At 44.4% G+C, this 58,488-nt stretch overlaps 1 protein-coding gene, 1 long non-coding RNA gene and 1 pseudogene across 2 annotated transcripts; 2 read left to right on the top strand and 1 right to left on the bottom strand.

The window, feature by feature from the left end:
• The first annotated feature begins 16,112 nt into the window (after positions 1 to 16,112).
• LOC133386145 (olfactory receptor 52K2-like) lies at positions 16,113 to 20,615 on the top strand (annotated as a pseudogene).
• Positions 20,616 to 38,256: 17,641 nt separating this feature from the next.
• LOC133385691 (uncharacterized) lies at positions 38,257 to 45,605 on the top strand. The gene is made up of 2 exons (XR_009762935.1): positions 38,257 to 44,335; positions 44,615 to 45,605. It is a non-coding gene; the product is annotated as an uncharacterized LOC133385691 (long non-coding RNA).
• A 6,792-nt stretch (positions 45,606 to 52,397) lies between these two features.
• LOC133386146 (olfactory receptor 51G2-like) lies at positions 52,398 to 53,366 on the bottom strand. The gene has a single exon (XM_061629750.1). It carries the CDS (start codon positions 53,364 to 53,366, stop codon positions 52,398 to 52,400), a length of 969 nt encoding a protein of 322 aa, XP_061485734.1.
• Positions 53,367 to 58,488: the final 5,122 nt, after the last annotated feature.

Genomic DNA, 58,488 nt, shown 5'->3' on the forward strand with positions numbered 1-58,488 from the left:
ATAAAAGCTAAGAAATGCCAGTTTGGACTAAAGGAAGTAATCTATTTAGGACATAAGGTGGGGAGTGGGAAAATCACCCCCTTATGGAGCAAGGTGGAGGCAATACAAGCGTGGCCGATCCCCTTAACCAAAAAAACAAGTAAGGGCATTTCTGGGTGTGGCTGGATTTTATAGGAAGTTTGTGAGAAATTTTGGGGAAATAGCAACCCCCTTGCATGAATTAACAAAGAAGAAGTGTTCTGAGCGTGTGGTATGGACGGATGAATGTCAGAAGGCTTTTGATCTACTGAAGCAAGCCTTGTGCCAAGGACCCATATTAATAGCACCAGACTATGAGAAACCATTCATCGTGGCTACAGATTCATCGGACCTGGCGCTGGGAGTCGTCTTGCTGCAGGAGAGAGAAGGCACCAGACATCCAGTGGCGTACCTGAGTCGCAAGCTGACGCCGAGGGAGAAAAACTATTCGTCGGTCCAGAAGGAGTGCCTAGCGGTCGTGTGGGGACTGAACAAGTTGCGCCCATACGTGTGGGGACGAAGATTCACAGTGACTACGGATCATCGGGCCTTGTTATGGTTGCAGACTATCAAAAACCATAACACTATGCTGCAGAGGTGGTCCTGGGCCCTACAGGACTATCAAGTGGACTTCCAGTTCATAAAAGGCAAGGACAATGTACTGGCCGATGGACTTTCCAGGCAAGTGGCTGGGACTGCAGTGACGTGACCAGACTGAGGAACAAAGAAAGACATTTTCCCCATAGAGACTTTTATTTGTTAACGCGACATATAAATCCTGGAACAGGAATAATACTCTGCTGTTGTTTAAGGGGGGGGGGAAATGTGATGTTCCTATATTAATGTATATATGGTAAGTGTTGGTTGTTTAGAAGATACATGGTAAGTGGAGTGAAAGAGGGGGAGTGAATGGGCAGTAGAATGCGAGATGATTGGCTGAGTGTTTAAAATGGCTAAAACAAACAAACAAAAAAACAAACAAAAAACAATATGGCTGCGGTGTAGAGAGAGTGTTTTTGTCTCTCCCAGAGTTTGTAATGCCTAGAGTCGAGAAGAGCCCGGTGAGGATCCTATTTCTTTATTTTTCCTCTGAGTAATTTCAATCACGGCTGAGTAACAATCACGGCTAGGAGAGCCTTCACTCGCTTTACCTCTTTCCCGTTCCCCCCCCCCACCAGGACTAACGAAACTGCTGTGTGTGCTGCGTGTGCTGTGTGTGCACTAAGCCACGAACTGACAGTGAAGCTTTAGTGCTTCTTACGGGTTTACGACGTTTTATTGCTCAGCTATTTTATTACTCAGCTACTCAAAGATGGTCCTTACGAGAAAAATGCGTAAAGACGAGGAAGACTTAAAGGAGAACGAACATAAGATTGAACTTACAGAGAAACCTTCACAGTTAACTGAGCAGACGTCTAAACAATACCCACATCCTAAGACTTTAAAACAACTTAATATTACCCAATTTTGCACTCGAAAACCTACTACATCAGAATCTCTACATGCCTCACCTTTACAATACACCACCCCAAAGTTAAAAGGCTTAAAGGATCCATCATCTCCAACCAACCCTGAGCGAATACGATCGAAATACCAACCAAAGTCTCTCACTCATGAGATCCTGGATTGGCCTCTGGGCTCTAAGGTGTTGCACCAGCTGAAGAGTTCCCCGTCACCAACCGCTTTGAACTTAGCGACCGAATTGGCTCAAGCTGAGGCGCTCTTGCCCAGAAAAACAGAATCAGTATCTACCAACTGTGTTACTTTAAAGGAGATGCTCCCAGCTGAAACGACAATGGAAGCATCTCTTGAAGACTCAAATTCTTTTACTGCTCCAACTTTTCCTGATATGCCTCCCACTGTCCCCGAAATCTCTTTTTTATTTCTACAATTATCTTTACTTTCAGATCAAATAGGGGCTATAAAGAACTTTATTTTGGAGACAAATAATCTATTACGAACTTTAACTAAGGAATTTCTGAAATACCCCCCTCTGGCTGACTCTGATACTACTGCTACAAAATCTTCCTTCGGAGCTACTTCGACTACCTTAAAGGAACAACTGCCCCGGAAGCAAAATGTAAAGAAAAAACATTCTAAGAATGTGCAAAAGGTAGTTAAACCAAAAAATATAAAAAACACGAAGCTCCCGAGATATAAAAAAATGAACTTTCATCGACTCTTCAAATTATTAGATGAATTACTTACTATAGAACGAGCCAGAGGAAATTCAACCAGAGGAAACTCAAATCGAACCTGTTCAACTCAAGAAAAAAACACAGATGTACTGACATCTCAGGTTTCTGACCAGCAGACCGTCTTTATGACTCCAACCTCCGATTCTGAGGTTTCTTTGCCATTAGATTGTCCACCAGCTTGTTCTTTTGTTAGTAAAAAGTCAGAGGTCCATACAAATTGGAAATTACAACTTAGTACCAATACTTTAATTCTATCGCAAGTACCTTACCACCATTCAACATATCATCATGACAATCACAAATTTTTCAACATCAAGAGACATATTCAACATCTTTTGCAGACTCTAAACTTAAACTGGTTTAGGTTCAGTGATTTAACAAAGGCTGAAATGCTGTCAAACACAGGATGTGGCATGTCTGTTCTTCTTACTTTCAAAACTAGTGATGTAGTAACCACACTTCTAAAGAATAAACACCGTTTTAGTGATTTAGGCATAGGGCTTCATAGACATTTCATCAACACAACCGGTCCTTACTCCTTAATCCCAGAGTACACAGCTCTTAATCGGAATCTTATTCAGTCAACCCTATCCTTGGCTAAACCTAACCTTTTGACCATGGTCCATGAACATAATTCCTCAAGCTCAGACACTCAGACTACTTATTTAACACCTCAATTACAACATGCTGCTGCTGGGAAGACTCTTGTACAGAACAAGCAACCCTCTGCTCACTTGGAGCCAGATGCTAATGATAAATGACATACTATTATGCCACAACCACCCCCCGTGATTGTGGAAAAGGCATGTTTGGAACATTCTCATCTTACACATCCAACTACTAGATTAGCATCATCCCAAGAACACCTTCCATGTTGAACTACCGAGCAGCAGTGTTCCATAACCGATAGTAATAGAATGATCAAACCCATACTAACAGTATTAGGAAAGGGGAGATATAGCAAGTTAACTTGTTGCAGTCATCGTAAGAGCTTTCATCCATCTTATGACATTATAACACCTATCCGTATTCCTCGAAGCATAGATCAACCCACCCCGGAAAAACAAATATCCACCGATCATTCAGTTTTATTCTTCAATGCAAGATCAGTGAATAACAAAACGGCAATCATTTATGATCTGATTAAAGATGAACAGGCTGATTTTGCATGTATAACTGAAACATGGCTGGAAGAACCAGGGGGAGTGAATCTTAACAGTCTCTGCCCCCCAGGTTACTCAGCTTTCCATCAACCCAGACTTGTTAATCGAGGAGGGGGTGTAGCAATTATTTATCGTGAATCACTTCCTTTTTCTAGACTATCGTGTCAACAGTACTCTAGCTTTGAATCCCTGTGCCTTAAGCTTAATTCACAAGACCCTATTGTTATTTTGTTAATTTACTGCCCCCGCAATATTTTAAATCAATCCTTATCAGAGCTATTTGACCTAATCTCAGGATTATGGCTAGAATCCCAAAAACTGTTAGTATTAGGAGATTTAGGGCCTTTTCTGTAGTGGCCCCCGAACTGTGGAACAGCCTCCCCGAAGAAGTACGCCTGGCGCCTACGCTTCTATCTTTTCAGCACCAGGTTAAGACCTGGCTATGCTCCCAGGCATTTTAAGTGTTTATGTTATAATTTAATTTTTTTATTTTTTATTTTTTTCTTTAGTTGCTGCTTGTGTTTATTGTTTGTTGTCTGATTTTATTGTTGATATTTTGTATTTTAACCTTTTTGTACACCGCCCAGAGAGTCACTCGCTATGGGCGGTCTATAAATGAAACAAATAAATAAATAAAAAATTTTAATATTCACATGGAATCCCCCTCTATTAAGTTGGTACAAGAGTTCTTGACCATGATGTCCACCTTAGGACTTCAACAATTAGTAGGAGTTCCAACTCATATGGCGGGCCACACTCTCGACCTTATTTTTCAATCAGATCCAGATGCTAAGAATTTTCAAATTGATAATGTGGCTACTTCGCTATTATTATGGTCGGATCATTATTTGATCCAATTTAAATTATTAATTCCGTCCTTCTGTACTGAGACTAATATTTCCTCTAGATTATATCGTCCAAAAAGATTACTAGACCCAGATATATTCGCATCTAGGCTACAAGAGTATGCTGACCCCCATATGGGAGAGTCAATCGAAATTTTGACCAACTCTTGGAATAATAGGATGACCGAAATAGTGGATGAAATGGCCCCTCTCTGCCCACTGAAAATGGTGAGATCGAAATTAGCTCCATGGTTCTCAAAAGACCTATTAAAAATGAAACGTTCCTACCGGCGTCTAGAACGGCGCTGGAAAAAGTCAACTAGCTCATTTGATAAGATTCAAGCCAACAATGAGAATGGCAGCCCGAAAATCTTTTTATTCGACCTCTATTGCCTCATCGAGTAATCATCCAAAAGAACTGTTCCGAATAGTGAATAATCTCCTTCAAACACCACAAACAAACTCTCATTTAATCTGCTCTCAAGCCCGCTGCCAAGAATTTGCCTCATTTTTTGAAACTAAGGTGGATCAGATTCGTTTTAATATAGATCATACTGAAATGGCAGAGGAAAAGAACATCAGATCAGAAAATGACTACCCTGCACTTTTTGCCACCTTTCAATTAATCTTTCCAGATGACATTCCTCGATTTCTAAATGGAATGAATCCAACAACCTGTTTACTTGATCCATGTCCTTCCTGGTTGATAAAAACATCAAATTTGAAATTAGCAAGCTGGATTAGTACAATCGTAAATTCTTCTCTTCAACAAGGCCACTTACCGGAATGCCTAAAAGAAGCAATGGTTACACCTTTACTAAAAAAACCCTCTCTCGACCCTAAAATATTAAATAATTATCGACCGGTATCTAATCTACCTTTTCTGAGTAAAATCATTGAGAGAGTGGTAGCCTCACAGCTTCAAAAGTTTATAGACACCTCCGACTGTTATGACCTCTTCCAATCTGGGTTCAGACCGAATCATGGGACTGAAACGGCTCTAGTCGCATTAGTCGACGATCTTCGACTAGAACATGACAAAGGCAATCTGTTCCTTCTAGTTTTATTGGATTTATCTGCCGCATTCGACACAACTGATCACAGCATTCTGTTAGACCGTCTCTTTAAAATGGGTCTCAGAGGTACAGTACTAAAATGGCTTCGCTCCTTTTTGGAAAAAAGGCTTCAGAGAGTTGCCCTCGGGGACCATTGCTCTAAACCCTGGCCATTGAAATATGGCGTTCCACAGGGCTCTGTTTTATCCCCGATGTTATTTAATATTTATGTAAGCCCTTTAGGAAAAATCATTCGAAAATTTGGGATTCATTATCACCAATATGCCGATGATACACAACTGTATTGTTCCTTTCCACCGAACACTGTAGAGACTGTCAACTGCCTTAATCAATGTCTCCTAGCAGTGCAAAGTTGGATGAATAAAAACAAATTGAAACTAAACCCAGAAAAAACAGAGGTCATTCTCATTGGCAAAAATCTCCCCCAAGGAACTGGACATCTGCCTTCACTTGACGGAGTTTTTCTCCCTTTAAAATCTCAAGTCCGTAGTTTAGGTATAATCTTGGACTCAGCCCTAACCTTTGAACCCCAGGTTGCAGCCGTGTCTAGAGCCACATTTGCAAAACTAAAACTGGTCCGTCAACTCCGCCCATTTTTAGGAACATCAGAATTAATGAAAGTAACTCAGGCCTTAATAACCTCTCGACTGGACTATTGTAATTCTTTATATGTTGGCCTTTCTGCTAGAGCACTTCGACCGCTCAAGCAGGTACAAAGAGCGGCCGCGAGGATGATCACTAAAACTGGTCCTCGGGTTCATACTTCACCTCTTCTTTACCTGTTGAGATCTGTGCTAGAGCAGGGAGAGAAACCATAAGAGAGAGCGGTCCGGACTGGTGGAGTCCCTGGTGGTGCCTAGAGACAGGCAGTAGCCACGAGCAGGTAGGAACCTGACAGGGAGAGCCAGGGAAGGGCGTCACAGTGTTCTCGTACAATAGTACAGAAATGCCCCCAAAATATTTGTAGACAACTCAATGCCCATACATAATGAAGAATGAAATATATAATATGGTCAAAACAATATCAATATAAACATAAAGGGCAACTTTTAACAATGGCCAATGTACATAAGTCAATGCCCATGAAATGCAAAATGTGTAACAAAGCCAAACACAGTGTACAGTAGGGCCCCACTCATACAGCGGGTTATGTTCTGGACCCCCGCTGTAAAGCGAAAACCGCCGTAAAGCAGAACGCATTGACTAACATCGACCAAAATGGCGCCCAACGGCCAAAAAATGCCATAAAAGCAGAACAAGCGCCAGAGGAGCGGGGCCTTTCTGCAATTGACAACCGCTGTATTAGCGGAACGCTGTAAAGAGAAGCGCTGTAAAACGGGGCCCTACTGTATATCCATCTCCAAGGCCACTGAAGAAGACTTTGTGTCGAAACGCGTTCTTCATTATGTATGGGCATTGAGTTGTTTACAAATATTTTTTGGCCATTTCTGTATTATTATACGAGAACACCTATAAGGATTTTATATTGTTTGTTTATACATATATAAAAATTTTGATATTATTTTATAATCTTGCAGTTCATGCTTGTACCTGAGCAGGAATGAGGCCTTGGGGTCGTCGCTCAGTGAAGATGTTGACCCAGCGTGCGGCAGATGCGAAAAAGGCGAACTGCATGCTTTGCATCATTGGGAAAGGCGTTGAAAATAAAACTGCCAATATCATAATGCCGTTGTATAAATCTATGGTGTGGCTGCATTTGGAAGCCTGCGTGCAGTTCTGGCTGCCTCACCTCAAAAAGAATATTGTAGAGCTGGAAAAGGTTCAGAAGAGGGAATCCAAAATGAGCAAGGGGATGGAGCGACTCCCTTACGATGAAAGGTTGCAGCATTTGTGGCTGTCTAGTTTAGAGAAAAGGCGGGTCAGAGGAGACATGACAGAGGTGTATAAAATTATGCCTGGGGTGGAGAAAGTGGATGCAGAAAGTTTTCTCCCTCTCTCGCAACACCAGAACTCGTGGACATCTAATGAAGCTGAATGTTGGACGATTCAGGGCAGACAAAAGGAAGGACTTATTCACGCAGCGCAGAGTTAAACTATGGAATTCTCTCCCAGAGGAGGCTGTGATGGCCACCAACATGGATGGCTTTAAAAGAGGATTATGCAAATTCATGGCAGTTAATTGTGTCAAAGGGTACTAGCCGTGATGGCTGTGCTCTGCCTCCATAGTTGTCAGCAGTTGCTTCCGAGTACCAGTTGCTGCTATTCATTCAGGGATGACGGGAGCTGGAGCTGAGCAGCACCTGGAGGGCCGTAAGTTCCCCATCCCTGCAGTAAACTCTGGTACATGATTTGAAGCAGCCACTTCATTTCATGTTTAAGAGTCTCATTTCTGTACCACTCTCTGTCTTCTTAACTCTTGGATAATATTCCACAATTGAAATTACTGGAAGTACCTGGTGTGTTGCAACACCGACACCGTCCCACACATCCACCTAACCGGCTTCTCAGCTACCTTGCATTACTTTAACGAGGGAAGAACAGGTTCGCACTGGACTAGCAGGCTTGGCAAGTGTTATGTCTCCACCCTCCGGACCACCCAGAGATCTGCAGGGCCCCCTCTCGGAGTAAGGCAATGATCAGGGCTTGTGAAAGTCACAAACTGGACCTCTCATAGCCCCTTTACTGATAGAATGGGTGCCTGATTGTCACAGACAGCATAGATCAATAAAACACAATGTCAGTGGGTATTATTTATCCGTTGTTACAACCAGTGTGGTGTAGTGGTTAAGGTGTTGGACTACGGCCTGGGAGACCAGGGTTCGAATCCCCACATAGCCATGAAGCTCACTGGGTGACCTTGGGCCAGTCACAGCCTCTCAGCCTCATGAAAACCCTCTTCATAGGGTCGCCAGAAGCAGAGCTTGGAAAAGTTACTTTTTTGAACTACATCTCCCATCAGCCCCAGCCAGCACCATGCTAGCTGGGGCTGATGGGAGTTGTAGTTCAAAAAAAGTAACTTTTCCAAGCTCTGGCCAGAAGTCAGAATTGATTTGAAGGCAGTACATTTACATTTTTTTAAAACAGAGAAGCCATAGTCAGATATGCTAAATTTTTTCAGTGCAAGTAGATATTAATAAATATCATAACCAGCAGCAAATTCCTTAAAAGTGTGGGCAATAGTAGCCACTCTCTCACAATTGCCCTTACAAAGTGCTGGGTGTAGAGAAGGGACCAGACCAACCCCAACTTCAGAGAGGCCATCCACACAGAGTGCAAGAGTTCCTCAAACCCCAACACACTTGAGTAGGAGCTCTGAAGCAACCAGGCCCCAGAGATGGACATTCTGCAAGAGGAACCAACTGGCATCGGAGGTGTATATCTGGAGTGTGTGTGTGTGTGTGTGTATGACCTCTTGGACAATTATCTTCCTCCCTTACTACTCTTTTACAATAAGCCTGGCTTCACCGTCTAGTGTGAATTCCTCCAGAAAGCTCAATTTTCTTGGGATTTGAAATTGCAAAATTAACTTCATCCCTCTTAGCCTTATTTTGATGTTTATGCTGTATGTACCTAAATTTAGGGAATTTACCTCTGCTATGTATGTATTTGTAACCAGCTTCCCAGGACAGCCCTTGAAGCAAGTTACAAATGATAGAATGAGAAACAAGCATAATCAAAAGGCAATAAAATTTATCAAAATTATCACATCAGGATCTTAATGGCGCTTTCTTAGGGTCATGCATAAACCAGGCCCCCTAATTTCTTCTGCTCTGCAAAATGATACAGCAACCCATTCCACTTAGTCAACATTCACTACCTCACACAAACACATCTTGTACTTAGACATTTACATGCCTCAAAATTCTTATCTATTGCTGGTAATGTAACTTTCGATCCCTCATTGAAACTAACTAGCTGTAGACTGAGGATCTGGACAGACTCAAGAAAGTCTAGAAACATCAGACAAACCACTCACTGCTGGAAAGGGATGTTGGGCTATTCTCTCTTATTTATGGACAACAACAAGCAACAAAAAATATCTGAGCAATGTACAGATATTTTTTTTAAAAAAATACCCAAGCCATAAAATATAAAATACAACATGGGCATCAAATCAGAAACAAATTTAAAACACCATCACAATGAAAACTCAAGTAAAACAGCAACAGAGGCAGCAGAACTGCCAAAGATCTACAGGGCACTAAAACATATTCTTAAAACAGGAAATTGTGGGCCTAGATGGGCCCTTGGTCTGTTTCTGTAGGGCTAAGAACATAAGCAGAACCTGGCTGCTGGATCAGACCCAAGGGAGGCATCTAGTCCAGCCACCTGATCTCACAGATAGCCCAATGGGAAGCAGGATCTGAGCACCACAGCAACTCTCCCCACTTGCAGTTATCAGCAACTGGGATTCAGAGGCTCCGACCGTGTGGGCAGAACATAGACCGCATAATAGCTTTTTCTCCAAGAGGCACTGATAGCTTTTTCTGTGAGAATATATCAAATCCTGCTTCGAAGCCGTCCAAGTTGGCAGCCTATTTTACATTTCGTGGAAGTGAATTCCATAGTTTAATTATGTGCTGCGTGAAGAAGGACTTTCTTTTGCCTGTCCTGAACATTCAGCTTTATTGGATGTCCACGAGTTCTAGCGCTATGAGAGAGGGAGAAAATATGCTCACCTTTTCTCTAATCTGAAAAGCCCCAGATGTTGTAACCTTTCCTTATAGGGGAGTTGCTCCAGCCCCTTGATCGTTCCAGTTGCCCTTTTCCAGCTCTAAATGTAAATGTTCTGCCTTCAAGTTGATTCCGACTTATGGCGACCCTATGAATAGGGTTTTCATGAGCCTGAGAGGCAGTGACTGGCCCAAGGTCACCCAGCAAGCTTCATGGCTGTGTGGGGATTCGAACCCTGGTCTCCCAGGCCGTAGTCCAACACCTTAACCACTAGGCCACACTGGCTCTACAATATCTTTTTTGAGGTGCAGTTGCCAGTCTAAGGAATAGGTTCTTACAATATCTATACTTGGAGATATTAGTCGTATCATTTCATAGCATCATGACCAATGAAGGCCTATCTGAATTTGATTCACAAAATGTTTGGCTCCTTCTTTCTGTCCCAAGTAGTCCTTTGCACTTATCTGACATCACAGCAATGCTATGACTCTGACGTGATTTCCTTGGCAGTGAAGGCAGATCTTCCCAATGTTATTGCATTAGAGCTGCAGTTCAAATGTGCTATGTTTTCCCGTATTGAGGGAGGGTGCCCAAATGCAGCCAAAATAAGCAAACAGACTGTTGAGCTTCGGTGGAAGGAGGTATCAGAAGTCTCAGCAGCAATAATTAGGGAATCTCTAAGGATCCTGTGCAAGGACCTGGAGTTCCGCTCTCTGAGAGATATTCTGGAGATCTCATGTGACCCTGTACATTCAAGTAGGGTGCATCAATCCCTAGAGATCCAGAAAAGCCAATATTGTCTGGACCTTATCACAAACTAAATGGCAACTGGTGCTATAAAGAACACAGAAATGAGGTGTGATCTTTCTAGCAGATTTACACCATAGATTACACGGGCAGGCCAGTATTAGAGGAATTAGTTAGGGATTATCTGTGAGTTCTGGGGAGAAGCTCTAGATTAATTTCTTCAATAAATCTGGGAGCAACTATGCATGTGGCATAAACAGATTTTGTTCACAAGATTTCTCATGAACTATCATGGTATTTGAAAGTTTACATTCCTTGTAGGATTTGGGTTGTCTTTCCACATTAAACAGACATGACCTATCAGATGTGTGTTTATTTCATGTTTTATTTAACAGAATTTCAAAACTGCTTAATTGTAGAAACGTCTAAGCAGTTTTTATAAAATATACATTAACTAGGGGCTGTGCCCCTGCTCCCCACTTTGCAGCCCTGTTTTCACCTTCACCCCCATGTCCATGCCTCCTCCTCCTCCTTTGGTGGAACTCCCCCTTGCACACACAGACCACCCCATGGCAACCGCCTGCACCTTCTTACTCCCACCCATTCCAACTGCTAAGCTCCCCTTTCACCTTTGAACCAATTATGAAACCACCATCCCCTCCTGTTCTGCAGCACCTTTTGTACCCCCACTTTCATGCTCACCCCCATTCTCATGCCTCCAACTCCTTCCTTTTTTGCAGCACCTTCACCTTTTCTTCCTCCCCTCCTCCCCCCTCTCTTCTATTCTGTAGCCCCTTTGTGCGCCCGTGTGTGCACATGCACAGACACATGAGTATATATGTTGCTGTATCTTTGAATAGAATCTTAAGAGCACAACAGTCCTTTCATTTGTTCATCCATAAGTTCAGCTGATGGATGTTGTACATATATGGGTATTTGCTTGTTAATAAAATACCTGTTCTAAATTACTACGTTGAATGTGGAACTTCATGTTGAAGATAACACGTGGTCCCAGGAGTGAAATACTGTACATTGCGTGAAGGTTCTTTCTTTCTTTCTTTCTTTCTTTCTTTCTTTCTGTCTTTCTTTCTTTCTTTCTTTCTTTCTTTCTTTCTTTCTTTCTTTCTTTAAGTGATATCCCCCCTTCCTCCCAGGAGGAGCACAGGGCAGCAAACAAAAACACTAAAAAGACACCAAAACATTATTTAAAATACATTGCAGTCTTCCAGCCTGGAGGCTACCAGTGCATGGACAACAGTATTCAGGCTATCCTGTCTGGAAATGGCCACAGCTGTCTTACCAGCTGAAGCTGGTAAAAGGCACTCCTAGCCACGGAGGCCACCTGGCCCTCTAGTGACAAAGATGGATCCAGGAGCAGTTTTAAACAATGGCAGAGGTTTGAGTGAAGCAGGGATTAGGGATGGGGATGGAATATTTTTTTTAAAAAAGGGACTTGGTATGATATATATATATTTAAATCCACATGTCCAGTCTCAGAGTGGACTGGTCCTGAAGCCTTTGAGTTTCCACAGAAAATCTGCTGATTTTTTGCTCCATTGTGCAGATGAGAAGGGCTTTGAGGGTGTGTGTGGAGATTAGGGACCCCCAGGCCTTCCCCTCCCACTTGTTCCTGGCTTACCACTGGCTCTGCTGGGTTTCCTGTGGCATCACATGGTCTCCCAAGCCCCGCCCACCTCCATGACACTGGAAAGGACTGAAGAGGCCACAGCCTGGACCACGGAGGTGGATCCCTCTCTGTGGGTGATCCTGCTTTTCTCACTCTTCTCCAAAGAGTCTGCAGAGATGGCCACCAAGCTCCTGCTGGGTCCTCTCTGAGTCTCCTTTCTTCTCTCCCCTTTGGATTTCTTTTTTGAGAGAGAGCAATCTGGCTGAGGCTTCTTGGCTGCTGGAACTAGCAGGACGTCAGCACCAGGATTGGAGGCAGTAGGCATGAGAAGAGTTATTACACCAGAGATTAAAGGGGAAATGTAGAGCATCTCAGGAAAAACACTGTCGGCTTCCCTGCTGATCTCTATGGTGCTAACCCTATGAAAACCTGAAGTTTTGAACCTGAAAGCAAAAGGGGGCAGAAGCAACCAAAGATGAGCTAGGAACTGCATTCCAGTTTGATGGAATACTATGGCTTGGACCCAGCAAGCCAATCCCAGCCCGAGCAGGGATCGAGGGAGTGAGCAGGGGGTTGAGTACAGTGAGAAGGAAGTTGGGGGAAGTGCTGTTGTGTTAGCTTCTGTGTTGTAGCCATCTCTGCTATTTCTCTTTGTTAAAACTTTTTTTAAAAAAAAACAGCCCCTTGATGTTCCTCGCTTGCCAATCTGTTCAGACCTCTCCTCTTGCCTTAAACCACCCCTTTTCCCCTGTCAGTGCCCCTCCCTTCTCGCTCCCATGCCACAGACACGGCAGTTGTGCAAACTACCTTCTCTTCTGAAAAAATCTTCCCTGGACCCAGATAATCTGAATAACTATAGGCCGGTAGCAAATGTGCCATTCCTGGGCAAGGTTCTGGAGAGGGTGGTTGCATCCCAGCTCCAGGCACTCTTGGATGAGACCGATTATCTGGATCCATTTCAATCGGGTTTCAGGCCCGGTTTTGGTACGGAGACAGCCTTGGTCGCCCTGTATGATGACCTGTGTCGAGAGAAAGACAGAGGGAGTGTAACTCTGTTGATTCTCCTTGATCTCTCAGCGGCTTTCGATACCATCGACCGTGGTATCCTTCTGGAGAGGCTGGCGGATTTGGGAGTTGGAGGTACTGCTTGGCAGTGGTTCTGCTCCTATCTGGCAGGTCGTCTCCAGAAAGTAGTGCTTGGGGAGCACTACTCTCTACCCTGGGCACTCCAATATGGAGTTCCGCAGGGATCAGTTCTGTCCCCCATGCTCTTTAATATCTATATGAAGCCGCTGGGGCCGGTCATCAGAAGTTTTGGAGTGCGTTCTCATCAGTATGCTGATGATACGCAGCTCTACTTCTCCTTTTCATCTTCTTCAGGTGAGGCTGTCAAGGTCCTAAACCGGTGTTTGGCCGCGATAATGGACTGGATGAGAGCGAACAAATTGAAGCTCAATCCAGACAAGACTGAGATGCTGTTAGTAAATGGATCCCTTGACCAGTTGGATGTTCGACCTGTTCTGGATGAGGTTACACTCCCCCTGAAGGAGCAGGTGCGTAGCTTGGGAGTCCTTTTGGACCCGTCCTTGTCACTTGAAGCGCAGGTGGCCTCGGTGGCACGGAGTGCTTTTTACCAACTTAGGCTGGTGGCCCAGCTACGCCTGTATCTGGACAGGGAACATCTTGCTTCAGTTGTCCATGCTCTGGTAACCTCAAGGTTGGACTACTGCAATGCACTATACGTGGGGCTGCCCTTGAAGACGGTTCGGAAACTGCAGCTTGTGCAGAATGCAGCGGCCAGATTAATAACTGGGACCAAGCGGTTGGAACATGTGACACCAATTCTGGCCCGCTTGCACTGGCTGCCTATATGTTTCTGGGCCCAATTCAAGGTGCCGGTTTTGACCTATAAAGCCTTACACAGCACGGGCCCACAATACCTGGTGGAACGTCTCTCCCGATATGAACCTACCCGGGCACTACGCTCAACATCGAAGGCCCTCCTCCGGGTGCCTACTCAGAAAGACGCCCAGAAGGCGACTACAAGAAAGAGGGCCTTCTCGGTAGCGGCCCCCGAACTATGGAACACCCTTCCTGACGAGGTACGCCTGGCGCCTACTTTACTATCTTTTCGGCGCCAGGTGAAAACCTTCCCCTTTGCCCAGGCATTTTAATATTTTTAATATCTTAGTATTTTAGTATTTTAGTATTTGTATTTAATGTTGTTTATGTTAGTTATATGTTTCGTCTGTTTGTCTAACTGTTGTTTCGAGGATTAGGTGTTTTTTAAAATTGAAATGTAATTATATATCTTCATTGGTTGTACACCTCCCAGAGAGCTTTGCTATGGGCGGTATAAAAATCGGAATAAATAAATAAATAAATAAATAAATAAATTTTACCCCCCTACCTTGTCCTGACTTCATGCACATCCAGGTTTTTGATGTGGCACTACAAATCCTCCAATGGGGGCCAAGTGATGGCGCTCTTACATTTTTATTATATGCAAGAAATGTTCAATAAAAGTCAGAAGTTAAAAACAGGTTGCCCCCCCAAAATCAAAATGTAAATAAAATCAGTAGTTAAAAATACACATTACAATTTTTTTTAAAAATAGATATTAAATGCACACCAACTTTACATATCTGGCTTTGCTTATCTAAGCAAACACGTTCTTAGCAGGCACTGAAAACTGTACAGTGAAGGCACCTGCTAAATATCAATAGGCAGGGAATTCCAGAGTGTAGGTGCTGCCATGCTAAAAGGTGGATCCCTTAAAAGTGCAAAACGGAACCTGTGTGGCACTTGCAAAGTGCTTCTTGTTTTTATGTGCCTTCAAGTCGATCATGACTTATGGCGACCGTATGAATCAGTGACTTCCAACGGCATCTGTCGTGAATCACCCTGTTCAGATCTTGTAAGGTCAGGTCTGCGGCTTCCTTTATAGTATCAATCCATCTCTTGTTTGGCCTTCCTCTTTTTCTACTCCCTTCTGTTTTTCCCAGCATTATTGTCTTTCCTAGTGAATCAGGTCTTTTAATGATGTGTCCAAAGTATGATAACCTTAGTTTCATCATTTTAGCTTCTAGTGACAGTTCTGGTTTAATTTGTTCTGACTCCCAATTATTTGTCTTTTTCGCAGTCCATGGTATCCGCAAAGCTCTCCTCCAGCACCACATTTCAAATGAGTTGGATTTTTCTCTTATCCGCTTTTTTCACTGTCCAACTTTCACATCCATACATAGAGATCGGAAATACCATGGTCTGAATGATCCTGACTTTGGTGTTCAGTGATACATCTTTGCATTAGTAAAGTGCTAGTTCCACAAATCAAAGTGGTCAAGTGGGTATATATAGGGCAAGTCGATCCCTCAAGTAAACTTGTTCCAAGCAGTTTTGTATTTACTAATAGTAATACCTTGGCCTGGTAACATGGTGGTTCTAGTAATCACTGCATTGTTTCCTGACCTAATTGAGGAGAGCAGAGGGGCTGTGTCAGCTGGTCCAGAGGAGATACAAGCAAGCCAGCTCTCAGAGAGCGAGCAAACAGGGAGACCTAACAGGCGTTTAGAGGGGGAGGTCAAGGGGAGGTCCCCCCCCCAAAAATCCCCCTTGTACGGCTCACCACATACCAGTGGGACTCTCCTATTTACCCTGAAGGGGGACAGGACCAAGCACAGGCCATTCCAATACAAGTAGAAAGAAAGGAACAAAAGGCAGTAGAGACTATGGATGGGAAGGACACTCCAGGGGTGGTGACCTGCAAGGTGTGTGCCATGTTTGTTTTCTTGCCTGAGAACAACATGGCATGCACGTGCAACAAGTGCCAGCTGGTGGCGCTGTTGGAAGGAAAAGTGAGGGGCTTGGAATGGCGGGTGGCCGCACTGAAGAGCTTAAGAGAAGATGAAGAGTTCTTGGATAGAACACTTGAACAACAGCAGCAAAGAGAAGTACAGGAGGTGGAAGAACAACAGCATGTTGAAGCAGAAGAGATGGTTGTGGAGAGCAACAACGAAGTGGAGGAAACTCAGTGGGAAAGGGTGACAGGAGCACAAGAGTGAGACAACACCCATCACTGGTGGAAGTACAGAACCACCTCCAGGCACTTGAGGATGAGACTAGAGGACAGTCTGCAGGGGAAGAATTACAGGAGACCCCATGTGACAGCAAGCAAGAGGCTGAAGCTCAGTCAAGCAGAAGCAATGAAACCATGCCCCACAAGAAGAAGAGGAAAATAGTAGAAGTGATGGGAGACTCCTTACTGCGTGGGATTGAAACCCAAGTATGTTGAGAACATCCATGGACTTGCCAGGTATTCTTCCTCTCTGGAGGACAGATTAGAAATGTGACAGAAGTGTTGCCATTGTTCATGAAGCTCACTGACATATCACTTTCTTCTCATCCATGTGGGAACGAATGGTACTGCCAAGCGGAGCTACAAAGAAATCACATCAGACTTTGAAGCTCTGGGAAGGAAACTCAAGGACTTTGGGGCCCAGATAGTGTCCTTGTCCATCTTTCCAGTACTTAGCAGAGGAGTACAAAGGGAAAGAAAAATACTCTGGGTGAATGACTGGCTATGAAGGTGGTGCCGATGTGTGAGATTTGGATTCTGGGACCACGGGCTATGCTTCCTGGAAGATGGACTGTTGACAAGTGATGGGTTGCACCTCACAAGGACTGGGAAGAATGTGTTTGGCCACAGCATGGAGAACTTTATCAAGAGAGCTTTAAACTGAATCCTAAGGGAGAGGGAGACATAAACTTGGTGGTAATGACTAACAAAGGCTTGTGCACAGTAAGAAGAACTGAGGGAATGGCTCTAATAGGGCCAGTAATAGTCTTCATAAAAATGTAGGAAGGAAGCCAGGCAGTGAATCACATGGTCTTCAATGTCTGTATTCTAATGCCCAGAGTATGGGAAGCAAACAGGACAAACTTCAACTCTGAATACAGGAGAGAACTTGATAGGTATAACTGAAACTTCCCATGACTTGAACACAGCGACTGAAGGATATAACTTGTTCAAAAAGAACAGAAGGAATAAAAAGGGAGGTGGAGTCGTGCTATATGTTAAAAATATATATCGCTACACAGAAATACATGAGGATGAGCTTGGTAGCTCCACTGAGAGTATCTGGATTAAAATAAATGGGGCAAGGAATAAAAGGAACATGGTGGTTGGAGTCTACTACTGACCACCCAATCAAGGAGAAGATGAGGATGTAACTTTTGAAAAGCAAATTGCCATGTTTCAATGAGGCATGATGTAGTAGTAATGGGGGACTTCAATTTCCCCAATATCTGTTGGGAGACAAATTCTGCCAAACACGGCCCCTCCAAGTTATTCATAACTTGTGTTGGAGGTAACTTTCTCCTACAGAAAGTGGAGGAAGCAACTAGAGGATTGGCTATCCTTGACTTGATTCTAACCAACAGAGATGACTTGGATGAAGTGGCAGTTATGGGAACTCTGGGGGAAAGTGAGCACGCTATACTTGATTTTAATGGAAGCAAAAGCTGAGAGTAGCCATACGTGTACCCTGGACTTCAGGAAAGGTGATTTTAATAAACTCAGAACAATGGTAAGGTTCTGTGGCAAGCCACCCTAATGAGAAAAGGAGTCCAAGGTGAGTGGGAGTTTCTAAATGAGGAAATTCTAAAGGCACAATGGCAAACAATTCCAACAAGGAAAAAGGGGGAAAACAGCAGAAGAAGCCAATGTGGCTTCACAGAAAGCTTAGAGATGACCTGAAAACAAAAAAGGACACATACAGGAAGTGGAAAGAAGGCCAGGCCACAAAGGAAGAGTACAGGCAGGTAGCACGGAATTGCAGGGATGGCGTCAGGAAGGCTAAAGCTGAGATTAGCGAGAGATGCTAAATGCAACAAAAAAGCTTTCTTCAGGTACGTCAATCGTAAAAGACAGAGAAAAGAAATGGTGGTACAGCTACTCAATGAGGATGGCAAAATGATAACAGATGACAAAGAAAAGGCAGAAGTGCTCAATTCCTACTTCGGCTCAGTCTTCTTCCAAAAGAGAGTGAGTCTATGACCCTCCTGGGAAATGTGCAGTTGAAGAGGCCAGATTGCAGCTGGAGGTTGATAGACAAATGGTCAAGGAATACCTAATCTGCAGGGCCCAATGAACTGCAGCCTAGAGTGTTGAAGGAACTGACTGAAGAACTCTCAGAACCACTGTCTATTATCTTTGCAAAATCGTGGAGAATGGGTGAAGTGCCAGATAACTGGAGGAGGGCTAATGTTGTCCTAATCTTCAAAGGGGGCAAAAAGAAGGAACTGGGGAACTACAGACTAGTCAGCTTCTTTCCCTGGGGAAATTCTGGAGCAGATTACAAAGCAGTCAGTCTGTAAGCACCTTGAAAACAATGCAGTGATTACTAGAAGCCAACGTGGATTTATCAAGAACAAATCCTGCCAGACTAATCTTATCTCATTTTTTGATTGGGTAACCTCCCTGGTAGACTGTTGGAATGCTGTGGACCACAGCTTGGAAAAGTTACTTTTTTGAACTACAACTCCCATCAGCTCCAGCCAGCATGGCCACTGGACTGGGCTGATGGGAATTGTAGTTCAAAAAAGTAACTTTTCCAAGCTCTGCTGTGGACATAATGTATCTCAACTTCAGCAAAGCCTCTATTTGGCACTGGTTAGGCCTCATCTTGAGTACTGCATCTGGTTCTGGACACCACATTTTAAGAAGGATGCAGATAAACTGGAACAGGTTCAGAGGAGGGTAACAAGGATGATCAGGGGACTGGAAAAAAAGCCCTGTGAGGAGAGACTGAAAGAACTGGGCATGTTTAGCCTTGAGATGAGAAGGCTGAGGGGAAATATGTTAGCACTCTTCAAGTACTTGAAATGTTGTCACACACAAGAGATTGCCACACACAGGACAACTTGAACGGTTGTCACACACAGGAGGGCCAGGATCTCTTCTCAGTCGTCCCAGAGTGCAGATTTCCTAACACAGACGCAGACTGGGATAGGTCTCAACCTAAAAGGCTTGTTGAAAGAGGAAAGTCTTCAAAAGGTGCCAAAAAGATAGCAGAGATGGCAGAGATGCTTTTATTCTTGTTTTTTGAAGTGATTGAATTTGTTTTTGGACAGTATTCCTGGCTGCTTTGGGCTTTCTTTTGGAAAGAAAATTAGGTATGGATGAATGGGATGGATGAAACTAGGGGACTATGAGGAAACTTACAGTAGGGTTATTGACTAGGAGACCCTGGAATAAAGAGTGCTAGTTGTCACTCATGTTCTTCTCAGCTGTATTATACTATCTGAGATCTGTCCTTCCAGGTTCTAGGATATGCTATGGCTGCAGATCACCACTGAAGGCTTCCCGGGAACTAAACATACAGTGTTAGCTTCCAGCTGGACCCTGATTCACCTGTCCACCTTCCAGGCCTACAAGATGCTCACATCTGGGTTTCCACCCCTTTGTGCACCATCTACATCCTGACCCTTCTCTGTAATTGCCTCCTCCTGGTGGTTGTCAGGAGACAGCCAAGACTCCAGAGCCCATGTACTTGTTCCTCTGCATGCTGGCAGTTGCTGACCTGGTGATCACTACCAAGACTGTACCCAAAACCTTGAGAATTTTCTGGTTTGGCCGTGGAAGCATCCACATAAATGGCTGTCTCATCCAGGTCTTCTTACTCCACTCCTTCTCAAAGATGGAATCAGGGTTCCTATTGGCCATGGCCTTTGATTGCTACATGGCATTTGCAAGCTCTTGAGACATGCAGCTGTACTGACCAATTATATGATTGCCCAAATGGGATTGGTCATTGTGTTATGGGGGCCATACCCTTGACCTCGCACCCCTTCCTGCTAAAATGGCTCCCATATTCTAGAGGCAGTGCCATCTCACACACTTACTGTGAGTTCATGGGTTTGGTGAAACTGGCCTGTGTGGACACTGTGGCTGAGAGGGCCTATAGTCTTCTGGTTGCCTTCCTAACAGGAGGGTTGGACTTGATACTGACCATCCTGTCTTACATTCTCATTTTCCAAGCAGTCTTTCAACTCTCTTCCAAGGAAGCTCAGGTCAAATCTCTTGGCACCTGTGGCTCTCACATCTGTGTCATCCTAGTGTTTTAAAGGCAGCATTTTTCTCATTCTTGTCTCACCAATTTGGTCACATGGCTCCCAGTATCCATATTCTAGTGGCAGATATGTACTTGCTCTTTCCATCCATGATGAACCCCATTATTTATGGAGTAAGCACCAAGAGAATCCAGCAGGGGCTTTTCCAAATGTTCTGCATCAAATCTTCTGAATAAATGTTCTGGAACTTGGGAAATCTGTTGGAGTTAAGCTGTTTTGCCAAAGGCTTTTTCCTTTCCCTGAAGCAAGAAAGTTCAAGATCCGAATGACCATGAAACACACTGGTGAGGAAAGAAAATTTCATGCTTTATCTTAGCAGGCGCTAAAACACTTAAAGCAGCTAATGATGAGCACAGAGCTTATCTTACATTCTCTTTTCCCTGCTGGAAGCCCCAAACAGCAGACAGCAGAGAGATCCCATTATGGCCCTGTTTGTATTTACACTGCACAGCCCTTCCCTGCAGGCCGGAAAGTGGGAAGTAGGAAAAAGAAAGTTCTCCTATTGCCAGCTGGAATTTGTTAGGACACAAAGAAAACCTGAGGGGTTCCTTGTGACTTCCCACCCTTTACTTTCCTCTAGTGACAGGGATCCTGTGAGGGAAAAGTCAGCAAAACAGACACAACTTTACAGCAGCAGTGACAAGTCACAAGAGAGAGGACTGGTTGCTGATCTCAGGAGGAATGACCAGAGCCAGCCCTGGAGATAGGAAAGCCCATGATTGGATCTTCTAGGTTTCCCCCCACTTAAAAGCAACCACAGAGAATGGAGTTCCCATTTAATTGGAGCAGCAGCACTAGGAGGGGAAGGGAGACTAAATGCATCTCCCATGGACCTTTGCACCCTGCATGCTAATTTATTTTATTTATTAATTAAATTTATTTATACCCCACCTTTTGGCCAAAGGCCCTCAAGGCGGCTTACAAATATATATAAGATGTCATATCCAATACGTAGGAAAGACCACAACTGACCTACGTACGCGCTTCAGGAACCACAAGTCGGCAATCTTGACAAAAAAAGTGGAGCAACCAGTTGCAAAGCATTTTAACATCGAGGGTCACAGCCTGTTGGACTTTTCCATAACAGCGATAGAGATGCCAGCAGATCCAGCAGCATTGACCAAAAGGGAGAACTTTTGGATATACTCTCTGGACACATTGGCACCACATGGCCTGAACCTGGAGGACAGTACCACCACTACTTACCTTCTGCAAATGAAGCCCCTCTGAGCATTCCATCCTCAAAGCTCTATAACTGCCACCTTCGCAACAGCATTTGTATGTTGGCAGCTGATGAAGGCGGAAGCTGAGACGTTTTGTTAATACAATAAACACCTCTGTTTGGTTAATCACAATTACGTTTATATATATATATATATATACACACACACACACACAAATATAAAAATACATCAATGAAAGCAATACACTTTACAAAAATTAAACTAAATAGCAAATAACATTATTAAGAAAATTATACAAATGTATACAAATTCACATAAACATTCGTTGGTATACTCATAGTCAAACCAGATCAGTTCATTAATGGTCTCCAGCTTGGGTGATGTGGGCCCCAGAGTGGAAAAGGAGGAGGCTGGTACGGAATCTGCTTCTCCTCCACACCCTTTCTGGTGCAACTTCTCCAGGCAGGCTGGTCCTGGGCCACCATAGTGCAGGCACATGTCTGGATCCAGACTGGCCAGAATGCCCAACAGGAGATCGGACTCAGGAGCTGAAGAGTCAAGGCTGTCTGAATGCAGGTGGAGGCGGAGGCTGCCACCACCGAGGCAGGCGGCTGCTGGGCCTGTCCCTGCTTCAGCACCCCCACCGCCGGTGTCGCTTCGCTGCCACCGGTTCCTTCCAGGGCGGGGAGTCCGAGGGCATCAGACTGGTAATTACCCAGGGCATCAGACTGGTGAAGAGGGCAGAGGAAAGGGAGGCAGGAAAATCCCTTAGGACTCTGTGAAAGTGACTTCCCATGTTATTGTAGTGAGCATTTCTTCTAATGTACACAATTTGCAAGATTTTGTTTTCCTGATGCAATACAATTACTTCTGCTATTGTCACTGGTCTGTGACTTTTTAGGCACACTTTCCCCTAGTGTGCATGTTTGTGCACATAATTTGCTTTGCAGAGAATTGCCGTGTAAAATGTGAAGAACCATGAATTTCAAGGGGTACCTACTTTTCAGCCCGCGTAGTGCTTTGCAAAGTGTGAATTAGATAGGTTTGCATTTGAACCAAACTGTATTTCTGTCTGATCCCCAATCACTGTGTGCTTCTGCTGCAACTTATACCACCTATTTGAAAAGTTTTGGGGGTTCCATGGTCCTCTGAATTGCCAGGCCCGGCCTCCAAGAGGTCTTCTGTATCTTTAAAAGTTGTGCAGAAGGAAGGGAGAATTCCACCTTGTGGTTTTTCCCATTACAGGGTTGCAAGAACACCTGCACTTGGCTGACTTTCTCTTCTCCTAAAGATACAGGATCCGTCTCAGGCCATGGACCTGGCAACCTAGCAGTGACATAAGGAATCAAGTGGTCCTTAAGATATATCACATATATGAGTCTCCCCCTCCCATCTTACCTTCACAACAACCCTGTGAGGTAGGTTAGAGCAAGAGATGGGGACAGCTACATTGCCGGGCAATTTGCCCCTGGGTCTAATTACTGCACCATACCAGATGTCTCCCCAACGTCCTCTGCTGGGTGCAAGGGTTCCTTTAATTGCTGTGCCCAACTTCCATATAGCTTTAGCTTGGTGTTTTCTGGCCCATTTATGTTTATTCCCTTGTTCTTTTTCTGGCTTGCCTCCTGTGTCTTGGAAAACAGGCCCTGGTTCTGATTTTCAGGAATCTCCCAAATGGGGGGTGGGGGAATAAATTAAAATAACCATTGTGACAGATCAATTCTATGTGCGCTATATAACTATCCTGCCCCCAGCTCTGTCTTTTATGTATCATGGTTTTATCACCCTGCAATATATTAGAAGATGTACTTATAACAAGATGTGTTGTGTATATAATAGATCTGTCAGATGGTTGATTGATTGCTTTTCTCTGCTGGGGTGATTATTCAACATCGGGACTATTTTTATTTCACTTCTTGCAGCACTGGGAATTGCCATTTCCTTCTCTGTGTCTTCTGTTTTGCGTGGCATGCAAAAATTCAAGCGGTGTCGCTTAACCCTACTGACAGTCTGGCCACATTTGCACCATGCATTCATCCCACTATTATTTCACTTCAAACCGACAGGGCATATCCCAAAGAATCCTCGGAAGTGTAATGGGTGAAGGGGGCTGAGAGTTGTTAGGAGACCCCATTCCCCTCATAGAGCGACAAGTCCCAGAGTTCTCGGGGAAGAGGGATTGACTGTTAAACTACTGGGGGAATTTTTTCCACCCAACACGGAAAGGTCGGGGACTGAGTGGCAGAGATGGGGATGTTGCGTGCGGGGCCCTCTCTTTGCTACTGATGTTAATATTTCTTGTTCAGGCATCATGAGTAATCAGAGTCCAGTCCCGGCATCCAAAGAAGGCAGATCACCCACTTCTCCCTCACTCCTATGGTCAGGTGCGTCTGTCTCCATCATTCTTGGCTTTTAGTAGGGATTGGGAAACATCCCTGTTTACCCAGGCACTTGATGGCTGAAGGAGACTGTTCCTGACAACCCGGAGATCGCTGCAACTGTTTTTAGAATGTTTTAACAGTAACTATTTTTAGAATGTTTTAAATGGTCTTTAGCATGTTTTTGCTGCCATTGTTAAAATATTTTGTTGTAAATGTGTTTGCTGCTCTGGGATCCTTTGGGAGGGAAAGTGGGATATAAATTTAATTCATAAATTAATAATACCTGACAGTTATTGTTGTTATGTGCCTCCAAGTCGACTATGGCTTATGGTGACGCTATGAATCAGTGAGCTCCAAGAGCATCTGTCATGAACCACCCTGTTCAGATCTTGGAAGTTCAGGTCTGTGGCTTCCTTTATGAATGAATCCATCTCTTGTTTGGCCTTCCTCTTTTTCTACTCCCTGCTGTTTTTCCCAGCATTATTGTCTTTTCTAGTGAATCATGTCTTGTCATGATGTGTCCAAAGTATGATAACCTCAGTTTCATCGTTTTAGCTTCTAATGATAGTTCTGGTTTAATTTGTTCTAGCACCCAATTATTTGTCTTTTTGGCAGTCCATGATATGTGCAAAGATCTTCTCCAACACCACATTTCAAATGCGTTGATTTTTCTCTTATCAGCTTTTTTCACTATACCTGACAGAGGTGGTGACGAAAAGTAGCAATTCAGGACTCTTTTGAATCTAATGAGTGTATCTGGAGGAAACACAATTGAAACCCTGGAATGAGCATCCATTGGAGTGCATGACTGGGGCCAACAGATAAAGGAGCTCTACCATTTGAATTTTGGCTGATAAAGGCAGCGGAACCTGTTCTAGAAAAATGGGGTGGCTATCCTAGTCCTTTCCCCCATGCCCAGTGGCTGCACATGGACTTTTAATGAAAGGGCCAAGCCAAAAATGGCAAAAGATTGATCTGTGATGCTCAGGAGCGAGAGAGCTGTCACCCGTGCAATGAAATCATGCATTTTGTTAGGGTGAGCCCATCTCTAAAAGGGCCTTGGATGTTTCCCAACAATTCATGAGCATTTAAGCAGTGCTGGAACAGAGGTAGCCAGAGGTGAGACGGGGAGTGGGGTGGGCGGAGGCAGTAATCCTGAGCTATTCATTAATCTGGACAGACCTGCAGTGGGTCACAGGTGGAATTGCTTCACAAGCCCTTTCCTTGCAAAGCTATTTTTAGTTGTCAGGATTTTGGACTCTTTAGAAACTTCAGTTTTCTATATCTTCCCTTTACCTATTCCACAGTGGTGGGGGGGGCAAGGCGAGGAGACAGCCAGGGGCCCGCTCCCCTGTTGAGATCTTAAGGAGTTACACTCCTGAAGATCTTTCTCCCACGGATGCCAAACAGCTGGAGAAGAAGGTTTTAATTACAATTACAAAGGTGAACAATGCATAGGGATTTCAAGTGCTTTTTGGTCCAGGGATATTCCATTTGTCTAGTTGTCATTTCATGGAAATCAGCACTGAACAAACCACAACCTCCACCAAAATATTTATATTTTGCTGATTTAAACCACCACCTTTTCAAATGGTTGAAGATGGCAAACAGGGGTGTAGTCATCTAGGGTCTCAGGAGGTCAAAGACCCTTTATTCTTTTGGGAGCAGGGTCCCTATATCTCCAGCATCCTATGAGCCAATTGCATGAAAGGGGAGTGTGTTAGCCACTGAAAAGTGCCTCCTGACATGCTTCCTTGTCCTTTCCTGCTAATTAGAGCCAATCAGAGTGGAAGGAGATGAGTCAGCTACTGAGAAGACTCTTTCCAGTAGCTAACACGCTCCCTTTCATGCTTATCGGCTCCTAGGGACATTTGTTGTTGTGGGAGAAGGCATGAGCAAGGTTCTCATTCTGAACTCAGCAGCAAAAATGGGTGTGTGTGGTGTGGCTGTGATTATCCTGAAGGGACCCTGCACTTCTGAATTTGCTGCTACACTACTGGTGGCAAACAATCAAGAGAGAGATGGAAAGGATCACACACACATAAGTAATAATCCTGAAAACAAATTATTTTGAAACAGAATAAACCTACAAAATATCATCAATTAAAATAAAAAGAAGCATCAGAAAATATTCACTGTAAACAAAAGGGGTTGTACCCAATGCTAGCTCTACTCAGAGTAGACCTGTTGAAGTTAATGAACATGATGAGCTTAGTGTCACTCATTTTGGTGGGTCTCGTCTGCGTAGGACTAGCATTGGAGACAACCCAAGAAGAGCACTGCCTAATGAGACCAAAGGCTTATCTAGTCCACCATCCTGTTTCCCGCAGTGACCAACCAGATTCCTATGGGAAACACATGAATCTTTTTCAGCCTGAAGGCCAAGTTTGCTTCTGAACAACCTTCCAATAAAATAATCCAGGGATTGGGAAACTGTGACCCTCTAGATCAGTGCTTCTCAAGATCCCAACCACTTGAAAATTGCGGAGGGTCTTGGCAGACCACATAATGATTTTCCTGACTGTTGTTTAGCAACTGTAATGCACTGTGCTAGATACTAAAGTATGTATTGATTCTCAAATGCCTTGTCAGCCTCTTTTCCCCGCGTGGGACCTTCCCTCGTTGTGCTGCCAACCACAGCTTTATTCCTTTGAGGAAGGCAATCCTTCCACCCCATCACTTCATCCTACTCACTTTCTGGATGGACCACCAGGTTCCAAGAATGATGGAACAACCACTGTGCCCACTGATCTTCATCCACACACAAATCCACACCGTTCTTTACACACATGTAGCTATGCTGCTCTGCAGAGTTGCCATTGCAGACCGCCTGCATGAGTCTCATGGACCACTAGTGGTCTGTGGCCACACTTTGGGAACCCCTGCTCTTGATGTTGTTAGACTAACCATTCCCCTCATCTCTGACCAAAATTAATAAGAAGTTTTTACACTCGATCAGTGAAACACATATTCAGATCCTTTCCAGTAAATAAGGCCACTGGTCCATTTAACCCTGCACTATCTCCTTTGACTGGCAGTTCTCCAGGGCCTCTGGCAGAGGTCTTTCCCACCACCTTATGCCTGATCCTCCTTTTTAGCAGGAAATGCCAAGGATTGAACCTTAAGCCTTCACTATGCAAAGCTGGTCTCTGCCACTGACTAGTGGTTCTTCCCTAACAAACCAGGTATGTTAAAAAAAAAATCTAGGATTCAGATGTGCTCTTATTCCACCCTACCTACATAACCAGCTGCCTTATACTAGATCATGCTATTTGTCCATTTACCTCGGTATTGTTTCCTTGGATTGGCAGCAGTTCTCTAGGGCTTCAGACAGAGGCCATTCGCAGATGCTTTTGGAAATGCTTGATAGGGATCAAACCTGAGCAGGACTCACCCAAGACATTCTGCTGCCTGATGCCAAGGATAAGTTAGTGCCTGTGATGCATCCTTTCCTGGCTCTCCCTGTCAGGTTCCTACCTGCGCGTGGCTACTGCCTGTCACTAGGCACCACCAGGGACTCCACCAGTCCGGACCGCACTCTCTTATGGTTTACCTATCCGCTGTAGCACAGATCTCAACAGATCCCCCTGCTAGGCAACCACCAGTAACGTCCCAATACTAGTATTCCCAGAGACTCTGAATACTGGTATTGTTATTCTCTTCACCGCTGCCACCATTTGTTACAGTTTCCCTTCAGCCTTGGTCATTACCTTACCCTCCCTTCTGGTCTGTGAAACCCCAGCCAAGGATCAGGCCTTTGGTAAACCAAATTAAGTATTTATTACAGATAACAAAGCTAACAAGATTAACAAGATTTCTTCTTAAGGCACATAAGCATATGGTTTTACTCAATACTAATCCGAACTCCACCTCCCTCCTTCTCCACTCTCTCCAGGCAAACAACTCTCTCAAACCCCACCAAGCAATCCACTCAGTTCTCTTCTCCCCCCCCCTCTGATTCCACTCTCACTCTTCCTTTTATACGTTCAGCCATTTTAAACACTCAGCTAATCATCTCGCATTCTACTGCCCATTCACTCCCCCTCCTCTTTCACTCCACTTACCATGTATCTTCTAAAACAACAACACTTACCATATATACATTAATATAGGAACATCACAGCCTCGCACAAAGAAGCAAGTCCAGTCTTTTTGGGAGCTTGCAGGATACTATAGGAGGTTTGCCCTCCACTTCAGTACCATTGCCACTCCCTTGACTGATTTATGTAAAAAATGCAAGCCTAAACAGGTGCGATGGTCTGATAGTTGTCAACAGGCCTTTATGATTTTAACTTGGTTTTAGGATCCTTGTGATGTGGATTTTGATGATTTTATGACCTATGCAGGAAAATGATCCTGGGTTTTTCGAAGTGTCCTTTTTCACCATTCTTTTCCTTTTTATTCATTTTTATGCCCATTTACCTCACTGGTTTAGGAACCTTTTTATTCAACTTGTCCTGTAAAGAGATTTTTCCTTTTTTTCTTGTAAGGATTTTCAATTTTTGTTGAAGTTACGTTTTTTAGTGGGCCAGAAATAGCATGTTACGCTTAGGGATTAAGTAAATGATTTTTCTTTGTTGTCAAGTTTGTTTGCCTGGTTCTTCTGCCATCTCTGCTGAGAGCTAATGATGAAATAAGAGGTGTTGAACCTCTAATGTCGTCTTTAAAAAAAGGGGAACGTCATGAAAACCTGCATCCAAGATGGTTGTGTAGCAGGGAATTGGGGGAGAGGGTTGGTTCTAACCCAGTACCTTGACCATTGACCAGGACTACTGTGTAAATGGGGATGTTTGTTTAGGGCCCCAGAGCAAGGAGTGTCTGCTTGTCTCTTGACTCTAGGGATCCCAGGCAAGTTACGGGGCTCTGAGCTTCCCCTTGGCTCAGGGTGATTAACCAGATAAGGGGTGGTGGCAGCTACATACACCGCAGGGCCGTTGTGAGTGTGCACAGCCTTGGCAGGGAAGGATATTTGCCAGGATCAATTGTCCAGGGTGGGGAGTTGGCTCCTGGGACGGTGTAGGGCGGGAGGAGGACCCACGTCAGTCATCACAGTGCCTGTCTAATATTTAAGGGGAGGGAATTCCACAGGGTCGGTGCCACCACACTAAAGGTCTGCTTCCTATGTTGTGCAGAACGGACATCCTGATAAAATGGTGTTATTATTGTTATTAATATTATTATTAATATTCATAATAAAAGGTTACACCACTTTAAAAATCAATTTGAAAATAACAAAACAAATTAGTTATGTCTGTTACCTTTAATATCTCTTGTAGTCTCTGTTTTTAAATCAATCTTTTGATTATCTTTCTTTCTTTCTTTCTTTCTTTCTTTCTTTCTTTCTTTCTTTCTTTCTTTCTTTCTTTCTTTCTTTATTAAATATATACCCCACCTCAGAAGAGCCAGGCTGTTGCTGGGTCAGGCCAAAGGGGACCCACCCTGTTTTCACAGTGGCCAAGCAGATGACCCAGCCAGAAGCTCCCAAGCGGGGCAGCCCTTCCTCCCACAGGAGCCAGGGCAGAAGCGATAAAGCAATTAAACCATTGGAAAACATGATCATTTGGAGATCTAAAGAGTGAGACAATCTTTGAGGTATCTTTTCAGATATATTAACAGTTTTAAGTAAACCACTGATTCTTTTATTAACTGGTATATAAGTCTTGTTAGATAAAATAAATCCTGCCGTGTAGTCTAGTGATCTTAGCCCCACATTGCACATCGGGGGGGGGGGCGTCTATGTTTAGCGTTTAGGTCTGAGTTTGGTCAGAGTGGGGCGTACACAATGACTCTCCTTAAGACCTTCAGCTCAACTTCAAGACTCCGGCTCAACCCTTCATTGGTTGAAACTCAATTAATAAACAAACCAACCCTTTCTGGTTTTACATGTTGTGTTCAGGGCTCCTTCCATCTTCAGTCAAGCACCAAAAAGCAGCCGGGAAATTGCAGCCACTAAGTCTGATTAAAAATAGCTAAACCCATGGCAGTGGAAGGTGGAACCTTGCTCATTTTCTGTGCTCTTTGGGGTTTCCAGCAAAAGATCCCTGAGACCTCCACACTCCTCCTGTCCTTGGTGGGCAGGTTTCTGCCCTCCTCTTCAACTGCTGAGAAAGAGGGGGGTTACAACAACCCTGCAATGTAGCCCAGTGTTCTTGTAGCCCTTCATTGCTGTTGGAAGTGGATGGTGTGAGGCTAAGGGGGTGGGCTATAAGGGAGAGAATGGCCAGTATCCTTACAGCCACATGTTGCTCAGAGGAGAAGTATGGATCTTGCTGAGAATGACCCAAACTTCTCAAAGGGGACACTTCTCCTGGCTTACTGATGGCCTCAAACCTCTCATTAGGTTCTCTTTTGTAGCCCACTGACCTCTTTGGACAAACCTCTGAAAACATTATCTTTTTCTGACACATTTGAGGAGGGGACTTCTCACATGGGAGGGAGGAGGAATTCAGATAAATGTGGAGATGCAAAATAGCTCCTGTCATGAATCCACACCGTCAAGGCGCAAGGATCATGCGTCAGACCCAATTCCCACCCTTGGGGTAATTGATCTGGAACCAAAAAATACCAATTCACCCTTGCCAAGGCTGTGTACGCTCACACCAACCCTGCAAGGTAGAAGGTAGGCTGCCACCACCCCTTTCACTGGTTCCACTCAGAGCTAGGGGATCTCTGAGCCCAGACACTAGGTCAACCAAGGTCTAAAAAGACAAGAGCCAAACTTATACTCCTTGTCAGAAAACCTCTGGTTAAACCCACAAAGTAGAATTAAGTTTTTAACTTCTTTTTCCCTCTTTGGTAGTTACGTGACTGAGATGGTCTAGGTGCTGAATTCAGAACCACCCTTTCTCTCAATGAACACACCAGGTTAAATAGTAGCTTTATTAAAAATAGATAAGTGCACATCAATATATATAGCAGCAAGTAATCCTTTAAGACCATACACCCAAACAGGGGTTTAGGTACACACAAGAGAGTTCATACACACAACAGGAAAATAACAACCTTTTCTAACCTAATACTTACACATGAGGTAGATGGTTGAAGTGGCATCCCTCCTAAGAGAGAATGATGTTAACCACAAAGCAATGGGACCCTGCATAGGTTACCTCCCATAGGCAACACCATGGAACCACAAAAGCAGAGAAGTATGGAACTCTGGAACCAAGGCAGCAGAGAACAAAGGCTATGGGTCCCTAGCCCTATACTTAAGGGGAAGAATCCTAACGGTCCAGGATTCAGGAACCAATCAGAAAATGTCTGATGTAACCCCCTTCTAGATGTTTCTCACTCTTTCGCGCCTTTCAGGCCCCCCTCCCAAACGGTGTTTCAACTGCACCGGCCAAGAATGACCTTGAGTGCCAGGCACTTGTTAATCAGCACAGATAGCCAGGTGCTTCTTGTTTAGGCTTCTTCTTAACCGTCCTCAGCTGGAAACCGAAACCTAAAGTGGTATTCTATCAGAGGCCTGTCTTTCTTAACATTTAAACTCCCAGAATTCTTTGCTTGAACCAAGATGTTTCCTTTATGGATTTTTAATAACTCATGAACATGTACAGGTTCATGACAGCTCCCACAAATTATACTCCAAATGAAGGCCTTCTGGAATTTGTATTAAGAACATAAGAACATCAGAAGAGCCTGCTGGATCAGGCCAGTGGCCCATCTAGTCCAGCATCCTGTTCTCACAGTGGCCAACCAGGTGCCTGGGGGAAGCCCGCAAGCAGGACCCGAGTGCAAGAACACTCTCCCCTCCTGAGGCTTCCGGCAACTGGTTTTCAGAAGCATGCTGCCTCTGACTAGGGTGGCAGAGCACAGCCATCATGGCTAGTAGCCATTGATAGCCCTGTCCTCCATGAATTTGTCTAATCTTCTTTTAAAGCCATCCAAGCTGGTGGCCATTACTGCATCTTGTGGGAGCAAATTCCATAGTTTAACTATGCGCTGAGTAAAGAAGTACTTCCTTTTGTCTGTCCTGAATCTTCCAACATTCAGCTTCTTTGAATGTCCACGAGTTCTAGTATTATGAGAGAGGGAGAAGAACTTTTCTCTATCCACTTTCTCAATGCCATGCATAATTTTATACACTTCTATCATGTCTCCTCTGACCCGCCTTTTCTCTAAACTAAAAAGCCCCAAATGCTGCAACCTTTCCTCGTAAGGGAGTTGCTCCATCCCCTTGATCATTCTGGTTGCCCACTTCTGAACCTTTTCCAACTCTATAATATCCTTTTTGAGATGAGGCGACCAGAACTGGACACAGTATTCCAAATGCGGCCGCACCATAGATTTATACAACGGCATGATGATATCGGCTGTTTTATTTTCAATACCTTTCCTAATTATCCCTAGCATGGAATTTGCCTTTTTCACAGCTGCCGCACACTGGGTCGACATTTGCATCGTGCTGTCCACTACAACCCCGAGGTCTCTCTCCTGGTCGGTCACCGTCAGTTCAGACCCCATGAGCGTATATGTGAAATTCAGATTTTTTGCTCCAATATGCATAATTTTACACTTGTTTATATTGAATTGCATTTGCCATTTTTCCGCCCATTCACTCAGTTTGGAGAGGTCTTTTTGGAGCTCTTCGCAATCCCTTTTTGTTTTAACAACCCTGAACAATTTAGTGTCGTCAGCAAACTTGGCCACTTCACTGCTCACTCCTAATTCTAGATCATTAATGAACAAGTTGAAAAGTACAGGTCCCAATACCGATCCTTGAGGGACTCCACTTTCTCCCATTGGGAGAACTGTCTGTTTATTCCTACTCTCTGCTTTCTGCTTCTTAACCAATTCCTTATCCACAAGAGGACCTCTCCTCTTCTTCTATGACTGCTAAGCTTCCTCAGAAGCCTTTGGTGAGGTACCTTGTCAAACGCTTTTTGAAAGTCTAAGTACACTAGGTCCACTGGATCACCTCTATCTATATGCTTGTTGACACTCTCAAAGAATTCTAATAGGTTACTGAGACAGGACTTTCCCTTGCAGAAGCCATGCTGGCTCTGCTTCAGCAAGGCTTGTTCTTCTATGTGCTTGGTTAATCTAGCTTTAATCATACTTTCTACCAGTTTTCCAGGGACAGAAGTTAAGCTAACTGGCCTGTAATTTCCAGGATCCCCTCTGGATCCCTTTTTGAAGATTGGTGTTACATTTGCCACTTTCCAGTCCTCAGGCACGGAGGAGGACCCGAGGGACAAGTTACATATTTTAGTTAGCAGATCAGCAATTTCACCTTTGAGTTCTTTGAGAACTCTCGGGTGGATGCCATCCAGGCCCGGTGATTTGTCAGTTTTTATATTGTCCATTAAGCTTAGAACTTCCTCTCTCGTTACCACTATTTGTCTTAGTTCCTCAGAATCCCTTCCTGCAAATGTTAGTTCAGGTTCAGGGATCTGCCCTATATCTTCCACTGTGAAGACAGATGCAAAGAATTCATTTAGCTTCTCTGCAATCTCCTTATCGTTCTTTAGTACACCTTTGACTCCCTTATCATCCAAGGGTCCAATTGTCTCCCTAGATGGTCTCCTGCTTTGAATGTATTTATAGAATTTTTTGTTGTTGGTTTTTATGTTCTTAGCAATGTGCTCCTCAAATTCTTTTTTAGCATCCCTTATTGTCTTCTTGCATTTCTTTTGCCAGAGTTTGTGTTCTTTTTTATTTTCTTCATTCGGACAAGACTTCCATTTTCTGAAGGAAGACTTTTTGCCTCTAAGAGCTTCCTTGACTTTGCTCGTTAACCATGCTGGCATCTTCTTGGCCCTGGCGGTACCTTTTCTGATCTGCGGTATGCACTCCAGTTGAGCTTCTAATATAGTGTTTTTAAACAACTTCCAAGCATTTTCGAGTGATGTGACCCTTTGGACTTTGTTTTTCAGCTTTCTTTTTACCAATCCCCTCATTTTTGTGAAGTTTCCTCTTTTGAAGTCAAATGTGACCGTGTTGGATTTTCTTGGCAATTGGCCAGTTACATGTATGTTTAATTTAATAGCACTGTGGTCACTGCTCCCAATCGGTTCAACAACACTTACATCTTGCACCAGGTCCCGGTCCCCACTGAGGATTAAGTTCAGGGTTGCCGTCCCTCTGGTCGGTTCCATGACCAACTGATCTAGGGAATAGTCATTTAGAATATCTAGAAACTTTGCTTCTTTGTCATGACTGGAACACATATGCAGCCAGTCTATGTCCGGGTAGTTGAAGTCACCCATTACTACCACATTTCCTAGTTTGGATGCTTCCTCAATTTCATATCTCATCTCCAGGTCTCCCTGAGCATTTTGATCAGGGGGACGATAGATCGTTCCCAGTATTAAGTCCCTCCTGGGGCACGGTATCACCACCCACAACGATTCTGTGGAGGAGTCTGCCTCTTTTGGGGTTTCGAGCTTGCTGGATTCAATGCCTTCTTTCACGTATAGAGCGACTCCGCCACCAATACGTCCTTCCCTGTCCTTCCGATATAGTTTATATCCAGGGATAACCGTATCCCACTGGTTTTCTCCATTCCACCAGGTCTCCGTTATGCTCACTATATCAATGCTCTCCTCTAAGACCAAGCACTCCAGTTCTCCCATCTTGGTTCGGAGGCTCCTAGCATTAGCGTACAGGCACTTGTAAGCAGTGTCTCTCTTCAAGTGTCTTTGGCACTTGTGGTTAGGCCTGTGGTAATTTTGCTCTTCTGAATTTATATCCTGTGCCCCTGCTCTCACAATGCCTACTTCTAGGCCTACCCCTTTTAAAATTTCATCATTTCTTTGGTTTTTATCCCAGGGGGGAGGTTTATTCCGAACCGGACCTTTCTCAGCTCCTGTCGGGTTTCCCCCCTCAGTCAGTTTAAAAGCTGCTCTGCTACCTTTTTAATTTTAAGTGCCAGCAGTCTGGTTCCATTCTGGTTCAAGTGGAGCCCGTCCCTTTTGTACAGGCCCGGCTTGTCCCAAAATGTTCCCCAGTGCCTAACAAATCCGAACCCTTCCACCCGACACCATCATCTCATCCACGCATTGAGACTGCGAAGCTGGGCCTGTCTGGCTGGTCCTGCGCGTGGAACCGGTAGCATTTCAGAGAAAGCCACCTTGGAGGTCCTGGCTTTCAGCATCCTACCTAGCAACCTAAATTTTGCTTCCAGGACCTCACGGCTGCATTTCCCCATGTCGTTGGTGCCAACGTGCACCACGACCACTGACTCCTTCCCAGCACTGTCTACCAAACTATCTAAACGACGGGCGATATCCGCAACCTTCGCACCAGGCAGGCAAAACACCTTGCGGTCTACACGCCCATCACACACCCCACTGTCTATGTTCCTAATGATCGAATCACCCACTACAAGGATCCCTCCACCCCCTGGAGATATATCCTCGGCACGAGAGGATAGCTGCTCATCCCCCAAGGAATGGGTCCCTTCTAAGGGATCGTTTCCCTCTTCCTCAGCTGGATGCTCTCCTTCCCCGAGACCATCGTTCTCCATGATAGCAGGAGAGCTATCATCGCTGGAGTGGGACACAGCTATAACGTCCCTGAAGGCCTCCTCCACACACCTCTCTGCCTCTCTCAGCTTTTCCAGGTCCGCCACCTTGGCCTCAAGGAAATGAAGTCGTTCCCGGAGAGCCAGGAGCTCATTGCACCGAGAGCACACCCACGAATTCTGTCCAACAGGCAGATAGTCGTACATGCTGCAGGCAGTGCAAAACACTGGAAAGCCCCCACACCCCTGCTGGCTTCTTACCTGCATAGTTTTGTTTAAGGTTTATTACGTCAATGGGTTGGAGACTGCGGTTTAGTCAAGGTCAGGGAACAGACGGGCAGAGTGGGGGGCCCTGGCCTCCTCGCCCTGCTGCCGAACTTACTCTGCTGCTTAACTCGCCTTGACGCTTCGTCAGCTGGGGCTCCCTCTAGCTCGTGCAGCAGGCTCCCTCGCTAGGGTGCTCTGACTTTATATGTGTGGCTTTATATGTATTGATCCAGTTTTCATTTTTGGAAGACTTTAAGAGGTGGGTGTGTTTCAACCTTATATCGCTATAGATCTGCAATTCCATCATCACCACTACCACCCCCATCATGATGATTTTCTGTAATTTATTCATCTTTATTGTCTTTGGAAATACGATATTCTGTGCAATCGGGACTGGGCTCCCACTGGGAGGAAGGGCAGGGTATGAATGAATGAATGAATGGTAAACATGAGAGGGGGCAATAGATGTAGCTACAGACTATCCATCTGACCAGATGAGGCAATGCCCAGTCACCTGGGGACCTAAACATCTGGTGCTATCTGGGCTGGCTTGCTAGGTAGCCCACTTCCAGGGGAGAAATGTGCAGTTACCACAATAACACACGGAACCTGCAAAGAGCAGAACTTTATGTTCTCCTGTGCGGTTGCCGCAGAAACTTTGGACAGCCACAGGAGTCTCAGCTGCACATAGAAGGGCTGGGCTTCGGAGGGGTCATTTCGTGTCAGAGTCCCTGCAGTGCCTTCTCTCTCAACTTTGCCTTTACACACAGGTCATGCATTGCGCATTAATTTCAACATTCCCAACTGGGGCAAACGACCTCATCGACTGCCAACTGCAATATGGCAATTATTACATCACCAGTGATGTCTCTTCTGTGAGGTGCTATCCTTCCCTGGCCCATTAGGACCATCGAGCATGGAGGAGGAAGGAGCAGGCAGGCTTGAAAGGATCACCTGCTCAGGAAGAAGAGATTGTTGCAGAAAGAGGATGGATCTCTCTTTTCAGGGAATGGATGGATTTTCTTCTCCTGACCCAGTAGCCTTCTGACCATCGACCAGGCAGAGCTTGGAAAAGTTACTTTTTTGAACTACAACTCCCATCAGCCCCAGCCAGCATGGCCACTAGATTGGGCTGATGGGAGTTGTAGTTCAACAAAGTAACTTTTCCAAGCTCTGGCCAGGGGGAGGTCATTTGCTTCCATGCCTGCTGGCTCCCTCAAACCGCACACTGGGATGGGGATCTCTTATTTGCGGGCCCACTGCCTTCCTTCACCTTCACTCTCTTGTGTGTGTGTGTGTGGTTTCTTTTTTAAGCCCTGGCCCGGTGCCTCCTTCCTTGCAACTCTGGGGGTGGTGTTATATTTGGTATCTCCTCTTCCTCCGGGGCCTGCTGGCCATGTTCAGCCCAACCCTAAGAGTCATCCCTTCTCTTACTTCCTGGCCAATGGGCTTCCTTTACCCTCACCCTCGAGGAGGTCTCTTCTCTTAATTCTTGGGCTCCTTCTATCTGATCCCCTGGCGGTTCTCTTCTCTTGCTTCCTGGCCCGCTGGCCTACTTTACCCCAACCTCGGGGCTGTCTCTTCTCTTACCTTCTGACCCACTGGCCTTCTTTACCCCAACCTCGGGGCTGTCTCTTCTCTTGCTTCCTGGCCCGTTGGCCTCCTTTACCCCAACCTCGGGGCTGTCTCTTCTCTTACCTGCTGACCCAGTGGCCTTCTTTACCCTAACCTTGGGGAGGTCTCTTCTCTTACTTCCTGGCCCTCTGGCCTCCTTTACCCCAATCCTCCTTAGAGGTCTATTCTTTTAATGCATGCTGGCTGCTCTCCTCTTCCCCTGGTCACTTAATTTCAACTCCATTGGCCTCCTTTCCTGACTCCCTGAGGTCTCTTCTCTTAGGGGATGGCATGACTCTTACGGTTGGGCCAGCAGGCCTCGAAGGAAGAGGAGAGATACCATGCCCAGAGTTGCAGTGAACGAGGCGCCGGGCCAGCGCACCAAACCACACACACACATACAACAGAGTTTAGGTGAAAGAAGGCAGTGGGCCAGGAAATAAAAGAAGAGATCCCCATCCCAGTGTGCGGTTAAAGGAATGGCACGGAAGCAAATGACCTCCGCGAGTGTGGGGTCAAAGCGGAGAAAGAAATGAGGTGCCAGGAGTCATCTCTTGAGAAATGTGCCATGGGAGCCAGCATAAAATGGTGTCCTTGGGCAGCAACAAAAGAGGTGACGGGACTCTGCACCGGTAAGTAGCATTTCAAAGAAAGCACTGTAGGAATGACAATATATTCATCCCACATATCTCCTTCCTGGCCTACTAGCCTACTTCATCCCCACCTTCGGGTAAGTCTCTTCTCTTGCTTCCAGGCCCACTTGCCTCCTTTCACCTGTTACACTGAAGTTTGAATTAAAAGCTTTTCTGTACCTATAGAAATGTTGACAATACATGTAGAATGATGACAATGACCTTTGGTAAATTGGCAACATTAGGTCGTTGTCCATTTGATAGCACTCAGCAAACTGAAAAGTATCAAACAAATGAACAAGCTAGCAGCTTCATTTCTTATCTGCAGTACAGAGTGTAATGACTAACCCCCACCTTTGGAATGCATGTGAAACTGCCTGGAAACGGGAACCTATATCTGTGTTACTGTAACTTTTAGACCTCACAAAGTGACATGAGTCTATTGTGAGCTTTCCGCTTTGCAAAACGTATAGATAATAAAATAGCTTTGGTTATGATTCAGAGTCTCGCGTTGTGTGAGTATTGGGGTTCTCACCCAGTGGAAAACGAACCTTAAATTCTAGTGTAACAGTTCTGGTGACTCTGCCGGGACCCCTTCTGGTTAACCTCACAAGTACTTGCACCGCGCCAGAGAGCTGGGGAAGAGTGCTCCAGGCTGTTTTTGGCCTGACCCCAGGGCTGGGCAGACGGAAAGCAAGTACTATGTGAGTATTGATTGAGGGCCCCTATAGAGACTTGAACGAACCAACGCTCATCCAGGGGGGCGGCCTGCTGAAAAGCTCAGGGGATCCTGGGGAATGTGGAAACTCCCAATTGACTCTGAGTGTTGAACACAAGATGAGTCAGATTTTTCTTGAGGAAACAGGTGAAAAACTCAAAAATTGAGACCAGGCGCCATGTTGAAATGGGTTTTAGTTAAATTGTGTAAACTAAGAAAACTATGAGAGCTTTGAAATGACCTGAGGGGGGAAACCCTGGGTATATGGGATAAAGTTGTTGTAAATGTTTGTATGAAATGGTCATGCGCTTGTGAGAAAAAGAGAAAAAGCATGGTTGGGCATAAGATGTGTATGAATTGAGTACTCATGTATGAATGTGTAAAGGTTTCTTGAAGTGTCTGTATAAAGGTTTTCTGTGGAAATGTTATAAGAGAATTGTTCCCCCTTGGCTATTGCTGTTTAAAACATCTCTGCTTGCTGCCTTTGTCTTTCACAAGACTTAAAGAACCTAATCTGTTTCTTTAGTAATCTTTGAAGTTAGTGTGAAGAAATTTGCTCTGTTTGTTTAAGCAAGTGATTAAGAGAGGTGGTCCTGGAAGTTTGGGGTTTAGACAGAAGGTTTGAGCTACGTAGACAGTGGAAAGGTTAAAGAGACGGTGATTAATTGTGATGAGTAAGGAATGTTTTGAGCAAATTAGTGAGTTGTTTTTAGGGAGAAGAAAAAGAGAATAATGTTAGAGTCTTTTTTCCTTTGATCCATTACGGGGTTTAGTTCTAACACTGCAGCTCGTTCTCTGGGTATGTGTGTGTCAGTAACCCCTCCTTCTCCCCCCCCTTGGCAGGCAAGCAGCCAAGAAGAGTCAAGCAGCTCCATGAAGCCTGATATAATTTTATTATATCTTCTAAAAGTTTAATCTTTTTTATCCCACTCGGCTTTCCTGGCAGAAGCTAGGAATCTCCTTTATTTCACTTGTCCGTCTTGATGGATAAATGTTAACAATGCTTGTTTTGTTTTTATAAAGGAGAACCTTCAAGGTCTCCCTTTTGCTCTCACCTTGTTCGGAGAAGTTCTTTCAGATTGTTTTCTCCATTGACTTTTTATTTTGCAGCGGTTGAAAAAAACAACAATTGCTTTGTGTTAAATGAATGTAGTGTTTTTAATCTGGTGTGTTTTTGTTTGTCTTTCTTGAAAAGAATTGCAAACAACGACATGTGTTTTTGTATGACTTTTGAGAACGTCTTTTTAAAGGCTGGCAACATTTCTTTTGTAATGCAGCATAATTTGGAAAAACTGGGGGTCATCATTTGGGAACTGGGAAAATTTGGCAAGAAAACCAGGCTTGGGTTTTTCAAATGAATCCAGCCTGCAAAAACCAGAGGTCTTTGGTACAAATTCTGTAGCTACGGGGAGAGGCAATTCTCTCCTAAAACAGGGTGTCATGGATCACAGTGCAAGACCTTCTTTGGCACAAAAGGAAAAAGAAACAGTTGAAACCAGGAGGGCTCCTGTCTTTGAGCAAAGTCCTATTAATGTTCTTAAAGGGGAACATACAAAAGCATCTTCTGAAAGTGCAGGCCCTTGCTTAAATGCTTCAGAGTTACTTGAAAACACACAAGATGTGCCCACTTCCATGGAAAAAAATACTGATTTGAATGCTTCCCTTGGGTATTCTTTTCCTGAGGAACAATCTCTTGTTGGCAAACAGCCTTTGGATCAAAACAAGACTCAAAGTATAGAGCTTCTAGCTTTGGGAAGAGTCTATCCAGACATTGAATTTACTTTGAAAATTAATACAATTTGGCTTCCAAAACAGCAGTTGGTTTCTGATGCCATTTGCATGCAAATAGACAAATTGCAAAGCCCTGATTCCAACAGGGAGTTGCCTTTTTTATTGTCACACTTTGTGCGTGTAAATTCAGGCACTGGTGCAAATGTGTTATTGCATGCAGTCCTTCATAAGCTGAGTAAGAGAAACTCAGAGCAATTGATCTGCAAACAGGGTGTTCACTGGTGAAATTCCCTGACGTGGTACAAATGAAAGCACAATTGTATTTGGAATGTTATCTACTAACTGTGCTTTGTTTTGCATTTGCAGTAAGAGAAATCCAAAAGAGAAAGATCCCATATGTATCAGAATTAAGCACAAAATTAGGGAATGGAATTTTAGATTCAAATGCATTACACAAAAAGATGCTTGTAGAACTAAGTATTTTCTTTGGGCTTCATTGAAGGTAAAAGTTTTATAGTCAAGCAGTGGAAGGACAAACTGCTTGATGTGTTTTCTCCCTCCAGTCTTAGTTGTGTGCATGCATCCTAAATTCAGGACTTTATTGCCCAGGATGTACAGTAATATGGTATTCTTTAATGGGCCAGCTTAAAGGGTGTGATATGTATGTTTTGTTTTAACTATGCCAGTTCTTTTCAGCCAAGTCATGACCAACAAGAAGAATTTGGGAAATTGTAAAAGGCCTTAAGTTTAGTAGCTACACAATGTTCTTTTTTATCACAAATGCCGGCTTCTCTTCCTTCCTCTTGCAAAGAGAAACTTAATTTTCCTCTCTGGGGCTCCTTTTCCTGTTTTTCCCAGTATTTCTGTATCTTTCCAGCAACCTCTGCACATGATCAGAGGCTAGGGAAATCGGTTATGTGTTTGTCTGTCTGACATCTTTTTACAATATGACCCGGTGCAAGGTATAAAGCAGTCCAATTGTCTCGTCCAGAAGCCTCAGCTGTGGCCATAAATGTGTGTTGTTTTTATATTTTCCTTCCTGCACTCAATCATTTGTAAAGGAAGCATTTTAAGAACATAAGAACATAAGAAGAGCCTGCTGGATCAGGCCAATGGCCCATCTAGTCCAGCATCCTGTTCTCACAGTGGCCAACCAGGTGCCTGGGGGAAGCCCGCAAGCAGGACCCGAGTGCAAGAACACTCTCCCCTCCTGAGGCTTCCGGCAACTGGTTTTCAGAAGCATGCTGCCTCTGACTAGGGTGGCAGAGCACAGCCATCATGGCTAGTAGCCATTGATAGCCCTGTCCTCCATGAATTTGTCTAATCTTCTTTTAAAGCCGTCCAAGCTGGTGGCCATCACTGCATCTTGTGGGAGCAAATTCCATAGTTTATTTTCTCCCAAGGAATGTTTTCTTTTTGCATGTGTGTCACAGGAGATTTTATTACAGGCGTTTTTGACTGGAGCCTCACAAATTATTGATATCCTTGCCAAAAATATTTAGCGGTAAGGGAAAAGTGGTGGTGTTTGGCCATCTGGCAGGTGGTACATGGCCATGGGTATTATTCTTTTTATGTATATATATATATACCCCCTATGAGTTTTGGGCTTGAGTATGCTGTTTTGCCATGGAAAAAGGGTAGGTAGGCATATATGGTATGTACAGATGTGTACAATAATAATGATGTGGAAAAATAACATTACAATTTAGTGTTTGGCTATATACACATGTTTTCATATCTCATTCAAATAATGAGTGATTCTATATTGGGTCTTATAATGTGTGAGAAGTAGTAATTTCCTGGGTTCAACTTTTTCCAATTCTTGTAGCAGTTAAAGCAAAGAAAAAGGAGGCCTGGATACACGCAGCATGTGTAAAAAGGACATTACATCCAATAGATGCCTTCTCAACCATGGGACCCTGATGCTTTGTTTTCCTCAGAAGGACTGTTTTTAAAGGATCTGATGAATTCCCACCTCGACATGCCAGTGGGAGAAAAGGCATTTCTAAAAGTCACACGGGGGAGGTGGGTTCTGAGAAATACAGTCTCCGTACTTTTTCCTTCCAGAAAGAAAGCTGCTGCAATAAACTGTTTTTCTCATCATTTGAATTTCTGATTAGCATCAGCAACCCACAGACTGATCAATTAAGCTGACTATCTGATCTTTTGAAGATGAACTTTGTACAAACCTGCAGTATGTTTTAAGACCATGATTTTAATTGTAATATTGAATGTAACCATTTATGCATTGTGTTTTATGTGACTATTTAAGCATTGGCTGTTTTTTCTTACATAGTTTAAGTGTTAAGAATGTTTTGCTCTTGGGATGTTTTTGGCCTTTTAAATCCCTCGTGAGGAATAGTGCAATGCCCAGGAATTGCACCAGTGGGCTATAATTAAGCATGCAAGATGGGAAACAATTAAAGAAATGAATCAAGTTCAACTATTGTATATTCTGGACATGGGTGCATGTGCCTTAGAACATTTTGTGATTATGTTGTTATTGATAAGTGTTATATACAACCTATGCTAAGATATATCAATGGATGCTTTGTGGTATTGAGGAAATAGTAGGATGTGATTTTTCATTTAAAGTCCCTGTATGAATCATCCAGAGAATAGATCTGTTTCAACACCTCAAACCCATTGCATTAGGTTATGGCCTAGCTGATCTCCAGAAGTTACTTTTTCATCCTATGTTACAGAAACAATTAGAAGCAATTAAACAAATGGGAGAACAAGCTACACGTCAGATAGCACATGATTGCTATACAGTCACTTACATTATAGATAAGTTCTTATAGATAGAGACACACAGATGGTGGAATTCTCTTTGGTTGGGGTGAAGACGCCAAAGAAGGTTTAATTCTTATAGTGCACCCCATTGTGGTGATTTTGATATTTTAATTCTGGTCTTCGTTTTAAGGGCCCTTGTGATATGGATTCAAACTTAAATGGCACAGATACGCCGAATGGAAGTCAGCATTGGAGTCTAGGGGCAAGATAGTGACTGAGAGGTGAAAGGACATCTGTATGGGTATGCCCTTCACCGGGGAAGTGTAATAGCTCGGCTAACCCTATTTTGGTTCAAGTGGAATCTAGGAGGTGCAAGGCCAAGAGCTATAGCTTCCACCCCAACTCTCACACATGCCCCCACCGGATGGTATGACTAGTAATGCGTTCCAAAGGTTTTGTGCAAAGAAAAACAAGGGCAAAGTTAAACGCTGTTGCATAAATGTTATCTTATTCCTTTGGCAAATTTCCCTCACCTACAGTGAATCCCATTGTTCGTTAGAAAGAGCCTTAGTTGTTTTTAGTGTTAATTAAAAGCATACATGCAGATATACACGCACGCATATGAGGTTTTCTGGCCTGACTTAATATAAAAAGCATTCAGGACAGTGAAACCTTCCTGTGTTAGAAACCCAGGGAAGTTAGTTTTTCATTTAAGGCAATAGGTGGTTCAAGGCTCTCCACAAGAGGAAATTAACGGTTTCCCTGCCCTAAATGCTTTTGGGGGAGGACTGTTACACTGAAGTTTGAATTAAAAGCTTTTCTGTACCTATAGAAATGTTGACAATACATGTAGAATGATGACAATGACCTTTGGTAAGTTGGCAACATTAGGTCGTTGTCCATTTGATAGGACTCAGCAAACTGAAAAGTATCAAACAAATGAACAAGCTAGCAGCTTCATTTCTTATCTGCAGTACAGAGTGTAATGACTAACCCCCACCTTTGGAATGCATGTGAAACTGCCTGGAAACGGGAACCTATATCTGTGTTACTGTGCTGCTGTAACTTTTAGACCTCACAAACTGACATGAGTCTATTGTGAGCTCTCCGCTTTGCAAAACGTATAGATAATAAAATAGCTTTGGTTATGATTCAGAGTCTCGCGTTGTGTGAGTATTGGGGTTCTCACCCAGCGGAAAGCAAACCTTAAATTCTAGTGTAACACACCCATACCTTTGTGTCTCTTCCCTTACCTTGAGGCCCAATGGCTTCCTTTACCCCTACTGTGGGCTCTCTTCTCTTCTTCTGGTCTCCTCCTCCCCTGTCCTGGGGTTGCTTATCTTGCTTCCAGGCACTCCGGTCTCCTTCATTCTGCCCTGTGGTCTCTTCCTGTACTTGCTATCTCTGTTCCATAGAATAAGGTCTCACACCAATGTCCTCTACCATAGATTCCAAAGAACAGCCATGGATTCTGCAGCAGTGAAGACATCTCTGTCAGAGTCTGGGGATTCCACTGAGATTGTGAGAGAGTCCATTTGAAGCTTGTTTGCTGAATTACCTTTGGAATCTCACCTTCCCTGAAACAAATCAAAGGTGATCCTGCAATTGCGTGGCATCGGAAACCTGTGATATCATCATCGCACATGCCAATGAACAATTTGTATTCACCAGTCATCTTTCAAGTTCATCACTGATACAGGGGACTTTGATTCCAACACACAGCCAAAGATTTCCACAGCAGGCATTTATTGCTGGAGAAAGATTGGTTGAAGACAAAGCTCTTCCTCCTACACCAGACAACAGAACTGTACAAATGTAGGGATGTTTCCATGCTCCTGTACCTTCTTTTGGATGAAGCTCTGAAGCGGATGAAGCGGATGAAGCTCTGAAGCGGATGAAGACATTCTTGAGGAACGCTGTTTCAGATGACAGCCTTGGTAATGCTGTCAGTTGAGAAATGACTGAGCAAACTTTGTATATATGACATCATGAGAAATCTTCTGAAGAATTGGAGGATAGGGGTGGCTGTAAGGGGTGGTGGAGGCCACAAACCAATCAATAAATAGCCAAGTGCAACAGCATGGAAACCTTCTGCACCAATGCTCCAAATAGTGGAAAACTTGGAGGAAAGGGGTGGCTGTAAGGGGAGGTGGAGGCCACACACAGTTTCTCCCAGCAGAGAAGCAGCTGTGGCAGCAGGGACCCCTTCTGAACCAAGGCAAGACTCTTTAAGGAACCTTGAAAAGAAATGCTAAGCAATTGTACTATTGCACTGCTTAAGTGTCTACTGTTTCTTGAGAAGGGAGAAGGAGGATAGAGAGAGAACCAGAAGAGGTAGAAGCCACACACACTTTCTCCTCAAATATCTCCTCAAAAAATGTTAATAAAAATAACCAGGATTAAATTAACCTGAAAAGGAAATAAATGTATTGATAAATACTTTTTGACTCCTTTGCCTTTTTCATTTTATGATCTGTACAAAGTCTGGGTTTATTTATTTATTGCATTTATATACCACCTCATAGCCGAAGCTCTCTGGGCGATTTACAGTTAAAAACATTAAAAATAAGTATACAAATTTAATACCATACCAAATTACAACCCATAAAAACCGATTGGCAAGTTAAAAACGTGCTATTTAAATGCTGTTAAAAATGCCTGGGAGAAGAGAACAGTCTTAACCTGGCGCCAACACTGTTATCTTTTCAGCGCCAGGAACACCTCATCAAAAAGATCATTCCATAATTTGGGGGCCACCACTGAGAAGGCCCTCTCCCTTGTTGCCAGACTCCCAGCTTCCCTCGGAGTAGGCACCCGGAGGAGGACATTTCATGTGGAGCGTAGTGTACGGGTGGGTTCGTGTCAGGAGAGGCGTTCCATCAGGTATTGTGGTCCCAAGCCGTGTAAGGCTTTATTGGTTAAAACCAGCACCTTGAATTGGGCTCGGAAACATACAGGCAGCCAATGCAAGTGGGCCAGAATCGGTTTTATATGTTCCAACTGTCTGGTCCCTGTTATCAATCTGGCCACTGCAATTTGCACAAGCTGCAGTTTCCAAATGTCTTCAAAGACAGCCCCACGTAAAGTGCATTGCAGTAATCTAACTTGCAGGTTACCAGAGCATGGACAACTGAAGCCAGGTTATCCCTGTCCAGATAGGGGCATAGCTGGGCCACCAACCGGAGTTGGTAGAAGGCACCATTCTCACCAGTGAAGGAATGTAGAAAGCACCTCCCCCAAGAATTAGCATTTGCACCTGCACTTTTAAACTTGTTCATAAACCACCTGGAGTTTGGAGGCAAGCAGTGAAGTTTCTTTCTTTGCTGGTGACAGCAAATTGGTCAAGGTGTTTAAAACAAAATTGGAATGCGAAAAGTCACAAAAGTATTCTTCACCAAACTGGGTGAATGGGAAGTAAAATAGAAAAGGCCATTCAATGTAAGCAAATGTAAAATGATGTATATCGGGGCAAACCCCCCAATTTCCAGTATGAGCTTATGGCAACTGAACCGGAGGCAACTGACTAGGAACTAGACTTTGGGATCATAGTGGATACCTTCATGAAAATGCCCACCCAGTGTGTGACAGGTGTGAAAAGGACAAATGCCACATGAGGGAACATTAGCAATAGGACTGAAAAGAAAACTGCCAGGATCATAATACCATTATTCGAATCTATGGTGAGCCCTCGCAAAGGATGGAAAGATCGGTCATTTTCGGTTCTCTCCATTTCTCATTTTCCCAATCTTAAATTCAGTTCTCCACATTTCTGCAGCAATTTGCAGGGTTGTTTTTTTTTAAATCTTCAGGAAAATTCTCCAGCAGTTTAGTGAGAATTTCTCCTACTAAATATATTTTGTAGGCATTTTCACCAATGTACACATTTCTGCAACCAGTTTCTTGTCATAAAATGCATATTTGCATGTTATTTTCACTCCTGTGTTCATTTGTATGCACACTTTCACCTAACATATGCCCTTTGGTAAACATTGTTTGGTTAGTGAACTGTGATGCAAAATTTGAATAAGTATGAACTTGGAAGGATGGCTGTATTTCAGTCCTCATATTGTTTCAGAAAGTGTGAATTTGTTAGAAATGCAATCTGAATTGAATTTCTCACCCATCCCTAGCCCTCCCTTGGAATACTGTACACAGTCCTGGCTGCCTCACCTCAAAAAAGATATTGCATTGTTGGAAAGGGATCGGAAAAGGATAACCATGTTGGTCAAGCGGTTGGAGCAATTTGCTTATCAGAAAAGGCTATAGCATTTGAGGCTTCTCAGTTTAGAAAAAAGGCAACTGAGAGGGGACATGATAAAAATGTATAAGATTATGCATGGAAAAGCAGGTAGGGAGAACTTCTCTCTTTCTTACAAGACTAAAACTCATGGACATCCAATGAAGCTGAATGTCAGAAGATTCAGGACAGACAAAAGGAAGTTCTTTTTCATGCACAGCCCAGTCGAACTATGGAAGTCACTCCTACAGGAGACAGTGATGGCCACCAACTTGGCTTCAAAAGAGGATTAGACAAATTCCTGGGGGATACAACTACTATGAGCCACAATGGCTGTGTTCTGCCTCCATTGTGAGAGGCACTTTGTCTCTGAATACCAGTTGCTGGGAATCACAAGCAAGGAGAGTGTTGTTTCACTCAGGTCCTGCTTGTGGGCTTCCTATTGGCTTCTGGTTGGCCACTCTGAGAACAGAATGCTGGACTAGTTGGGCTATTGGCCTGATTCTTATGCTCTTATTAGCCTATGCAAATTCTATGCAGACCTGTGTCTCCTTTTGGCCTCTTGCGCAAGTGACCACACTATCTACAGCAGGGATGGGAAGCCAGTGTTCCCAGTAGTGTAGTGGCAAATTCAGAAGTGCAGGGTCCCTTCATGATAGGCACAGCCACACCCCCTTTTCAGATTATCCATCCTAAATTTATAGAATAATCTGGCTAGGCTTGACTGTTGCTTTCTGCTTCTCTACCACTGTCACCATTTGACTGTCCTTTCTCACTGTCAAAGATATTGCTTGAATTACTGAATGTACTGGTAGCTGAGATTTACTTCCACACTGACAATGGGCAGTATCCTCCAGTTCACTTGAGGGCAGCAGATTAGCCTTCTCCTACAACAGCAGACATCCCTAAGAGCCAATCAGCATGAAAGGGGAGAATGTTAGCTACTACAAAGAGTCTTCTCAGTGGATATCTCATCTTCTTTTACTCTGATTGGCTCCAATCAGCAAAAAAGGACAAGGAAGCTTGTTAGAAGACTATTCTCGGTGTCTAATTGACTCCCCTTTCATGCTGATTGGCTCGTAGGGTGCTGGAGATGTAGGAACCCTGCTGGGACCTGCAGATCCCAGCCCTCCTCTGAGTGACAACCTTTCATGTACTTGAAGAGTGCTATCCACTTGCTCTATAGGCATTTATTGAAAACATTTTAAGAAATCATGAGCTGTGCACTGGGGTAGGTGAGCAATATGTATATAATATAGAAAGAGACAGAATTAGCATTTTTTTTAAAAAAAACAAAGACAAAAGGTGTACATAAGGAAAATTTAGTGCGTTCTGCTTGTTCTGTTCCAGTATTGGCTCCTTTTTGCAGTTCGTATTGAAGTTTCTGTTGTAGAAAGAAAAGGATGCTCTTTGTTTCCAAATCCCAGTATTGGATCCAACCCAACTGCCTAGAAGGTAGTTTATTTAAAGCCTAGGAAAGGAAATGGCTTTTGGAGGGGGGAGGGGAGGGCTATTGGCACCAAAATTTCGTGTTCTCTGGGGATGCATTCTCTCCCCAAAACTCTTTGTGTGGCTGTGTGATCATTAAAACCCACGCTTTGCCCCAAGGAAGCAATCTCTCTCTCTCTCTCTCTCTCTCTCTCTCTCTCTCTCTCTCACACACACACACACACACACACACTCCCCTCTTGTTGCCTGCCCGCCCAAAGATGGAGAGGGCCAGTGCTCAGTTGCAGAGCAGCTGCTTTAAATGCAGAAAGTCCCCAACGGCAGCACCTCCAGCCACTCCCTGCCTGAAACCCTGCAGAGCTGCTGCCAGCCTGTGTAGGCACTGTCAAAGATCCATCCCCCTGGGGTTCCTTACCCTCAGTACTCCAAGGGGGTTCTTTGCTTCTGAGAACAGTCCCCACCCCACTGGGTTCCTACTTCTCAGGCACACTCCTCTCTTTGCACAGAAATAATTACCCCTGGTATTCACTGCCACCACCCTTCTTTCTAAATTCGTCCCCTGAGTGAAGGGACCTCAGAGAACTATGTGATTTTAGAGGGATTTACCCTCACTAATCAATCCTTAGTTCCAAGCCAATACACACCTTTTATACAAAGATTGTTTATTTAAGAGTAGATACGTCGGTATATACAAAAGGAGAAATAGTAGTTTGATTCCTTAAAGCTAATCACCCTCAGGCGGGCTACACACGGCCATTGACATAACAAAAGGAGAGATGTTCAATACAGACACGAAACAAAAGAAAGACTTATCCTAACTAGGATCCTATACTTACATCCAGGTAACTCTATTCCTTCGTGGAGCAGCCGGGTTCCCAAAAGGCTGTCCCTGTTACACGTCAGAGAGTCGAGGTAGATGGAACAAGAGGGAACTCCCTTTGAAAGAACCTTCTCCATATTTATGGGTTTCTTTTCCTCAACAAGGAAGGGGAAAAGTAAATAGTCATATCCCGCCCCTGCTGGGGATCCCTTCCTTTGAAGTCTTTGAAGATTGAGGGAGCGAGACAGCAACATCCTGGCGTCCCGATCTACAATATCCCCTCTTCCTGACTTTTAATCCCAGGAAGCTGATAAGGAACAACACCTAACAATCAGTTGCATTTCCTTGCAAGGTTGTAAATTGCCTGTCTGACACTGAGCTTCGGATCTTCCCCAGTAGGGAATCTTAAGGAGGCCACAGGCTCCCAGAATTCTCTCTGGTTCCCTCACTTCAGCTTGACCAAAGTTAGCTATTCTTGACAGGCACTGCTGAGCGAGATGGGCCAAAGTGTGCCAAATTGATAAGTTGGCCCTGCCTGTCTCCCATCGCTGCTGGTTTGCTGTTCACACAGACCCCTCCCCATACACACACACACATATATGCATGCATTCATACCCTGCAAAGTGGTTGGGCCAGTGTAATCCAGTCCAGCTAGAGGAGAGGTCATGGGGGGCTTCAAAGCCCAATGAATCATTGGAGGAAAGGCATTGCAGGGCCAGCCTGCGCAGGAGTGATCAACCCGTCTTTAAGATTCTTCCCAGGCGAAATCCTCTGGGGCCACCTGTCCCCATGGGAAGAAGGAACCTCTGCTACCTTTGAGTCTCCCAGCAGGTACCTGCTTTAATTGCCTCCCTCTCCTGGCCCCAGTGGGAGACAGAGTGGAGCTGAGAGTCAGAGGCACTGCCTAGAGAGTGAAGCAGCTGGTGGAATGCGTTTAGAGCAGCTTCTGTGGCCCTGGTTATTATAAAGTTGCTTTTACAGTACTCTGATTATCCCCCCTCTGCCATTTGATCTTAACTATGCCCCAGATTAGACTTTGCTGTGGCTCTTGTCCCCTGCCCTGAAATCTCTTTGTTCCCACCCCACACAGAAGCCCAAAGTCTGAAACTGTTGCCCCCGCTTAATTATCTCCAGCAGCTGGTGGTTAGGGGACTGGCGCCTACCTACACCATGCTGGCTTTCTGAGGACTCAGAATGTCTCTCCATTGTCTTTTTAACTTATTGTTTACATTTAAACCAACCAATCCCAAGAAGTTATTTGGCCCACTCCGAGCCCAGGGGGGACACAACTCCCCCATTTGTAACACACACAGACCTCCCAGAGAAATGGCTGTGTTGTGTACCCCAAACAACAGGGTTTTGTGGCACTTTAGAGACTAACCAAAGATTAACCAATTGGCAAAAACTTTAGACCAGCTTCTGTTGCTCTGGTTATTATAAAGTTGCTTTTAGAGTGCTCTGATGCCCCCACCCCGCCATTTGATCTTAACTATGCCCAAGAGTCAACTTGGGCATAATGAGCCCACCTCATCTGAGGCCTCTGAAGGGGACTCTAGTCCATGAAAACTTGTCCCATGCTGAATTGGTTAGGCTTCCTATAAGGTGCTACACAACTTTTTGTGGTCGTAACAATTCCACCAACACACAGTAGAAAAGGAGTCAAAAAACCTTATTAGAAGCAAAGCAAGACCTTTCCCTCCTGGGCATGGATGATTCTGTGTCAAGGAAACAAAATCCCATGGCAGGCACCAAAGGTGCAAATTTGCAAGTCTGTCATTTTGGACAACTAATTCTGATTTGCCAAACTATTAGGGATGGACAACGTTCTAGGCAGAGCACTAATGTTTTTAACGTTTTGTTTTAATGTATATTAATTCATTCAAGGTGCTGGTTTTGACCTATAAAGCCTTACACGGCTTGGGACCACAATACATGATGGAAGGCCTCTCTCGATACAAAACCACCCATACACTACGTTCAAGATCAAAGGCCCTCCTCTGGGTGCCTACTCCAAGGGAAGCTCGTAGGCTGGCAACAAGGGAGAGGGCCTTCTCAGTGGTGGCCCCCAAATTATGGAATGATCTTCCTGACAAGGTGCTCCTGGCGCCAACACTGTCATCTTTTCTGCGCCAGGTCAAGACTTTCCTCTTCTCCCAGGCATTTTAGCATGTGTTTTATACTGTTTAATTTTTAAATTGTGTTTTAAATTGTTTTTATAAGATCTGTTTTTAAATTGTATTTGTTTTAATGTTTTTAGTTACTGTAAACCGCCCAGAGAGCTTCGGCTATGGGGCGGTATACAAGCATAATAAATAAATAAATAAATAATGTCTTGATGTTTTAATGTTTTAATTATTTTAATGTGTATTTTTATGATGTTTTAAAGTGTTTTTAGTGCTTTTGTTTGCCGCCCTGGGCTCCTGCTGGGAGGAAGGGTGGGATATAAATAAATAAATAAATAAAAACAACAACAACGACAACCAAGCTCTCTAACTGCCAGAAGTCTGGCACACTCTCCTTCTGGTTTCTGAGATTTCACTTGGCACTCGAAGAAACTTGCTCTCAAGAATGCTGTTTTACTCTTGAGTGTTGCAGTCATGGCCATGGGGAATGCACATCGATACAGGTTCTTGATACAGGTACAAAGAGGGGAGGGGATGAGATGGGGGGACTTGAGCTATTGGGAAGGGCAATGGATCCTGCACAGGGCTGGCCTCCCTGCTCTTCAGCCTCCTGAACTGACCCGTTGGCTCAAGAGAAGCTTTGCAGCTATTCTTTTACGCACCTCCTTCATTTTGACACAGTACAGCACAGGGTTTAGCAAGGGCGGAGCCAGGAAGTGGAGGTAGGACAACAGGACATGGAGGAGGGGTGGGGCTTGGAGTTTGAGACGGGTGATTAATGATAACGCCAGCATGGGGGTGTAGAACAGCAGGACCACAGAGATGTGGCAGGCACAGGTGTTGAGAGCCTTGAGGCGCTCATCTGGTGAGGTGATGCCCATAATCGTCTTCAGGATCCAGACATAAGACAGGACTATGAGCACTGGGTCTAGGCCCATGGTGGAGAAGACCACAAAAAGGCCGTAGATTCCATCCCTGCTGGACCTGCGGCAGGCCAGCTTCATCACGTCTGGGTGGAGGCAGTATGAGTGGGACAGGATGTTAGTGTGGCAGTAGGCCAGCCTCTTGAGGAGAAAGGGGATTGGCAGGTGCAAGGCCACGCCCCGAATGCCAATGGCCAAGGCGACGTGGGCCACCCTGGAGCTGGTCAGGATGGAAGCGTACCTCAATGGGTAGCAGATGGCCACAAAGCGGTCAAAGGCCATGGCCAAGAGCACAGAGGACTCCATGATGGAGAAGGTGTGGATGAAGAAGAGCTGGCCAAGGCAAGCCTCCTGGCTGATCTCTCTCAATCCAAACAGGAAGACACGGAGCATCGTTGGCAGAAGGGCTGTGGACAAGCCCAAGTCACAGGCAGCCAGCATGCCAAGGAAGGCGTACATTGGGGAGTGGAGACTCATGTCTGTGAGTATGACCAAGAGGACTGTCCCATTGCCAAGAGCAGACAACAGATACGTTGTGCACACAGGGAGGGCCAGCCAATGCGGAGCAGATTCCAGTCCAGGGAAACCCATCAGGAGGAAAAGAAGCCCAGGGAAGGTGGTCGTATTATGATGAGTGTGATTACTCATGGTTGATGGAAGGTCTGGCAGCTCCATTCTCTAGAAAGGGAAATGAGAAGCAAATCAAAAGCCATTGTACATTTGAATGGTGGTTTTTTGAAGTCAAGGGTAATAATTTTAGCTCTTTCATTGAGACTTTTAACTACAAAAGACAACATGTGTCCACAATATATGACTTGCAAAAGCAGCAAACACAATCTCCATGTCACCAGCATCTCACAGATGATATCACATTTCAAATGTTTCCCAGGAATCAGAGAGCTGTGGTTTGGCTCAGCTGGGCAAAGCTGGTTACAACAGACAAGCATTTAATGTAAGCAGCGGTGGCCCAGAAGGAGCTGAGCAGAGCTGCACTCAAGAGGAATGAAAATAAAACTGCAAATCTCATAATGATCTTATGTAAATCTCATTTTAATCCCCAAAGTATTATTATTATTATTATTATTATTATTATTATTATTATTATTATTATTATTACATCACTTACTACAGAAAATTCTTAGTGACTATGTTAATATATTCATCTAATGAAGTAGGACCCAGCACTAACACCCTGGGTGCCTGCAAGCATGTGTGTGTGTGTGTGTGTGTGTTGTAGTATGTACCAGCAGCGGTTGGACCTGTGCAAGCTACTGAGCTTCCTATTCCTGGCCCACATCAGGTGGGCTCTGCTTTGACCAAACGGGCACCGTCATTTCTTTCTTGATAGTGTTCCGCCTCCCCCCGATTAAAGCAGCTCACAGTCATCAAAACATCATCACATTAGTAAAATCACGGAAGAAAACAACAGCCAAAAACTGCACACCACCTGCAGCCCAACCACTGCAGGAGCCTGCCGAAGAAGTCAAAGGCAGCTTAAAGAGACTTTTAAAAAAAGTGGTGTGAGGCCCCTTATATAATCCCCAAAACTTGCGTTTCTGCTGTGACTTGTCGGAACAAAATCCTTACAAGACGTCAGAGCCGGGCTGCTGGATCAGACCAAAGAGATGGGTCCATCCAGCCCAGCATTGTGTTTGCCACAGGGACCCAGAGGAAACCCCAGGCAGAGCTTGAAGGCAACAGCCCTTCCAGGTTGTTTAACACACTGTGTTAATCTGTGTTTTGACTGAGCTTTCAGTTTTCAATACTTTTAAAAATTGCAATTTAATGTTATTTTGTGAATTGCTCAGAGAACCTGTGTTATGGGACAATCATATACATTTAGTAAAGATATAAAACCACCTGCTATTCAAAGGTATACTGTTACTAAGCATGGAGGCTCCATGTAGACACTGTGGAAGCTAATAGCCACTGACAGACCACTCCTAATCCTCTTGGCCGTTGTCACCCCTCCCCATGGCAATGAACTCTGTAAATCAGGGGTGGGGAGCCTCCAGCTTGCAGGCCTAATCAGATCCACAAGGCCTCCCCATTTGCCCTGTGAGGTGGTGTTGAAAAAACTATGCCAACCTGTCAATCACCTGAGATCATAAGATGCCATGCACTGGACTGGTGAATCCTCAGTGCCAAATTCCAGAGAAAGATTCAGGAGCATGCTTTAACTGGGCTACAGATTCTCTCTTTCCAGCTGCAGATTGCATTTGGCACCTTTTGAATTTGGCAACTTTTCTGGTCACCCTGCATGGCAACAGAAAAAGGCACCAAATTCAAAAGGTGCTGAGTTCAAGCTGGAAAGGAAGAATTGTGAGGAGCACATTTAAAGTGCAGGGCAGATTCTTCCTTTGCAGTAGGGATGGGCTCCTTTTCTGCAATAACCAGATATACCATCGGATTAATTATTATTTCTGGTATTCTCTATCTTGTGGAGAGAATTTTGAAGTAGCAACTCTCACCACCTGGTTTCCAATTCATTCATATTTTTGTCCAATTCATTTTTAAAAATTCACTTTGAAATCATCTATAATGTGAGACTTTTATTGATCTATTTTCTATATGAGTTCTTCAAAGGTGTTATGGGACAATCATATACATTTAGTAAAGATATAAAACCACCTGCTGTTCAAAGGTATACCGTTTCACTGATGTCAGTGAAGTGTTGATTGTAACTGACAGACAGAAGGCAGCAGAGGGGAATGAGGTGTTGATTGTAAGCAGCAGGGGGGAAGACACTGACTTGATTGATGAGGAAAATGCCCTGTGATGGGCTACAGGGAGGTCATGTGTACCAGCCTTCCCCAACCTTGTACCCCATGGGAACTGTAGTCAAAAACGTCGGAGGGGAAGGGGAGGTTGGGGAAGGGTGTATGAACCCAAATGGGGCCAAATAGGAAGTGGCTGATGTCATTTTTCCTTCTAGTCACACACCTGGCAACAGTTTGACTTGGAACTACAGGTGGTCACCCTGCTGGACTCCTGTGAAACTCTCGGCTCATTCCAGACTGAGCTACTATTTTCTTGGGTAGGGTTAAGACCAACAGCCTCCTAAGCATCCTTACCAGGAAATAAGTCCCACTGAACTCTGTGGGAATCACTCCCAAGGATGTTTAGCTCTGGGCTGCAATCCAGTGCAAGGCACCTCTGAATCAGGGTTCCTTTCCCCTGAAAAGAAGTCTGTATAGCAAGCCAGCCTTGTTGTTTTCAGGTCAAATCCTCAGAGGGAAACATGAGGACTTGCAGGGAGGGGAGCGCTCAGCCAATAGCCGCGGAAGCTGGAGGGGAAAAAGATGCGCAACAGACTAGGAAATGGGACTTATCCTGTGAGGTGCTGAGGGCTTCAGAGAAGTTGCCACTGTAATGCAGATACCAGGTCAGAAATTTCCTCCAGGACCTCAACCGCCAGGCCCCCAAATCCTCCCCATTGTTTCCTGGTGACAAGTTCTCTGAAGATTACCACTCCCCAAGCTTTTCACCCTCCCGCAGACAGGAGTAACCCAACCCTAACCTTGATGCCACACTTGGAGTAAGTCCCTGTCACTCCAATAATTCCACACATTCCTTTGTGTGCACCAGTTGAGTCTGCCCCCGTTCTCCTATCTCATGCCTAACCCCCCCTTGTCTGCTTTCAGCCCTCATATGAGTGAATGAAGGTGACGGCTGCTGACAGATCAAAGCATCTCACATTAAGAAACACCACCAGAGACCCAGGAAGTATATTTGGGGTGGGGGGGTGTCCCTTTTTTTAGCCCTAGAGTTTTAAAGCTTGGTCACCCATGGCTAATAATGATGCAAATACAATACAAAGCAGCTAGACTTCTTGTCCTGAGATCTCAGGAAGTAACAGGGAAAAGCAGAGCATGTGGCAGTTAAATGTGTTCATTTGGGGGGTTCAGGGAACATGGCTCTGAAGTGATGTTCATTCAGGTGACACCCATTATCAAGACCCTGCAATCCTTTGATTCTGTGGCGAGAGGCAGAAGCAAAACATCTCCAGCAAAACGTTATGCATGTCGGAGGGTCTCCTTCCACTCCTGGCCAGGACTTGCCTCTGAGGGGTGGGGGAGAAATTCTATTCAGTTTGCACTTAAAGGCAAACTTACCAAATCCACATTTCCCACAACAATATGCAAAGGGAAATATAGCTGTCCTTTGCACGTCACACTCCTCTGAATTTTGTAATGCCGTTTTCCAGCCTAGTAATGTGTACAGAAATGCAGTTTCTGTGGTTGTGATGTTCTACACATCACTGCATACGGTATATTAGGGGAAACAACACACAAACATGTGTTGAGGAAAACAGCTTTGCACAAGTGTGAACATGAGGCAGAATTGTATATAAACATGTGTATAGTAAGAAGAATTTGCAAAAAAAAAGGTGAATTTTCACGAAGACTTTAAAACAATGCTAACTGATGTGGAAATGTGAAGAACTGGACTTAAGATTGGAAAAATAAGAAGCTGAGAGGAGAAACCGAAATGGACAGATTTGCCCCATCCCTTCCCCCCCCATAAACTTACGTTTTCCACTCGCCGTCTGCGACCTGAGCACCCACGGAGGTTACTCCCTGCCACCTGGGTTCAATGTCTCAGACAGGGAAGTTTTGGAAGAGGGAGACTTTGTGGACTGGACACCTGCTGAGATCTCTTCCATTGCTCCATTCTGCATGGCTCCTTCATAGGTTCACTGAATCATTTTCCAGTCTAGCCACATATGTGCGTTGCTGAATTCTGTTTAGAAACAATGATGGAAGGATCAGCCACTGCAACCTGAGAGCCCAGGGCCCAGCACCATCCTCCCAAGAGCTTTACCTGGTGAGACATGGAAGGCTTCACCTCTGAGCTCAACACCCCCCTAAATCTGCATTTAAATTCACAAGAGACCCTCCCATGCTCAGAGAAGCCACCCTGCTGTCCCCTGCTGTAGACTCCTGTGTGGGGAGGGAGGCATGGCATGGCGAGGGAAAGCCCCTCCTGTTCATTTGCGACAAGGGGGCAGAGCTGGTTGGCTGGTCCTGCCTTCTTCGCCTCTTTGTTTTCTGCCACCTGTCACTTCCAGTGATATCCAGTAGCTTGGGAGATTAGGAGGGCTCCAACCTGCTGCTGAGAAAACCTTGGCTGCCTCGCAATGGATAAGGGTCCAAGCTGCTTTGGGGACTGGGGTGGTCTGGCCCCCAAATACCCCAGCACAGGGCACCCACCAGGAGACTCCTTTGATGTAGCAGTTTCACTGGTGGATGAGCCATGAACAGGTCACATGGGCTAAAAGTGGAACCAACGACTAACACACATTACTGTTTATTCTGTGTCGGTTAGGCAGTGAAGGCGCTACCGGATGTGGCGTGATGGCAGCTCATGGGAATGCTTCCAAACCATGGAGGAGGATGAGTCTATGGCTGCTGGCCGTGACTCTCTCTCTCTCTCCACATTCAGAGATAGGCTGGCACTGACTACCAATTGCAGGAGAAGGCTGATGTGCTCATGTCCTGCTTGTAGGGGCAGGGAGAAATTTGATTCAGTTTGCATTATTATTATTATTATTATTATTATTATTATTATTATTATTATTATTATTATTATTATTATTATTATTATTATTATTATTATTATTATTATTGTTGTTGTTGTTGTTGTTGTTGTTGTTGTTGTTGTTGTTGTTGTTGTTGTTATTATTATTATTATTATTATTATTATTATTATTTATACCCCTCTTTCGGCCAAAGGCCCTCAAGGCAGCTTACAAAACCCCCACAAATAT

Source organism: Rhineura floridana, chromosome 5 (genome assembly GCF_030035675.1).
Source record: "Rhineura floridana isolate rRhiFlo1 chromosome 5, rRhiFlo1.hap2, whole genome shotgun sequence".
NCBI lineage: Eukaryota > Metazoa > Chordata > Lepidosauria > Squamata > Rhineuridae > Rhineura > Rhineura floridana.

Coding starts and splice junctions, on each gene's coding strand:
- LOC133386146 (XM_061629750.1), bottom strand. CDS start 53,366: ATGAGTAATCACACTCATCATAATACGACCACCTTCCCTGGGCTTCTT.